Source organism: Tyto alba, unplaced genomic scaffold (assembly GCF_018691265.1).
Source record: "Tyto alba isolate M040663 unplaced genomic scaffold, T.alba_DEE_v4.0 Super-Scaffold_14, whole genome shotgun sequence".
Taxonomy (NCBI): domain Eukaryota; kingdom Metazoa; phylum Chordata; class Aves; order Strigiformes; family Tytonidae; genus Tyto; species Tyto alba.
The window spans coordinates 14805658-14871810 of record NW_024881276.1 but is presented as its reverse complement, the minus strand read 5'-3'; the positions used below and the strand labels follow the sequence as shown (position 1 = coordinate 14871810).

Sequence of the window (66153 nt, the reverse complement as noted above, 5' to 3'; positions counted from 1 at the left end):
ACAAGCTGCAGCCATTCCCAAGCTGCTCCAGCGTAGGTCACCCCCACATGTTGCAGTCCTCCCAGCACCAAACTACAACGGTGGGGATTGCTTCTCCCCTCAGAGACCCAGCCTCCTTTGGATGTAATCACCTGCCCCGGTGTGGTCTCCTCCACAGGCTGCGGGTGAATCTTTGCTCCACTGTGGACCTCCATGGGTGGCAGAGTGGGCAGCCTGGCCATTTCACCACAGGATAACAGGGGTCTGCTCTGGCACACCTGGCCCCCTTCCTCCTCTTTTCTTCCACTGACCTCAGTGTTCATATAGGTGTCCTCCTTGCAACTCCTCCTCACAAGTCCTCACCCGCTCCGAGGTTCCCCTTCTTAAATACATGACCAGAGAGGCACAGCCACTGTCGCTAATTGCTTAGACCTTGGCCAGAGGCGGGTCTGACTTGGAGCCAGGGGAGCTTTCGAGAACCTTCTCACAGGGGCCACCACTGTAGCCTCCTCCCCTGCTACCAAAACCCTGCCACAGAAACCCATCACACCACTGTCGGAGGAGGTTAGGTTCAAGACCATCTAAAGAACCTTAAGGTACACAAGTCCACAGGACCTGACAAGATGCATCTGTTGGTCCTGAGGGAACAGGTGCATGAAGTGGCTAAGCCACTATCCATCACATTTGAGAAGTCATGGCAATCTGGTGACATTCCCACTGACTGGAAATGGGGAAACGTAACCCCCATTTTTAAAAAGGGAAAAAAGTAAGGCTCAGGAACTACAGGCCAGTCAGTCTCACCTCTGTGCCCGGCAACATCATGAAGCAGATCCTCCTGAAAACTATGCTAGGGCATCTGGAAAATAAGGAGATGATTGGTGACAGCCAGCATGGCTTCACTAAGGGCAAATCATGCCTGACAAATTTGGTGACCTTCTACAGTGGGGTTACAGCATTGGTAGATACGGGAAGAGCAACTGATGCTATCTATCTGGACTTGACCAAAGTATTTGACACTGACCCGCATGACATCCTTGTCTCTAAGTTGGAGAGACATAGATTTGACAGATGGACCACTTGGTGGATAAGGAGTTGGCTGGATGGTCACACTTAATGAGTTGGGGTGAACAGCTCAATGTCCAAGAGGAGACCAGTGGTGAATGGTGTTCCTCAGGAGTCAGAACTGGGACCAGTGCTGTTCAACATCTTTGTTGGGGACAGAGATAGTGGGACTGAGCGCAGCCTCAGCGAGTTTGCTGACAACACCCAGCTGTGTGGTGCTATCAACATGTTGGAAAGAAGGGACGCCATCCAGAGGGACCGTGACAGGTTCAAGAGATGGGCCCAAGAAAACCTCATGAAGTTGAACAAGGCCAAGTGCAAGGTCCTGTCCATTGGTCGGGGCAATCCCAAGCACAAATACAGGCTGGGCAATGAGTGGATTGAGAGCAGCCCTGCGGAGAAGGACTTGAGGGTATTGGTGGATGGAAAACTGACTATGAGGCAGAAATGTGTGCTCATTGCCCAGAAAGCCAACAATATCCTGGGCTGCATCAAGAGAAGGGTGGCCAGCAGGTTGAAGGAGGTGATTGTCCCCCTCTACTTCACTCTGGTGAGACCCCACCTGCAGTTCTGTGTCCAGCTCTGGGGCCCTCAGCATAAGAAAGACAAGGACCTCCTTGAGCTGGTCCAGATTATGGCCATGAAGATGATCGGGCCATGAAGATGCTGGAGCACCTTCCCTGTAAGGACAGGCTGAGAGAGTTGGGGTTGTTCAGCCTGGAGAAGAGAAGGCTCCAGGAAGACCTTATAGCGGCCTTCCAGTCCTTAAAGGGGGCCTACAAGAATGCTGGAGAGGGACTTTTTACAAGGTCATGTAGTGATAAGACAAGGAGTAATGGCTTTGAACTGAGAAGGTAGATTCAGATTAGATGTAAGGGAAGTTCTTTACTGTGAAGGTGGTGAAGCACTGGCACAGGTTGCCCAGAGAAGCTGTGGATGTTCCCTCCCTAGAAGTGCTCATGGCCAGGTTGGACGGAGCTTTGAGCAACCTGGTCTAGTAGAAGGTGTCCCTGCCCATGGCTAGATGACCTTTAAGGTCTCTTCCAACCCAAGTCATATCATCATAGAATATCTCGAGTTGAAAGGGACCCATGATTCAGTAGATGGGATCACAGAAGAACAATAAGGGAAAAAATAAGGAGTAACTCCTTTAGCTATTTCTCCCCTATGTTTCTAAAAGCAGGTATAAACTATGATGCCACAGCCTTTACTTGGAACATTTTTCCCATATTCTGCACCTTCCTCTGACCTACTCCCCCCCACTGCTAGTTCCCATGCCTGCACACCACTCAGGTCTGCCAGCACAACTGCTTGTCTGGCAACACAACGAACCAGACAGGTCCATTTTAAACACAGATTGCTTTTCCATCCATTCATTTCAGCAGTGTAGCTGAAGTGAGACGAGTTCCCCATTTCCCTTTAATGTCGCTGCTTGCTCATTTTTAGCCTAATCATTCTGCCACATGGCTGCATGAGAGCTAGCTGCAACTCACACAGCAGAGGAGCTAATGTAGGGTGAGAACAAAGAGGTGGGAGTGTAAAGAAGATGGCTGGGACCATTTATATGGCATAGGTACCAGAAGAAATGCCTTCACAGCAACCCCTTCACGCAAGCTGTAGTGTTGAGGGAATTAGGTTGAATAGATTTTAGAAAACACTCCAGTCAAGAAAGTCTGAATCTTTGATCTTTGAGAAGTTATGGCTAATTAAATTTTCATATATCTCTGCATATTCATGTGTATTTGCAGCACATCTAGGAATAGAAGTTCAGAGAGACAGTAGACAAGGGGGACTACACCTTCTGGTCTCAGCAAACCTAGCAGTTGGGTCTGTCTTGTGAGTAAGCTTTTAAAATAGTTCTTAACATGACCCATAGGCTAAAGATACACACTACATCAGAAAGGCTTTAGCAGGAGTTCCACTCTTTAGATTTAGCTCAAGAAAAGAGCCAATCTCATTATTAGGGATAAAACTTCCAAAAGTTGTCAATAATTTCATGCATCCAGGCTAAGTAGTCAGCAACTTAAAAATGGATGGGACTCTTCAGTTTTAATGAGGTTCTCTCTTTCTCTACTTAACCCGAAGAGCACTGACTTCCTCTCTTGCCTTATTTATTGTCTTCCCAGTCACACACATTTTTATTTTTTTTTCAAGGTGGAAGATGTTCTGGGAAGTCATTCCTGCAGCTTGCACATGGTCCTCCATGTTGCAGAAACTCTCAAATAAACAAATAACAATAAAAATAAAATTTCTTTTTCAGCACAATTATTTAACACTCCACAAACGGCAGGTTCAAATGTCTACGAGAGGAGAATGAACTGTCACCACACAAACTCCTAGGGTTTAACGACAACCCAAAACCCTCCATCGCTCACCTAATAAAAGAGGACTCAACCTCAAGAAACTTCTTAGGGCAGCGTCTCAACCCATAGGAAGGCCGAGGAGTTTCCTTGGGCAGCGTCCCAACCCAAGGGGAGAGTCCTTACCTACAGCACTTGGCTCCAGGAGGAACTAGCTCAAAATGGCTCCCCCAGGGGACTCCATTTATACCCAAGCCAAATCTGACCTGTGGTCAGTATCAGCCCCTATTGGCCGAGAACCCCAACTACTGTAAAGCCCTGAGAACAAGGGCACAGGAAAGGCTCAACAGCCAGGGAGCCACATTTGCATCGGGACAGTGCACCTGCCACACTCCAGAAGAATCCAGGTGACCAGCGTCCACTGTCTCACGTCCTGTCATGGTTTGAGCTCAGAGGGCAACTGAGCACCACGCTGGCACTCACTCACCCCTTCCCCTTCAGGAATGGGAAGGAGAAAATAAAGCAAAAGGCTTGGGAATCAAGATAAGGACAGGGAGGGGTGACTCACCTGTTACAGTTAAAATTACCCATTATGGGCAAAAGACAGACTCATTAGGAATAAAAGAATATAAATTTGATTCAGGCACTAACAACACCACCACCACTTAACAGACAGAGTAGGACAGTGAGAAGCGTTACCACATCTTGAAAACACCTTCCCCTCACCCCTCCCTTCTTCAGATTTGCTCCCAGTATCTCTGCATCCTCTCCCCCAGCAGCACAGGGGGCATAGAAAGGCAGGTACAGTCAGTGCTGCTGCTTCTTCCTCCTCCAGGCCGGGCGGGGTGGGGCATTTCTCACATTCTTCCCCTGCTCTAGGGTGGCTCCCCTCTCACAGGAGACAGTCCTTCATGAACTTTGCCTGATGTGGGTCCTTCCCATGGGCCACAGCCCTTCATGAGCTGCTCCAGTATGGATCCCTCCTGCATGTTGCAATCCTCTCGGAACCAAACTACAACAGTGGGGGCTTCTCCTCACATAGTCCTGGTCTTCTTTGGGTGCAGCCGCCTGTTTCAGCATGGAGTCATCCATGGGCTGCGGGTAGGCATCTGTTCCACCATGGACCTCCATGAATGGGGTGTGGGGGGGTAGCCCTAACATCTCGCCACGGACTGCAAGGGAGTCTCTGCTCCAGCACACATCTCTCCCCCACCCCTCCTTCTTGCTTCCACTGACCTGGAGGGGGCCACTGTTGTAGCCCCCTCCTCTGCTACTAAAACCCAGCACACCTGCACCCTCCCATCAGGGAATCCATGAACAGGTCATAGGCTGCAGACTTCCCTTATGGTGAGAACAGTAGTCTATCCACTGCCACCAGTCTCATTTTTGTCCCTCTCCCTGTCCTGCAGCTCTGTCTCCCATGCCTATGCAATTCACCTGGCACTCTTAGAAGGGAGGCTTCTAGGTGAGCGCTGCACCCCTCATCTGAGTTGGCTCAATACTCCCAGACTGCTCTGGCCTTACCGCCCAGGTACAAACAGCACCCACAACAAACCTGCCACACAATGCAGCAAAATGGCCCAACTGCATCCACACAGGTTGGGACAGACAAGCACAGTAATTCCCATTCTATGTGCTGACGGCTTTGAATTGTATTCAGAAGGAAGCTCTCCACATCTCACATGCAGTTTGGGCTCTACACTGTCTGTAAAGCACCTCTACATCAAGGCAAGCTAACTTTTGTCAGAGCTGGTATAGATCATCAAGGAGAATGCTGGAATGTGACACTACTATCTGATGTTTTGCACTATTAAACATGCAAGTGACAGTCTGGACCATCTTGATGAAGAAGTCGGCATATGTGAAAGGATGAGCAAGTGGTTTGGTATCTGTAAGTGTACTGCAGTCTGCCTGCTAGCCCCAGCTCCTATGCACTGTAAAGTTTTGGGCTAGCTCGGGTCAGCCTTTTACTTCTGAGGTACCTTCAGCAGTTCCTAGGTTCACACCCCATAGTGTCTGGGACAACAGAAAATGTGCATAATGAAAACACAGCATGTTGTGTATGTATTGAGACCATCAGGTCTCTAGGAGACGTGGATGTCTTCCCTGAGCTGACTTTGTAACTGCAAAGATAAACAATCAACATGAGACAGACAAAGCACAACACACGTGCCCAATGCCCAAGGCGAGCAAATCAACAGCCATTGCTGCAGCTGGAGCAACAGTTTCTGCTGGATGCAGTTGCTGAACAGCAGAGCACATGTGTATTAGCTACATGTTACTGCATGTTACTACAAGCTACCCATACTGTGTGTTTTTAGTATAACTTAGTCTGTTCATGTGTCAGCATACAAAAGCCACAGAGATTGTCCTTGCTTTCCTTAACACTGCCTGGTATCTGCTGCAGTTAGGCACGGTCAGCCATTTCTTCATTTCACATAGCCAGAGGTGCAGCATCTGATCCCAGCCACCTAAGTAGACAGTGCAGATCCCAAAGAAGACATGAAGTCAGCAGGGAAGATGACCAGACTGGCTGAGTAGAGAGCTTTGGCTGGAACTCAAGAGGAGAAAAAAAAAAAAAAAAAAAAAAAAAAAATTGTTTGTGACCTTTGGAAGAAGGGGCAGGCCACTCAGGAAGGCTACAAGGATGTCATGGGGTTATACAGGGAGAAAATTAGAAGGGCCAAAACCCAACTAGAACTTAATCAGGCTACTGCCATAAAAGACAATAAAAAGTGTTTCTATAAATACATTAGCAACAAAAGGAGGGCTAAGGAGAATCTCCATCCTTCACTGGATTGGGGCGGGTGGAGGGAACATAGTGACAAAGGCTGAGATACTCAATGCCTTCGTCTCAGTCTTTAATGGTAAGATCAGTTGTTCTCTGGGTACCCAGACCCCTGATCTGGAAGACAGGGATGGGGAGCAGAATGAAGCCCCCCCCCATAAACCAAGGGGAAATGGTTAGCAACCTGCTATACCACTTGGACACACACAGGTCTATGGTGCCAGATGGGATCCACCCAAGGGTACTGAGGGAGCTGATGGATGTGCTCACCAAGCCACTTTCCATCATTTATCAGCAGTCCTGGCTAACCAGGATGATCCCAGTTAACTGAGAGTTCGCAAATGTGACACCTATCTATGAGAAAGAACAGAAGGAGGATCTGGGGAGCTACAGGCCTGTCAGCCTGACCTCAGCACCAGGGAAAGTTATGGAGCAGACCATCTTGAGTGCCATCATACAGCAAGTCCAGGACAAGCAGGTGATGAGGCCCAGTCAGCACATGTCTATGAGAGTCCGGTCATGCTTGATTGACCTGATTCCCTGTATGGCAAGGTGACCTGCTTAGTGGATGTAGGAAAGGCTGTGGATGTTGTTTACCTGGACTTCAGTAAAGCCCCTGACACCATTTACCACAGCATTGTCCTGGAGAAAGGGGCTGCTCACAGTTTGCATGGGTGTGCTCTCTGCTGTGTAAAAAAATGGCTGGATGGCCGGGCCCACAGAGTGGTGGTGAATGGAGTTATATCCATTTGGCAGTCACAAGTGGTGCTGCCCAGGGCTCAGTACTGGGGCCAGTTCCATTTTCATCAACCACCTGGATGATGGAATCAAGTGCACCCGCAGCGAGTTTGAAGACAACACTGAGTTGGGTAGGAGTGTTGATCTGCTTGAGGGTAGGAAACCTGTACAGGGGGATCTGGACAGGTTGGATCAATGGGACAAGGCCAACTGAGATGCAACAAGGCTCAGTGCCGGGTCCTGCACTTGGGGCACAACAACCCCAGGCAGACTTACAGGCTTGAGGAAGAGTGGCTGGAAAGCTGCCCAGTGAAAATGACCTGGGGGTGTTGTGGTCAACAGCCTGCTGAATACGAGCCAGCAGTGTGCCCAAGAAGGCCAACAATATCCTGGCTTGTATCAGAAACAGTACAGCCAGCAGGACTGGGGAAGTGATCATCCCCCTGTACTCGGCCCTGGTGAGGCTGCACCTCAAATACCTTGTTCAGTTTTGGGCCCCTCATTGCAAGACAGACATTGGAGAACATCCAAAGAAGGGCAACAAAGCTGGTGAAGGGTCTGGAACACAAGTCCTGTGAGGAACTGGGGTGATTCAGTCTATGAGAAAAGGAGGCTCAGGGGAGACCTTATCACTCACTACAACTCCCTGAAAAGAGGCTGCAGTGAGGTAGGTGTCGGTCTCTTCTCCCAAGTGATAGGACAAGAAGAAATGGCCTCGGGTTGCAGCAGGGGAGGTTCAGATTGGATATTAGGAAAAGTTTCTTCACTGAAACTGTTGTCAAGCACTGGAACAGGCTGCCCAGGGAACTGGCGGAGTCACCATTCCCGGAGGTATTTAAGAGACATGCAGATGTGCCGCTTAGGGACATGGTTTAGTGGTGGACTGGGAAATGTTAGGTTTACAGTTGAACTTGGTCTTAAAGGTCTTTTCCAACCTAAAGGATTCTACGATTCTCTAACTTCATCTCAATTTCTTAAGGCACATGGATGTCTCAAAACCAACTCCAGAAGTTAGAAGCAGATATCTTCCCTTTCCCTAATATTTAACTGTTATATATACGCTAAGAATTTTACAGTGGTAGTATAAATATTCTCCTACATGACAGGTGAAAATTTCAAAACGGATGCTATCCTTTCTAAAAGTAGAAGTCAATGCACGTTCCTTTAATTATTCTGTCACTCTTCATTGGGGTTTTAAACAGTGAACTGTCAAAACCTTGTTTCCTGAGAGACCTCAGTCATCCTTTTACCCCAAATGACTAACCAGTGGTTATAAAACACCTTTGAACACACCTGAGTTACAAGAGATGCCAATCATTAGGAAGTAATTTTCCAGTACGTCCCAGTGTGAAGATTTAAGAGCAGATTCTGGATGATGCACAGAATAAAATAAAAATTTTTAAAAGCAAAACCATCAGTTTTGATAATTAAAGAAAAGTTAAATAGGGAAGTGTTAGATAACATTAGTAGCTACCAGAACAAAAAACGCTCCACATAGGTATATATACTTATCTTTGTTATTCTCATCTACCACAACTATTGTTTTAAAATTCAATTGCCACTTGTCTTTGTATACACAAAGACTACTCACATTAAGATGTTTCTATTATATAGCTATAAAATACTTTTGTCTTTGGGTCATACTAATAGTTCTGCACAGGCAATATGGCGCACTGTGTGTTGCACATTCATCACTGAGATCATGAAACTTATTATCCTCTCGTAACATACCAATGAAGTTGTCATGGCACTTTGAAGTCAGATGAAAGGCCCTATAATGGCTGTAGCAGTGGGCTTTATCTTATTTTAATACATTTGGCAGTTCTGATCAGTCTTCCCAATTCCAGAAGCTGAAGACAGCAAAGATGCCACAGGTGTGCTTCTGCCCTCCACCCTTCATGCTTACAATGACAACCTATGACAGCTAAATCCCACAGTTCTCTTTGCTTTGGGCTTCATGAGGTTTGTATTTGCTTGGGTAATCCATCTAACCTAAATACTCCTTAGTCCGAACAGTTTCCTTCAGCCATCATTTCATTTCCAGCAGTTAAGTTTTTTTCCTCCCAAAATACTTAGAAGCCTTCCTGAAATCTACTCAGTAAAGGAAAAAAAACAACAAAAAAAACCCAACAAACAAACAAACCACCAAACATTTCCAATCTCTTTTCCTTCTGCCTGATATCTGCAGAGAACATGCCAGGCAGTGCAACCGGCACTCCTTTTTGCATGGCCAGATGCGCTCCCCAAATCCCACCCACATCTGTTGTGCTGGCCTGTTTCTGGTTCCTCCTCCTGGCCCATACCTCCACTTTCTTCCCATCTTAATTGCTCTTGGTCCTGCATACTTTCTTTCCATGACACTACACAGGAGTACTACTCAGCATGCTACCAATTACAAAATGCATTTCACCCTCTTTCCTTCCTTTCTACTCTCTCCATTTCCACTTCTGAAGCTCAAGTCCACTAAAATGTATGACTACTGTATAAACTTCTTCACATCTTTCCACTGTTCCCATTCTACATTTCTATATCCTTGCATCCTAAAGCATCCCACATTTCAAAAAGGCACTTCTATGGTGCTCAATGTCATTATTAATCACTCCTACACTTACTTTGCTTGCTACTTCTCTCACTCGTTCCTTCAGCATCTCCTGTAATGATTCCAACTACTCCTTTTTATTCTGTGGGCAAGGTTTGTCAACTTCCTCCTATTACCTTCAGGCAATATCATCTGCAGTCTCCTATTCCTAAATTAAAACAGTAAGTTGAGTACTCTTTTTCACTTGCCCCCTCGTTTCGTTCCCTCCAGCAACCTGTCAACACCTCAAACAGTGAAAATAAAGCAGCAATACCTCCGTTCCCTGTCATGCACACAGGCGCTCTAAAATTACTCTTTATCCTGCCCTCAAAGTCTGTACATAAGACTTTTTCTCTCCTCAAAGTTAAGCCTTCCCCCTTCTTTTTTCCCCAACTACGAAATCCTTTGCTATCACTGTATGTGGGACAGATGTAAATAGTTCTTCTTTCCAGTTAGTTAAAATTTATGTAAATCTCTCCATAATCTTTCAGAAGAGTCGCATTCTTCTTTCATTGTCTGACACTATTAATCTTTCTGAATCATACCCCCAAGTAACTTCTTCAATGTGCCTGTTCTGTTCGTGCCCTTCTCCCTCTCTTCCTTAAACATCCGTGCCAAAGCTTGCATCATTCTTAACGGTTCACTTATTTCTCTTATCTCCTCTATACCACGCAATGAATCACACTGACACCCAAAGCCAACTTGCCACTTCAGCAGAAAAAATAAAATTTATGCTTACATACCTCTGAAAAATTCATATCTACAGTATTCCACAGAAATTATCTTTCTAGGCAAAGATCACTGAAGCTTCAAGTGATCCTCCCCATTGTAAACATCAGTGTGCTGTTCCATACTACAGAGTATCTTATCTGAGCATATAATATATGGGAAATAACTGAATTTATTAGTCAGAGACAGAAAAGATTCTCAATAAAAGGACCATTAAGTACCTTTTTTTTCTTTGTCATCTAACAAACAAAGAGGTACAATGGTAAGCACCGTACCCATCAATTCTGCCATTTTAATACTAAATCCACAATGTATTTAACAATGCAAACACACAAGTAATAATGTGTACCTTTATTTTAACACGTATACTGCACTGATGCAGTAGATACAACACCAGGAGTTTTCTCTTTGCACAAACTATCAAGTTTTTAAATACTACGATCACATTTCCAGGTGGAAGCAGCATTTAGTGCAAAGAATAATTAAGAAAATCCTAATGATAACCATATATTGGGAACTGTTTGCATACACAGTGCAGCAATCTTAGCTATTTCCCAACTGGCCTTAAACATGGAAATCTCATCAGCTATAGCAGTTTGCATTTGAAAATTCTAACACAAAGGGATTTCTTTTCTTTTTAAAAAATCTACACTACAGCAACAAATAAATAAGACTGTGTGTATATATTTGCTCAGAATCAATTCAGTAACTTAAAAAAATATAATGTTCAGTGTTTGCTGAATTGATTTATACTGCATCTATCACTTTAAAAAACCTATGTTAAAAAAAGTTTAAAGAAGAAAAAAATTCCAACTCTACATTGTATCAGTTGAAAAGGAAAGACTTGCAAGCACTGCTGCCTCTCACCTATCAGTGTGTAATTCAGGTCCCCCAGTCATTCCAGGAATCGATTATAGGACACTCCTGCACACCCAACATCTCTGTGCTCAGGCAGCCTTGTGCAGTGATGCTGAAGAAAAGTGCTAGGCTTGGTACACCAAGCCAGCAAGCACATTAAGTCATCTTCCAGTTCACAAGTTTCTTTGCTAATAAACAACCACCCCTACTTGTTGCAACTGATAGCTACATCTACCAAGCTCACTCAGGAACATATATGCTCTAAGCCCCGTCCCAGTGAAAGCCAGCGTGCTTAATTTCACCTACATGAAGAATCACACTAAGAATCAATGGGAATATTCATGCTTGCAAAGTTAAGGATACACGTAACTGTTCATCGGACATCTGCATTCATTTGCAGCTATACAATATACTGATTGCAGTCCCATATCATAAATGAAGGATCACTACTAGTTTATAGGCAATAATATCAAGGTATTTTCTGGGATGAATACAATAGAGCTAAAACACTCAGGGAAATGCAAAACACTTTTCTCCTCTTCACAGGGAGGCTCTGCTCTTTGGGAGTATTTAGGGATGCACAAGCTGTAGGCCATGGAAGAACTGTGCCCCATATATATTAAAGAATTAACATTAACTGCAATAGTTTAAAACAGTAAGACTGAAGACTACTTCTATTTGCTCTCCAAACTGAAAGCGTTTTAACAGCACAACTGTACAATACAAAAATAACTATACACCAAGTGAAGAGCAAATTCTTGCAAGTTTTCTAGTATCACTGGAATTTTACATAGTCTACTCAGATTTCATTAACAGTTTATATAGATGGGACGCAGTAAAATTCTTCTTTATATATGATTTAGGAATACAGATCTTAAGAATGCTTTTGTTGTTTGTTGTATTGTTTTCATTAACGGTATCGGGAGGGGAAAATCAACTCCCTCCAATAAAACTAAAAATGTTGATACTAGGTGTTGAAGGAAAACAACATCATTATGGTTCAGGATTACAGTGTTTAGGGAAATAGTGCACTTTTTATTCTATCTTGGAAATGTACAGAAATGCACAGAATGGTTATATCCTTCCTACCTCCTTTCAAGTGGGATCTTTTAAACACTGAAAGCAAAGTTTAAGTCAATACATATCACATTCTTACAAAAATATAACTTTTCAGACAACATGAGAAACAGTTAAAAGAAAAATGCTTTCTCTTTCAGAACAGAACTACAATGCAACCTAGCTTCCACTGATTTTTACACTGCAAGTGAATCTAATTCAGCAAGAGCCCCACACAACATGGTCTATCTGCAGCAACACGACCAGGACTTACTCTTCTGAAGTATACATACTTGCCTCAAACCATTCAACACTGGTGCACATGAATCTACATCCCACCCACCTTTCTTTGCCCTCTAAAATGACCTTTCCTTCAAGAACCTAGTGCTTCCCATAAGGTTGAGAAGCTTATGCCCATAAGAACCTCATTACACTCAATGTCTTTCACTGTGGTGGGATGGACAACCAGCTTTAGTTTTCATGCTGATAGAGTTCAAAGTGCCTTTATAATCTTTTGTTAAACCCATATCAAAATCCAAATAATCAATATGGCAGCAGCTAAAGAATTCCATGAGGTGAGAGGTCAAAGATTCTTCTCCTGCAGAAGAGGTTACACCAATGATGAATGAAACTAGAGTGAATAAACAAAATTTAAGACTAGCTTTCTTTCCTTTGCAATGGAGGATTTGGGATATCTTTTAATAAGATTTTATCCTTTCCCCCCCCACACTTTTTTTTTTTTTTAAGTTACGTCCTTCTATATGGAAGCATTGTGATGTTCATTAAAACAAAACAAAAAAAAAATCAAAGTAAAACCCCTCAATTTTTAAAAAGCATCACAGTAAAAATCTGGTGGAAAAACAAAAAACCCAAAAGAAACTCCATGGACCACCCTTTGGGGATGAAATGCTAAAGATGTCTTTTTTTAATCAACCAGTTTGTGAAGATCTACAAAAAAAATAAAAAGGATCACATTCTAAAGGTTCAGTGCATTCAGCAGCTATATAGTTTTGCTGCTTATTCATCTTTAAGTTGACTTTCAAAAATAACACCCTAGCTCATCAAAATATACATTTTCCATTTGCTTTTAAATTAAAATAATAATAAAAAACATTTAAAGAATTCACAATCAATAGCATGACTAAGTTTCAGGATCATCTACAGCATATAATTTAAAGGTTCAAGATGCCAATACGCAGCATGTGGCAGGCCTATATGCTCCATGCAGCATGTACGTTTAGGATAATCTCAAACAATCGATGTTCAAATGTCAGTTTGTTTCTTCCAAATAGTGTAGAATACCCATCTGGAGAAAATAAGCAGTTAAGGGAAAAAAAGATACAAAGTTTGTAGTACACAGTTAAAATGGAAGTAGATTTTGATTCTGAAAAGTTCTCGTAGCTCATAAAGACGGGGTAGGCAAAAATCTCAAAAGTGAAATCTCCCTGGATCATCTTTTTTTTTGACTCAGCAGTTCAGAAGAGCATCCCATTTCCACTGAAACAGAAATCCTTTGCAAACCCGTGTTTTCTAACTCCTGCTGCAGACCTTCAGGTGGTGCATTTTTTTACATTGCAACCACTGAACAAACCACAGAAGTAGGTTGGAAAGAGCGATCAAAATTGGGATCAGGAGTTCATCAAGCTGGGATCCCTCTTGCTCATCTTCTCAATTGTAAAATAGCAAGCTTGAATAGGAAAGAGACATCCAGCTACCTAATTTGTGAATTCCTAACACAGACACAAAATTAGTATTAAGATGTTCAGTAGCCAAACACTAGGTGCACAGGTATCTTAGTGGGCAAAGATTTAAATGCCTACTGCCTCTTACCTGACTCAACAGGGGTTCTGTTGAGCATCCACTTAACCGATGCATCTAAATTTTGCCTAGGCTTTTCTCTAAAAGCTTCTGCTTTGCCTTAGGTACCTGAATATTTTTCAGAAAGCAGACCATGTCACCCAGACTGAGACAGGAGCAAATACAGAGCAACTGGCAGCTGTATCAGTGCTCCTTTTGCTGCTCCTCAGTGGGGAGATGGGCCCAGCTTCAGGAGAGTCATACAGAAGCTATGCTCAAACCACAGCTCTGAGGTGCTCCTGGCAGGACAGACAACTGATCCTCAAGAGCTTTCTTGCCATGCTGGGCACGTGAGAGAGGTCAGCTATGAAATTCCACTTGCTTCTGGAGAAGCAGAGAAGAGAATGAGACATGAGCATCACCTTTTTAAGAGCTATAGCAACAGCTGCAGAGTAAGGCACAGATTTCTGGGATTTATAGCTTAGTAAAACCACATAGAGATATACACTCTTCTGTTTACACAGCGAGGTCACACATGCTTCACATGGGAGTCTCCACATTCACTATAAGGTCTTGGTGGAGACCTCAGAGACATATATGCCTTCCTTAAAATAGAGAGCTGGCTTTTATGTCAAGAGCTACTTGAATTTCGGATGACCCCCACAGCAACACTGGTAAACAACAGAATTTCAAATAACAATTACACACAGTAACAATTCTTGAAGTAAGCAAAACCAGTGGCAATTAAAAGTGTAAAGCCAGCTTAGTACTTTGGCTGCATTCAGGTACCCTCAGGTAACTTTTGGTCAGATTACAAACATGAACATGTGTAAGTGAAAATATTTGTTCAATGGCTCAAGAGATTTCAGGCATACGAATGTCATGAAAGTGTCACATTCTTCAGCAAGAAATAAAACCCTAATTTTTGATTACTTGTCAGAATTCTACTCTAAACAATCCCAGTCATCTGTAAAACAGCATTTAGTTATAACCTTCCATTCCTTTCTGTTTCAAAAAAGGCAATAACCTGCAACTGAAATCCAAGTCAAGACCAAATTAAAAGTTAGAGTACTTTGGGCTAATCTGAAGTCATCAAGGCAACTTCTCCATTAACATTCCTGTATCATTAAATCATTGTTAATTCACTCAGAAAAAGCCTACCCCATTTCTCTAAATGTTACTTTCAAGCTCCGTTATACCTATTTAATAGCCAGTTTTAATAAATTTATTGCTAAAAATATTTCATATCTGTTAGCTTACTGGAAACATTTAAATGTGTTTTTCAAAGGAATGAAGTAGCATTTGCTATTCAATTAATTTAGAAACATTTTGCATACTTCCAAACAATGCAATAATATTTAGAAGGCTTTCTGACAATGCGTATTTCAAATAACATACATGTTACATTAAGGCCTGGCAGTTGTAAAGGCAAAAATAACTTAACCAGTTTCTCTGAAATTGAAAGCTACAAGGGCAAATATCTTCATATCCTCTTTCACTCTTTTTTCTCTTGAAAACACTAAGATCAAATCTGAGTTTCACTGGAGAGCTGACAATAATGAGAAACAGGAGGAGCTTGTTACAGTCAGTATGGAGTCCAGAACAGCAGGCTACAGCATTAAACAGCATCAAGATTAGAGACAGAGAGGAGGCAAAATGAACACACAGAACAGAAGAAAGGCTGTGGTAGTTTCACATGCTTAACGTATTATGAATAAGCAGATCCTGGAAAGATCTCTCCTGTCAAGAGAGGGTCTGCCACAGCAGCCATTACCCTGCAGAAACATTTCCTGGGAGATCATACAGGAGTGGCAAACACTCAAGATAAATGCAGCCAGGAAATCACCCTACAGCAGATGAAAATGCCCCCCTAGAGCTAATAGCTTGAGGCCAAAACTTCCAGCTCCTTGTTTAACTTGCTTACCACCCACAAAATGAAGAAATTCTTAAGTATTCCATTCAGGAATGGGATGTTGCCAGGAAATGTGTATACCCCTCTACTTAGAATACTTTTTTGAAGTAACATTAACTAGTAATGATTATTAGGAATCACTTTTTTCCCCCATTAAAAATCCAGTTTGTGCTGTATGTTCAAGAATAGATCTACCAGAATATTTAAAGATCTGGATCAAGCTAATCTGTATGAAGTTAGTTTGGGGTTTTTTGTTAAAGAAAAAAAAGGAGATACAGCCTTGCCAGAACTCCTGGCAGCGTTACCCTCATCATACAGTTTATCCTACATGACATAAACAGTACACTTGTAAGCACTCAAAAACATTAACAAAAAACATAGCTTGATCTTGAAAGGTGCTGATCATTTCACCAGCTGTGAATTTATGGCACCTTTAAAAAATAATTCCTGCAATTATTCTCAAAACAAAACTGCAGCAGTTCATTTACTATGAAAAAACATTAATAGTATTTAAATTAGAACTGCCTTCTTGCACTTGAGTGCATTTAGCTCCAAGCAATCTAGGGTTGCTTGATTTGTATTAATACACACTATCCATTCTTTTTCAGTCTTTAAGGATACAATTCCATGTAGGAGGGAACACACACAGTTTCTTTTGAGAACTCCACAGGACAATAAAGCCTGCTAAGCTGTTCTTCATAGAGAGTCAAGGCATCGGTCAGATTGATACAGTTTCCCTGTAGGAGAAAAAAAAAAAAAAAAAGTCCCCGTTACAATCAAACAAATAAGTAAAATTGCAGATGAATACATACGTTTTGACATTAATGCAAGGCTCCCGCATACTTCAAAACCAAATACATGCTGTTCTTAATATTTAATATTTACAAGGCAAATAGTGAACAGCTTGTCTTCATTCTGCCTACAGCAAACAACAATTTATATCTTTTCAAGAAAGGGTAAGTATGGGAGGATTATCTATCTTCACATTAGCAGAAGCAACCATTACTTTAGGGCTTCCACTTAAAACAGACCACCATGTGTTGTTTACCTCTAACATCTATTCAATAACCATTTTCTTTATGATTGCTTAAATGTATTAGTAAACAGTAGTACAACATCCAGATTTTCACAATTATTTATCATTGCCTAGGTCTTATAACGTTTAAATGCACTATTAAAAAAACCCTCTTAATTTTGAACAGATTCTTCCACATAGCAATATGACAAAATAAATCAGATTATACGGAAGTTCTGTGGCTGCAGCCTACATTGTCTTGAGTTTGTGTATCATGCTTCTGAAAAGGAAGCTATTTCTACACTTTTTCCTTGGATCCATGTCTTATCTAAGAATATTAGTAGTATCCTTTTCTGAACAAAATAAAAATGAGTGCTTAGATGATTTTTCTCTAACAGTGCAACTATGAAATACCAGACACATTGAATTCACAGCATCCCTTCCCAGACAGATAAATATTACCCAAACAAATCATTCTTGGAATACAAACACATCTCAAGGATTACAAATAGTGAGGAATTAAAAAAAAAATAAATGAAATCAAAACAACTCCTAATTACAAGCACAACTTTGTCCAAAGCTAAGTATTAACAAGCAGAAGTTACTGCAACATATACCAGGGATGCCCATATAGAGAAAGCTCTAATTAGAAAACTATCCACATCCATAATTGGTTTGAAGATTTAGCAATAACAGTGAGCCCACAGAACACCAGGCTGAACAAACACAAACTACACAAAGCAATAAAAGTCAGTTGTGCAAATTTAATAAAACTTCTTGTCAAGTTTCCTGCCTTTCTTATATCACTGAGTAAACTAGCTGATACTTTATGATCTTAAATACAGGTTATTCAACTTTGCTCAAATTTAAATTAGCCCAAACATAACCAACCAATGCACTGTCTACAAATTAGTCAGCTTTTGTTTTCCAGGTATGAGACCCTGAATAAAGATGCACCAAATATGAAGGTACTGTTACTGTGGGACAGCATAGAGACAAGACATTATGAGATTCTGGTCAAGGGGGAGATGATGTTAATGGTCCTTGGCACACTAACAGCCAGATTAATTGATTTGTGGCTGCCTACATCCCCCATTTTCATGAGGAACATTCAACTCAACCTACAGGCCCCAAACATGATGCCCAATCATGCTGCACATGACATGAGAACAGTAAGTTAGATAATGATGAACAATCTACCCTGACCACACAGCGTGTGCATATCTGCATATTTAGGGCAGCTATCTTCAGGATACACGTGTCCCCATCCTTCCCTAATGGTTGGGTTTACTAGCTTATAGTATTAATGTCTTTACCTCTCCTAGCACAAAGCCTAAATTTTATGATTTCTGATCAGCAGGAACAAAAGCATTAACTAGCATTTCTCCAGAGTTACTTTCAACATAAAAATTCTCAGCTGTCCCACATAGTTTACCACTTCTAGTGGAGGAATAATGTTTACCACAGAAGACAAAAAAGACAGCAAAAAAGAGAACTTTCGTGTTATTGAATACACAGTTCCTACTAACCTAGGATACAAGCCAAAGTACCCTAAAATGATGGCAAGAGACCCGAAGCACAGAAGACTGTTATTTATCTCAGATGACAAGAACATTAGTCTCGATGATATGAGGATATGCATTAGACAGAAAAAGGGCTGGTTAAATCAAAAAAAACAGGGTAAAAAACAGCCATTTACCAATACAGCCAGCTTGTTGGTTTCTAGACCACTCTTTCTGTTTATAACCAGACAGGCCAAAAGCCTTCCAGCGTAAGCACTTCCATGCAGAGTACTGCTTTTGATCTTTAAAAGCCTTGAACTTTGCAAGAGACAGACACAAGAACAAGCAAGCCTAAAGCAACAGACTTCACCTATGGAATGTCAGTATCTTCCCTCTGCTCAATGATTTCTGAAAATGTTTGTGCGTATACACACAGTTTTAATTTTTTTTTTTCCCCTAATTACTGAATGAGGTCCTTAGATAACATGTGTAACTGGCATCTGACTGTGAAAGAATGCTTAATCGATAATTTAAGACCTCTAACTTGAAATGAAGGTCAAGTTCTATAGGACTCCAGGAACAAAGGATTTATTCAACACTTCCAAAATGTCTGCACTACCTATGTTTCACACATGTGCATTGCTCTGCTAACACACTGAAGATTTTAACTCCAAAGAACAGTCTTAGAAAAAAGCCATGCTTTACTGTTTAACTTCTGCTTTTCAGTGCTCCCAGATTTTTAACAATGGCCTTAAAAATAATTAAGTGTGCAGAAACGCAACTGAGAGTTAATTTTCACAAAGCAAGGAACTAAGATGAGTTTGGCCAACAAATACTACCTGTACTCTTAAAAACAATGTACAATGGGCAGAGGCCGAAACAAGCAGCGATCTTCTTTAAAATCAGTATGTCTAAACAACTCCATCCACACTGCTTTTTCTGTGTAACAATATCAGATAACCATGAAGTGTATATGCACACTCTGACTTTGGGATTTAAATTATTTTTTTTACTTCTTTTTATTGGTAAGATTTTTTTCAGTGTATTTAAATACATTGTATTTACATTTAAATACAATGTATTTCTGTTCCCAGAAAGTGAAAAGACACTTCATACTACTGTTCGTCCTCTGCATTTTTTGCATCATGCTCTATCAATTTTTTGCATTGTGCTCAAGTTTTCACAAGTAGAAAAGAAAACCTCAACTGAAAAAATCGTATACACAGACTCTTCTAAGGAAACATGTTCTTGAAAGCTCTCCTTCAGAAGAACTTGCATAAAACGTGTTTGATTATCTTTTTGATCGTATTCCATGAACAAATGTGTAGTAGTTGATTTGGTAAAGGACAATGGCATGCTTTATATTGAATATATCATATTTGGTTTAGGGTATCAGAAAACAAGATAGGTTTTTAAAAAGGTAAGGAGATGAACATTGAGCACAAATGCACAAAGCACAACAGTGAACAGACTACTGTAGTACTTGTTTAGAAACCTGTTATTATCCAGGGGAGTGTAGCAGTTATTTGGTTCAGCCGCCCTTTACCAAACATATAATTTTGTTTCAACATCTGACTGCATGCAAAAGAAAACTAAAAAACAACCTGTGTGTGTAATTTGAGTCATAAATAGAAAACACTGCTAGGTAATTTATGGAGCATACCACTATTACAGAGGAAGTTTAATAGGATACACGATGAGATAAAAGTATCCACAGTTCCCCAGCCTGTTGCTTCATTATTTCATTCTTTCTCCCTTCTCCAGCAACAGACAAATCACTGCAGACAGCATAGAAAACGATGAAACATGCAAATAAGCAATTTTTACTTTTCAAACCCACAACTCCCCCATTTTCAAATCAAGATCTCAAAAAGTTTCAGACATCCCACCTGGCTGTTCTATTAATCTCTCCTTCCAGAGAGATGCCACAGGTTTTTATAGTTCTGCAAAGTTACAATTTTTTTGTAATTATTTGGCTTTACTCAACAAAAAGATAAGAATTAAAAAAAATAAGCCAGATCTACAAAACTTAGATGAATTTATTTCAATAAATTTATAAAAAAAAAAAAAAAAAAATCACTACTACTAGCACATTTCTGTAAGTAGTGACTAGCTTTATCAACTAAGGCTACGGTGTTGATAATGTCACACTTGGATGTTCCTGTGTCTCTAAAATATGGCACAGGGAACCTAGCCCAGAATGCAGTACAGTGATCAGTCTAATAAACTGTGCTCATTTTAAACACACACACAACCCCTCCCCCCCCGACTAATGAAAATAGTTCTGTGGTAAATACATTTTTCATTCTGAATATCCACCGTATACTCAAACAATAACTTTAAACCTTAATAAGGTTTAAAGCTGATGACTCACCAATTACTTTTTCAAAGGGAAATAAGCAAAATCAGACTTTTTTTTCTCCCACATTGTTCAGTCAATTTTCAACATATACAAAAGCATTCCCCAACTCCTCTGCCCACTCCCCACCCTACTTAATCTTTGTTCCATGTCAAACAATTTGACAGATAAGAAATGGGGGAATGATGAAAATTTTTTTTCTCCTTAACAAGCATCTGACATGAAAGTATTTGAGATAGTTTTAAACTTTGAAATTAACTGATCTGTATTTATAAGTTCTTGTTTAAAACTGTCAATTCCTGAACCGTTTACATTCTGAGTCTGCTCGGTGCTTGCACACACTTCAACAACTCATGCCTGTCTCACAAAAGCCCAGAAGAACGGGTGTTGGAAGACATACACTCTGTATTACCATGGGTTTAGTTTTCAGGTTTCTACAATACAATGCACAACAAATTTAATACATGCAGTTCTAGGCAATTAAAAGCATTCCTTAAAATAAACAGCTTTTTAAAATAATGTTTAAATTAACCCTGTATGTTCCAGTTAACTTTACTCACCTATAAAAGGGGATGTGCCCATTAACTGGTTATAGGCTGAATTCAGGCCACTATGCTTCCTCCAATCTTAGAAAGTAAACTAGTGACTTGAAAGCAGATGGAAGAGTCCCTTTTCCATACCTGCCCCTTTCTTACACATGTTATTCTTACATATTACCCTGTATGTCATTGCCACTGGACATCCTTGTCTGTGACAGTATACTAGATAAGTTTAATTTTTATTTTGAATTTAACATTGTTTTCTATTTTTATTCTGTAATGACAAATGACAGAGTTGGACATGGCCAAGGTTTCTTTTTTTTCCCTTCCCCACTTCAGAGTGACTAAGAAGCAACAAGATACATAGAGCATTAAACAGCATCAAAGCCAGGGTTTGAGATTTGGGCGACAGGGATGGCTTTTAAGAAGATAATGGAGGCAAATTTGACTGGAAGTATCTCCACTGGCCAAATGATCAATTAATTTAAAACTGAACTCTCTAACACAGGAAAATGAAATGTCTGTCCCTTATAGACTCCCAAACTGCCAAGAAATCACACAGGCTCACACAGGGACACACATCTGTTCTTCCAGCCTCCTTTCATGTTGCAGTCAAGGAGAACCCTGCTCCTTCTTTGGAAGTGCTAATTAGAAAACCCACACAGGAGCCAAAAAAAGGAGTGTAACTATGGAGCAACATCAGTGGTATGGACATTTAGAGAGCAGGGTCACACTATTAGAGAGTGGCCAGGAAGCAACAGCTTGGTAAAGGGCCACATGTGTGTGTGGGAGACATGATCCCTTTCAGTGGTTATTGCTGTTTACTGGAAGCCAAACTGGTGAGTGGTCTCAGAACGCTTCTATCCTGCCTGGGACAGATGACCCAGACTAGCAAGGAGCAAATTCCTGTTCAGAGGTATTTTTAAAGGTTCCACTTCATAAACAGGCTGAAAATGATAGCCTGCTCAACCTCAAAGGATTAGATCAGCAGAGTGAAAACTTAGCACAGGAAAAGGCATTTTCCTAGCTACATGTAATCTACTGGCATAGAGAGCCCACCTTGCAATCAGTCTCTGCCTACAGAGCATAGTTTCACAGCTGTTCGGACAATCCTCAAGTGCTACTTGGAAGGCACAGGATGGTGACGGTTCAGAAAAACACACACACAAACATATCACACTAGTATCTACAAGTACACATACTCCACTGAAGTTGGAAAAAAAAAAACCCACTGCGGCAGCTTAAAAATCATACTGGCTTTTAAGAAAGTCCAATAGCATAAAAATACTTAACACATTCAGAAACAAGTCAATGGGAGGGTCCATTAGAGATTAAACTAGACCTTGAGATATGCCAAGTTCTTACAGCTTCAATGGCTCCCACTTCTCTCCCCTGTGATGGTTGGAAACCTGCACCTATAACTGGCTCCTCTTGGAGAAGGCAACATTGACAACCTCAAAGACCTGGACACATATTATACCACTAAACACTTCAAAGCACCAGCTTCAGAAGAGGGAAGAATCAGAAATATAGCAAGCCATATGACCCCTAAGCATCAGAGTAGTAGGATTATGTTCAACAATAAGTTTTCACAAACAAGCCTCAAGTCTTAAACTTAGAGACAGGGCTGCAAGTTCCACAGCCAAAGGGCCTTAAAGCTCATCTCCCTCTGTCCCAGGTTCTCTGTAGGCTGCAAGACTCTCAATAGGGATGATGCAGAAGAAAAAAAAAAAAAAAAAAAAAAAAAAAAAAATCAATGACATGAAAAGCAAGGCTGCCAGTTGTACAAGTAACTTTTTGTTGTCGTTGCGATTACTAGTTTTGGATGCATAGAGCAAGTATGGAGGTGTTTTTCCCCGACGATATGCCTGAGCACAGACTTACAGCAGCAGAGAATGAGATCCAGAAACTGCCCTTTCTATCTTTCCAGAGCTGAAACATGCAAAAAGTCCCTCCTTAATCCTAAAATTGGCCACAGATGTTCTTACATCCCCTAGGAATATGAATAGTCTGAAAAACCTTTCACAGGCAGAATCTCTCTATAAATGTTAATAAACTGCCAAGCAATATTAGTTCTCAGTCTCCACCTAGTGGTGAAAGGATATTCTGCATTAGCACTGAGACTGCTGTGAGGGTCACCATGGCATGCCAGGGGAACAACCAGGTGCGTTAAGAGTAGCATGCCAAAAAAAAAATTATTTTTATAATCTCAGATAAATTATATCTAGAGTTAGACAGCTCTAGACCCTGCATGCTGACAATTCATGTGCTGAAGATATCATTTTCCAAAACTTGTGCAGAGCTTAATGAAGAGGTGATGGGCATTAGTCAGGCAGCAATATACTATTTGAAAGGCCAGCATTCTGTGAGCAGAATTCTACTTTTGGGTGAAGCATTTCTTGAGCACAGAAATCAGTGACATTCTAACAAGATGGCACAAGGTAACCCCTGGAATCAGAACTTTCAGAGGACAGACTACAAACTACAGGGCACAGAAGTTTCAAACCTTACTACAACCTAATGCAAAGGCAGAAGCAGCAACTACAGCTTCTGGCCATTAGCTGCAAAAGGGTCACTGTCCTGTTGGCATCTTTCCTATGACACATTTCCTCCTCATAGCAAAGGTCAGGCTCTAACAAATAGGTGGACATTCCCCCAGCCACTCATCTTGATACTATTTAACATGTCACATTTTAGAGAACCAAAACACACTACAAGGGAGCCTGGAGGTGGGATGGCACACGAAGTCCTGATTTAAAAAACACAGCTGCCTTAGAAGGCATGTGATTCCTTCAGCAAGTAACATACAGCCTGCTACCAAGCTTCTTCCCAGAGTCCTTCTGCAGAGTCAGCTGTGTATGTTCTAATCAAGTCAGCTAGGCTCACTGTGTAGGCTACAAGTATGAATAACTGCAACACAGATGTCCAAAAGATGCAGTGTCCTTTCAATATCAAAGTCTGTCAAAAATATTTCCATTATTAACAGAACAGAAAAGCCATTAAGATTTACAGTGATACAACCGTGTTAGTCCTACCTTATATTTTAATCACATGAAAATTTACCTTGTCCATACAAACACAGCATTTTAAAATAAAACAGTACTTTAAAGTTGCCAAAAACATCATTCCGAGTTTGGCATTTCTTTATAAACCTGTCCAATTTTACAGTTCTTTTACCTCAGAAATTGTATGCTGATAGGAATCGAGTTCTCATGCCTAATTTTAGCTAGTTGGTTTTTTTTTTTTAGGATGCTCCAACTCAGAAGACTTGTTAAGGTCTGGGCATGACCGAAGAAACACAACTTCAGAGACTTACACCTCACTCAATCTGCTGGGTCTTGTCACATTTTTATATCATAGTGCACAGCTTTGTGGCATTCCGCATTCAGGATTGCATGCGGAAAGTATCTTCAGATGAAAGCTATATTGTAATTATATTATCCATGAGGTGGCTATACTGTAGCAAGTATACAAATTATTTTTTTTTTAAATAGAGTTGCTTTAAAATCTTCATACACGAGGACAGAATCTTATTTATGTTTATATAAAATACTTCACAGAATGCCAAGCACTGTAACATACATATCTAAATGTTCAAAATCCATTTTGCAGAAGTAAAACCAGTGACTTGCATTAGGAGTGGATAGAAAGCAAAAATGGTATTTACTCCTCAAATGACAATTTTTCTCATCCCACTGCACCTTATGTCAAATTCTTACACCTTTAGGGATGACAAATTTTCATGTCTTATACTGTACAACTGGAGACATTAGCTTAAAAACCATGTATCTGTTTATAAAGTATATCTGTTCTGATTTTTCAAGAATTGCTTACAGCTAAAATATTCTGTAGCATGCCTAGCTGATTCTTGAAAGTATGCTTTTAAATTCAAAGACAAGTGCTACAAATTCAGCTGAAATAATGAAAAAAGACAAGTCCGTTAGCAAAGCCCAAATTCCATGCAAAAATCTCTAATGAGTCATTACAAGGAAAAAAACACCTTACTATAGATTTTTAGTTAGTTGGTTTGGTTTTGTCCCCTACCTTTTTTTTCCACTTGAAAAATGCAGACTGCAATACATATACAGCAAAGCTTTTTTACATCCAGATATCATACCTGTGTAAAGTATTTTCCATCTTGTTTCAGAACTTTCATGGAAAGGTCAAGAATCAATCGCAGAAATTCCCATGTAGAATCTGCATGTAGAATAGGATTTAAAAACAGAACAGCACATTACTGTCTTGTTCACTACCACATATTCAAGACTTGCAACATTATCTACTATTTAAAAAGTAGCTATCCTATACCTTTAAAAAAAGAAGCCAACAAAGAAACCCAGTAAAGCACCCCCTCAACCCATACAAATGGCAATAAAGGTGGAAGTATCTCTATTTTTCCTCACAGTGATTTGAGACATTTCCAATAAACTAGCGTGAGGGAGAATTTACTGGAGTGTGAACTCTCCAAATAACTTTCTCAAGAATTACATGAGTTCATATTATTCTGGTATAAGAATACAGTTAAGAATCCTAGTTACTTGCTCATTTTTTCTAACATTCAACAAAAAATCAAAAGGAACAGATGTGTTATTATCATTCTTTGCCTCTCAAATTTGCTATTAAAAAGGCAAGCATTTTTGTTGCAAACTGCCATCTATTATGCACCGGTGGGGCAGAAACACGGAAAATACTCAGAAGTTTAGGAAAATAAATTAGAAGATTAACCTTCTTCCGGAGATGTGGAGATTGGAACAGCTGTCAGATCATTAATTACATAATCAAACATCCTTCCTTCTTTGGCATACCTCTTCAGTACAGGAATACAGTCTTCAATTAAAACCTGTAAGAAGTAAATACTGTAGCTAGTCCTCAAAATACCCTAAAACTGACCAGGTAAGAGAAAGAAATGTGTATTCACAGGAAGTAAGAGGAATAGAAAAGTACAAAGTTAAATATGCATTTAATTTTAGGCTTCGCTTTCAGCTTTTTACATCATATATAAAGGAAGAACAGTTGTAACAATTATGACAATGACAACATAGGCACTACAGGACTGAATTACCTAGCTCTGTCATTGATTGCTGGGTGACCACTGTTCTACCTACCAAATGGTAACAACAGTCAGTAGTCCCACAAAGTACAAGCAAAATAAGGTACTTGTATGAAGGGCCACTGACTCATGCAATGGGGCATGTGACTTCTGTTAATCTTTTTTGCATGCCGTTTAGCTCACACCTGTAAACCAGTATCTGTGAGAACCTTAAAGAGCAGTAATGAAGACAGAAATAAAAGATTTCCAGTGAGTATGTCAGATAACACCTGGGCTAGGTTGTAAACTGTCAGATGTAGCACAAAAACCTTAACTGCAAGGATGCATGAACTTTTTTTTTTTAATGTACTAGCAGTGTAATGGTAAGAGATTTTGCCTGCAAACTAAAGTGTGTATTACAAATTCAGACCAATAGTACAGGACAACTAAAATACACATTCCTTCTATCTTTTCATCAATTTAAGGAATGAAGTTTAATATTGCATCCTTACTGTTATTTCCTCTTTATTTGTAAGCTATGTCAATAATCATTCTCCTATTTCACATTCCTAAAAAGCTATATATAGTTATTTTTGAAAGAGTTTGAAGAGGGAGACTTAAAATATTTTGACACTAATCTATACTTCCCACTACCAGCTATTAAAATTTAGAAGGGTCATAAAAAAGGGAAAAATCCTTCCCAAAATTAAGAAAAATCAGAAGATTTTTCAACAAAACTTTGCCGTAGTAGTTTTCCAGGATAGGTATGATTGTGTTTGAAATATTACTTCTCATGAAAAAAAAAAAAAAAAAAAAAGCAAGAAGTTACCTGATAGCACTCTCCTTTCAGATTGTCTAAGACATCTCCGCATGTTTTACGCATGTATTTTTTACACCCGTCGATCACCATTTGGTCAATGTTTGAAGCTGGTTAAGGCATTCTACATTCCAGAAATACACGTAACAGTTTCTATTTCTTCAGAAAGAAATTCTCAAAAAAGGTGATATACACAAAGGAATAGTAAAGGTGTGTATCTTAGTATACATATTGCAATAGCCAACCTTATGTATTTGCCTCCAGGTTCAGTTGGAGGTTTAGGAAATGCCTTTTTTTTTTGTTTTTATCCAGTATTTCTGGTACCTTAGGTTACCATTACTGTGAAAGCTTGAAGTGTGAAGAATGTATTTAACCCCATGAAGCCAAACTAGATTAAAGACATTAACTTATATTTCTAAAACAATTATTTTTAGTTTCTAGCAAGGGGGTCCCAAAACCTAGGATGATCAACATTTCATATGGCTAACAGTGGCTCACATTACAAGCTATCTGAACTACTGAATGTTGAAAACTTGATTTGTATCAGTATTTTTAAGACAGGGCAAGAGTTGGTCATTCTGCCACCAACACAATCCATGAAATTCCAATATTCCTATTGATTAAACTTTTTTGTTTCTAGGGATTATTTTTTTCTAGATCTCTTTAGAAAAAGAGAACCTGAGCCATCAGATCTCAGCCCAATCCGCAGACTTGACAGACCCGTCTTCTGTTATCAGAGAAGGTATCAGTCTGATGACAGAAGGGTTCATTTCCAGTTCTACGTAAATTGCTACTTACTAATTAGAGTTATAGTATAGATTGGGAATTTGAAAGCATGTGGTACATAATGATGTACAAATATGTAGTCACTGGGTCTCTCTAAGCTGACAGAAAGAAATCTAATTTTAGACCCAATCTTCTCATGCAAATCAGAGCATTGAACACAATTAATGATCAGGCTAAGACATCAGCCGAAAACACAGGCTGAAAAATGTTGAAACAAATGATCAGTCATCTGTCAAAGGATATCTCTACCATAGTAACCATCTTTGGCTTCAGTTTGACTATCTCATATAGTATACCTCCATCACCACCTCCTAGGATTAGCACTTCTTTCCCAGTGTAGTCTTCCTTTCCACTGCCCATTATGGCTTGAGTATATGCCAGGTCACTCTCTGCCAGATCTGAATGGAAGGAAAAGAAAGAGTTGGACAGAATCATTACATCTTTAATTCCTCTCATTAACTGATATTAATCCAAAGGTGATATAATACAGACCAAAGCAAGAGCATCTATAGAAACAACCTAGCTCTGAGATAGTCCAGGTAACAGGAAGCTCGTGATTTACCAAAGCTAATGAGATTCTCCTCAGCATCCCACACAGGATTCCTCTAGCTCAGCCAGCAATGGCAACCTCAGCATTAGGAAGTACTGTGTGCCACGAGAAGCAAAGCTGAAAAGCAAAACTGTCAGCACTTAGGACTTGATGTCCACACTTGATACCTTCAGTGAGTTTTTACCTCAGGCTAGTGCTGCAAGAGACAGATCAGGAGATTTTTAAAATCACACTCTGGAGCCCAAACTAAAAAAAAAGCAACCTAGATGAACCTTTGTGGATCCCTGCACAGAAGCATGACCGTTAACACTTAACTGCTGAAGGGCCCTGAAGCATGCCTTCTGCTGACTTGTTCACCATTAGCTTCAGAGAGCAATAACATTCCTAAGCTGTAACAACATCTGAGCTACAAGGGCAGAGCTGTGTGCAGCAACACATCATGGCATATCCTATCATTCTGCCTGGCAATCAGCACTTCGCTTATAAGTGTGCAATAACAAAATGACACAAAGCAGCATTCTAAAATCCCACGCAAGGTAAATAAGTAATGGCATGCTTCCCTTTCTATGAGGCTTCTTGTGACAACATTCAAACAAAACCTCATGTCCATATGAAACTCTGATGAACATTTCTGGCTACAAGTATGGAATAACTAATCTGGTGATTTCAAATACAATTTTAACTGAAGTAGAATATACATTGCTAATGAATTCAAGAAAAACACTTTTCAGCTGCCATTTGCACAGAAGTCCCCCTGACAGTTGCAGAAAACTAATTGTATGGTTAGAGGTATTTCTGGTGATTTCAAAAAGCTAATAGTCAAATTTCTTAATTACTCTGCCATTAGACTGAAAGTAGGTATTCCAGCCCTAGACAGAAACATCTCGTTTACATTGAATAATACTGACTGAGGTAAGTACTGAGAAGCATACTCCTCGATGCCTAGATTTTCTACTAAACAGCATTCTTATCCAGCTTAAAACAACAGTAGCCCATCTTCTTCCAAGTTCCCTTTCAAAAATATGAAGATCAGCAGGCACAGAGTACCACATATAAAGACCCTCCCATAAAGGTTGGGTCACTTCTGATAGAGTTCAACTGAGCATTTTGAAGAAGACTGAGTCAAAAGATGTTCACCAACAAAGCAGCTAAATGGCTTAAGATACAGCTGTCCCGTATTTCACCAAGCAGGTAATTGTCTTAGAGAATCAAGGGAGCAGTAGTATTATTCACACACACCAGCTCCTACTTCATATTTCTTTAGAATTCCACTGCATTTTGAAGACCAACAAAGTAGCTTGTTTTAATGTCAAAGAGAAGCTCTCAAGAGGTTGCAATAAATGGGCAAAGGCTCTTATGAAAGAAAGGAGTAAAGTAAGCTCTGTTAGAGAACACCAACTTCTATTCTGTTGCCATCTTTCACAGCAAAGATGACTTTGGAAAAAGAAGAAATCTTTTTTTGTACTCATGGATTTCACACTGGTCAGCCTTTCTGATTAAAATGCTTTATATATAAGATCGGATATATGTGTAAATGCATACATGTAGCTTCTAGCATCAGAACCATGACCCTTAGCAATCTATTAGAACTGGTCCATAGCTAGATAGAAAACAACACTTCTTACAGCTTCACACAAAAAAAAAATCCTTAAATGAGATGATACTTACTAACATCCCCACTGAGAATAAGAATATTCCCAAACTGTTTTGAATGCAGAATTTTAATATTCTGAAAAGGTGAATCTTCATCATAAACGACTTCATCTATGTCATACTCCACCAGGCGCCCATCAGCTGTGGGCCAGTATCTATCAATGACACCTCCTCTCAAAATGGCTGGCAATCTAGAAAGAAATAATCAGAAGAAAAGATTATAAAACATTTGAGAATGTTTATTTTCTTAAAAACTTCCCTCTATATATCTTATGGATTCACTACAATAAATAATATTTACAAGAGGGAACTGGGAAAGCTTGCAAAATTTAACACTCAGGTATAAGAAACCTATCAGTCATGTTAAACATACACAACTTGTTAAGGCACAGATGAAATATAAATGGTGGTTCTTTACGTACAGCTTCTATGATGTGAATGTGATCATTTCTCCTCTAAGAGGGGATTTATATAACATACCAGCCTCTTCAGAAGAATTGGTTCATGACTAGAAAGATACAAAAGCAGAATGCAGACAAAAAAACATGACAAAACCTCTGCCCACCTTCAGCTTAGCTAAGAATGCCGTTTCTTTGAGATCAGTGGATCTTGCCCTTCTGAAGTTGTAGCGAGACACATTTTAAATACATACCCAAACACAAAAAGTGAACTATTATAGTGTTTCAAACTGAGCCATGTCACCCTATTGTGTGTAAGCACAATCCTTGGTATCAGCTGACAGTTTGCATTACTTTTAAAAAAAGTGTTTCAAGCATCTGCATAGCTTTGGTTTTGGTTTTTTTTTTTGTTTTTTATTTCCATATATAAGTATCTTGGTTCAAATCAGTATTTCACCTATAAAGACAAACGATTTTCAAAATAGAAGTGAATGACCAAACTGATTGCATTCTATTTTAAGCAATACATGCAGACACAGAGTTCACCAGATTTCCCACACAACACACACTTCAGAGCTAAGGGTTTTTCTTTTCCAGAGGAAGGTGTAGCAAAAGACTATAGACAAGCTGCTTCTAAATTCACTAGTGACTCTCAATAAACACTTCAGAAGTATTTTCTACCCTCAGTGAGCCACAAGATGGCAGCACACAGTGAGAGCGAGGGCATCTAGTCACTGCACCAAGACAACAAAAACCCAGAAACATCTTCAGCAGCATTAATTCTAGTGGAGCTGCATGTGTGAAGCTAATGCCAGAAGGATGCAAAGCAAATTTAAAAAAATAAATAAGAAAAACAGAGGGCTGCATAACAAGATCCATACCAGATCCATTGTTCTGGGATGTTCATCTTTCTATATAATCTAGATCATTTCAGGCAGACTTTTTCCTGATCCATTTTTAATAAGTTCCTACCATATCGATTCCACAAACTCCCAATATAATATTTCAGTATTAAAATATCCTCAAAGAGGGAGCTTCTCCCCCATATGTACATGCACAAGATTATCTACATTTGCACACTGTGCACCAGGTGAGGCTTTACCAGGACAAAGTAAAGCAAGATAACTACCTGTGTTTTACATACAGCTGTTAAATACAAAAAAAATATTCAAGGTATAAAACACTTTTCAAATCACTACCACTTATGGTCTTGTACAGCCTTCAGATTACTTTGTTACATATTGTACTGGTTAGCTGTTTTCCCACTTTACAGTTTGCACCTTGGCTTTACTGAGTATCTTGTTGATTTTACACTGCTTTGTACTTTTCTTAAGCCATTTCCACTTCTGATTATGTTTTTTAAAGCACCCACTGCACCTTCCTGCAAGTGCACACCTGCAGTAAGTGCTCCCTGGCTTGGAGGTGACAGTCACTGCCAGAGCACCGCCAGGAAGGCACCAACATGAGCTGTGTCCTTCCAGATCCCTGGGGAACTCCAGCATGAAAGCTGTTTCAGCACCAGGCAATGAATACAGTTAGCATCCCTATAGTTTAATATATAACCTCATATTTAAACCAAAATGACAGAAGGCCTGCAAAGCCTCCCTCCTTCAGTTTTCAGTTATATTACTAAAATTTACTACAAAGCATTTCTATATTCTTGTCAGGGCCCTAAGCATGCAGGTTCCCCTGGGGTTTTTGCCATACATGGCCCAGTTTGTACCCTGGCCTATTCCCCTGCCACCTTTGGCTCCCCAGCCCTTCCAGTGCATTCTGTTCTTGCTTCCTGGGTGCTTCCTGGCGTTCTTACTCCCACCATTTAATGCAATCATCGCAGCAAATTGAAGTGGTAATTCTTGCCCAAAGTAACAATACCTAAGATTAATCTTAACAAAATGACAAGCCTCACAGTGCCTTCAACTCTGCAATAAAACAATTTCAAAACACTGGGGGAAACACACATGCATAAATTCATACTCTGGGCTATTCACTACAGTACAGCAAAGCGTAATTTGCTTATTTTCTTTAGCAACTATGCAGACTAGCCACATACCAAAGCAGATGTATGAACTTACCTTTTCACCCTTTTTATATTACCATGAAACAATTCTTTCATTCTTTCTTCTACTTTGTTTAGAAGCTGAAAAAATAGCAAAGGAGAGGAGGAATTTATAGGTGATCACTCAAAGTAAAATACCTTTTAAATTAGGCTATTTGGAAGGTAATAAAAAGTAGCACCTTCACTGAAAGACTTTGAAATGTAACATTAGAAGCCTATGAATAACTAGCCGGTCACCTTAGCTTCCTTACTAGCAAGAATGTGCATATTGTAGCAGCTGTCATCACTGCATTTAGCTGTCCTGTAGGATAATATAGGCAGACCTTTCAGGCACAGCCAAAGAGGGAACACAAGAACCCTGTAGGGTTTCATTCCTGCCAAAGCAGTGTCCTATTCCCCTGCAATATCTAATTGCTGGAGCCTTTATATAGAGGAAGATGAAATTATTTTTCTCTGTGGGGTAAAAGTTTTGAATATAGAGGTTCCCCATCTCTCAGATTAGAGAAGGAAGAAAAGTCACACACAGTTACACCAGGTTGCAGGTTGAGCATCACTTCTCCCTCACTGCCCTGGGTACCTGAAGTGACCTGAGCCCTAACCAAGGCTGCTATGTCTTTACAACTTCTACAGCAAAGATTATGAAGCTCAGGACACACAAAAGTGTGTGTGCGCGCACGCACTCATATGTATGCAACTACAACAGGTATTACTAGTCATCTGTAAGCATTCAAGTTTGAACTAACTTTGATATTTAAAAGTCTTCTACCAAGATACACTGAAGAAAAGGTGTTCTCCAAGCAGTTTGATAAGCCTACTAAGGTAAGCACCACTCATACCTGATCAACTTCCTCTCTTCCTTTCATGTGATCATTGTAGCTCTGCAGATCCACCAACACTAATCCATGAGGGTGAATTCTCAAATTGGCAAAGCTACAAAATAAAGAGAGAGACAGTGATGATGATTTTATTATCAGTGAGTGAGGAAAGTCTGAAACAAGTTATATTAAATTCAGAATGCACATTTCTTTTTCCTGCCATCTGTAACTGTTGGCAGTGCCAGCTCCAGTCTTTCTCTGGAAGTCAATAAGCAGCAAAGTTGCAAGAGCGTGCCAGTCACTACATAACTAAAAATCAGCAGGCAGCAAGGCAGTGAGAAACAGGGTGTTTAAACCAGAACAACTATGGTGCAAGGGTAAAACACACTACCTACTGGTCTCAGCTCTTTAAATAAGACCAACAGGTATGTTGTTGGTTTTGTTTGGTTTTGGTTTTTAATTAAAATCAAGTCTCAAGGAAACTGGACACTTTCATTCCCCTAATATCTTCCTTCGCACTTCTTGGGAGGATGTTTGTTGTTTTTTTAGGGATTTTTTTGTTTGTTTTTAAAACTTTATAGCAAGTTTTCACAGAGGCAGTATTCACATTCAAACCTGAATACAAATCTGTAATTGAGAAACAGTAAGTGTCCTGGAGCAAACCATGGTTTTGACTGGCAAAAAAATTATAGCAGAAAACTCTCATTGATGACTACAGATGCAAGATAGACAAAATTCCTACTGTATATTGTATTTATTACAGGAGCATTCAAAGACTGAAAATCAAGGCTTCACCACACTAGGTGTTGGGTGGACAAGTAGAGGACCTTCAAGAACTTGCATCTAACCAAACCGGAAGATAAGGACTATGTGGAAGGACACAACAAAAAAACAAAAGTAGCAGAGGTGGTATCTGTACTGGGGGAGGGAAAAGACAAAAAGAAACAGAAAGGCTACAAGGGGATTACATAAAGGAAGGGAGGGGAAGCATACAATGAAAGAAGAGGGTAGAGGAGGGGATGAGAACAGGAACCTTGGAAAAAAGAAAGAAGGGTATTCAAGGTTGGAAGTTCATTAGTACAACACAGAGAAACCTCAGGTAAAGCTGTATACAGTTCTCTGAATGCCCCTTTCTTTGTCTGCTCTTATCACTCCACTCAGTCTCAAAGGCAAAACACAAACCAACTCTTGCTGAGACAAAAAGTTTAGGTGACCTCCCATCTCCTCACCACTCCCACCTTCTTTTGCCCCTTTCAGAGATCCTTTCCTAAACTGTCAGCCTTGATATGAACACCACCTCTCCTGTGGTGGTGGGAACTTTGGCCAGCACACACCTGTAGATGAAGTCAGAGAGAAAATCCTGAATATTCTCTAAGTGTTATCTGAAGATTATAGTTTTTGGTAACTGTAAAATGATCAAGTGATGAAACTGACTGAAGTGATTCAAGAATAAAAACACTTGCTGGCTTTGGACAGCAATGATGTGTTTACAGTTGACCAAGAAATCAGAGTGTCACTCACTTCGCTTCAAAAGATGAGCCTGGGAGGTCTCAGACTTTCCTGAAGAACTTATGTACAGATCTTACCTTCAGGAAGAAATGCGTTTCTATATAAACCCACCGTGTTTCCCCCTCCTAAGTACCTGCAGGCTGTCGCACTTTCAGTGACCCCCCCCAAACCCCAGCCAGTGCCCACTGGGTGTCCTCCTGACAAGCATGTGAAGGGGGACCAGAACTTGGCTCTACTCCCTGTGGACATGAAGCAAAACCACAGAATAGCCTTAAAAATATGCATTCCCCCCACACCAGGAAATTACTCCTACATAAAATATAACACAGTTTTATCCCAATGAAAGGATGAACAGAAAACAGTTAAGGAGTAAACTAAGATGCCTTTTTTTTTTTCCCCTTTTTAACTACCAGATAGAGTGCTACCACTTAAGAGACCAGGTTTATGAGCTAATTAGAAGAGTATTATCAGCATTCAAGACATTTCTAAGGCAGCCTTTTGATTCTCTCATACAAGCTATATAAGAAAGTGTTTAGAGAGAACCAGCCAACTCATTCTACTATACTCCTGCCAAAATCAAAGCAAAGGAGAGGAAGCTGTTCTGAACTTCAGCAGGTAAACACTTTATCAGCGTGTTTTAGGATGCCCCACTCACTGATGACAGACACAGTTCATTATTTCTTTGATACGTGGGCCACTTCATACTTTGTATAGTGGCCACTTCATCTTATAGCTTAAGTTGATGTTTCTATCAGTACCACTCTAAGACACAAGTAGGACCACTAAATAATAATAATAAAAAAAAAAAAAAGAGGAAGAGGGCAGTACAGGCATACCATCCTACTCCCTCACGCCCAGTCTCTATGGGGCTTTAGAGTTTTTAAAACATTTCTCCCTGTGACCTTACAACCCCTTGAACCAAAGGGACTCAAATAGTTGTGTGCATCTCCTAGAGTCATCCTAGAGTCTCTTGGTACTCAGCATAGAGGGAACAGCTACTGCAGAGGACAGCTCTGGAAAAAATCCTACCAGCATTCTGTTTATATTATTTTCATGTTAACAAGGCTTTATTTTGTAATGTACCTAACATGAGAGAAAAAAAAGTAGTCAGGCATAAGTGTAAGAACAAACAGCTTTATCACAAGACTCCAGGAGGTTTTTAGTTTGTTTTTTTGTTTGTTGGTTTTGTTTGTTTTTTTTTGGGGGCGGGGGGGGGGAGATGGTGGTGGTGGGTAGTCCTAGTGGGGTTTTTTTTGTTTGTTTGCTTTTTGTTGGTTTTCTTTTTTTTAAGGAGGAAGACAAAAGAGCAGACCTCACTATATAGAAGTACCGGTCACCCCAGCAGGTTTTGGACACAACCAGAGTGAAAAGGGACAATTCTGGGGAAGTTAACAGACCTGCTCCAGGCCCTCAGAGCTGCAACACTACAGACAGAAATGAGTATTTGCAGTTCATGAGGGAGGACTGTTATTAAGTTCTCTGAAATCTGGTACAGTGCCAGAAATATCTGCATTGTTTGAAAAAGGTTTTAGCAGTTTATTCCCATCTTCCAAGGGTTGCTATTTACACAAATAAGCAACAGATTGATTGTCCCATGACTTGAGTTCCCTTTTAAATTCCTTTCCTACAAAAAAATCACATAGCTGTCCCAAGATTTGACAGCTGACATCGTCTTCACTTCCCCTGTGACTACATGAAATATTTCCTCAGTACATGATGTTAACTACCTTTGCTTTGAGGTATTTTTTTTAGGCAAGAGGCAAAGCGAGGCAGAAGGTTGCTCTGAAACAACCACACAACTTCAGATTTATCATAAGTGATATGACAGCACTAGAATACAGAGACAGTAACACTGCAAAACCATCATTCATTTCATCAAATTGTTACCTCTACTGGAATAGCAGGGTCCTGACACCTGAAGGGGAGAGGTAAAAGGCAGGCACCAGGCTGGTACAGTGCAGTGGAACAAAAATTCAAGTTTTGAGTGCCTGATTGATAATCTCTGACAGTTAATTTATGGTAAACAACCCTGAATTAAATTCAAAATTCTCAAAGAAACCAATACAGATCCAGGTTGCTTACAACTTGGTTAGAAGTCACCTGAGTTGGAAATGAACACCTAAAATAAGCTAAAATGCCTGTAAAGATGCAAACACATGGCAAGCAGTACAAGTATACATTCAGAAAAGCCACCAATCTCATAGCATTAAGGCAATAGCAGCAGGCCAAGGCTGAACCCACAAAAGACCTACTAGCAGAGAGCAAAGGCTATGTTGGCTTCTGTTACTTTACACTCATCTGCTTGACAGAACACATGTGAATGCAACTTTTCAGCAGCAGCAACTCTTAATATTTAGAGGAGGAATTTTAAGAACCATGATAATACATCTTCTACTTTCTACCTATGAAAATATAGCAAAGATTACTTTACAAACCAAATGAGGGGAAAAACTAAGTTTTCTTCAAAAGTCTTCTCCTGCATCTTGTCCTACTGCAAAATTTAATTCCTGTTTTCAAAATAAAACACCTGCCACACCTTTGGTGTGCACTTTCATACACTTTCATAAAAGCAGTGAGAAAAAAAAAGCTCAGTGAGGAGAGATCCCTTCCTTCCCATTAGGCAAAAAAAATCTGCATGTGAAAAGCAGCCCCCATTGCAACAAGGCCCCACTTGTTGCTGCACCTGCAGACCTGCCACATCATCTAGGGCAGTACTCAAGTTTGTTGTGCTTACAAACCACTCACAACTACAGAAACAATTCTGTTGAGTGCAGCATCTTCAGTGCTGCATCTTGCCACATGAACAACGGGAGCACAAGATGTTACAAAACAAATTCTAATTGCACAAATCAAAAAGTAACTTTGAGAAAGGCTTTGGATGAGCATCCTCTTTAACTAAAAAGAATCAGAAGCAGAAAAATCAACACATTCTAAGACAACATGTAGACCCTACCTTAGTCACTTGTAGTGAGAAGTAAGAAACTTTGAAATCCTATGTATTTTACAAAGGTTCTCCCACCACTACCCTGCCCAGAGAATAAAACTGGATAGACAGACAGGTACCCACAAACCCCTCTTCACCCACCAAAGCTTTTATCCCCTAACAGACTAACCTTGAGTAGTTCTAGAATAGGCATAATAATTCAAGTATTTGAAAAATAACTTGCCAATAAAAGCATCACCTTTCAAATTCCTCATAATGAGGGAGGAAATTAAAACCTAATTGTAAGGGAAAGAATGTTGTTTTCAAATAGCAAGCCTGATAATAACAGGAGCGATTAATAAGAGCAATTCCCAACCCTTTAAGTCCCTAGCCTACTGCTAGAAGATAAGTGGTCTTTTTGTCAACTGTGATGACCCAGTACTCGGAACTGGTTTTAGGTGGATGGAGATATGGAAAAGCTTGGGGAACCCAAACTTTCAAATTTTTCATTTTAGTACACTTGCATGATGAGCTCATGCATATTAACTTCACTGCCCTGGAGAGAGGCAACGTTCATTTCCATGAACATGCAACATCTGAACACATACTTGAAGGGGTGTGTCAGTAGATGGCTTGGGAAGTCTGTACACCTTGTAGTATGCAGCCAATGAGGAATCAGGGGAGAGAACCTGCAGTTGGGAGAAAGGAATATAAACCATTGCAGGATGGCTCTTAGGCATGTCCACCTTGTGGGGTGCCCGGTCTTGCAAGAACGTAATAAAGAATGCTTCACAATGTGTCCTGTCTGACCTGCTGATCACTGGCATTTTCTCACATGCTTATACTAAGAAATCCCAGAATAAGAAAAAAAAGTCACGACATTCAGTAAAGCATGCTCTATTTTAAAAATGCTCTTCATCTTAGAGTACTTAAAGGACCTTAAGGAGTTAAGCAACCAGTTTTTCACTATAAGCCAATGAAAGCTACCACAGTTCTAAACTGTTGCTGATTCCTAGCAACTGATTCCACTCCTTCAGTCCATTTTTGTACTCTTGGTAACTCCATGAATAAGCTATCTGAAACAAAGAGCTGAGGAACGTTCATCCTGCTCCTTTAAAATATGCTGACTACCATATAATGGTTAGCAAAAGACTAACACAGCAAAGAACACTCACGCCTCCCTTCGTGCTGTTAACATTATTCATCATCATCTCAGTGACATTCAAACCAACTTCAAATGGGTAAACCTTGAACTATTGTGAACAGTAAAGTCAAATGCCAGTAGGATTACACTTCTCTAAAGAGTTCAGACACAAAACAGAAACTAAAAGTAGATGTGTGTCTAGGGGAGGCCAAAGCTTTTCTGAAAGACAGTCTTCTACTGTAGAAGCAGTGACTAAGTTTCAGGTTTTGTGGGTGTTTTAGAGAACTTTCAGGTGAAACATGACAAGACAGAGCATTGATACATGAAGGACAAGGAAAAACCTTGGTAGTTATACACAGTACATAACAGAAGAGTACTTGTAGTTAAGAAGATACTGAACAACTCCCAAGGATTAGCTTTAATTATTTTCTCTTTACCCTAGATTTAATAACTTTTGAAAATCTGTTATATACTAGTCCCTATGACTGTACAAAGTACTATATACATTAAATGAGATTAAAAAAAGTTAGGAATGTGAAGTCTTTAACTGTCCAGTCTAAGCTATAGAATAAGTGACACTTCAGTAAAACATGCTGCTTAGGGTGACTCTGAAAACATTCTGGAAGTGATATGAAAACACATAGCTCAGGAAAACAAGACTGCTGGGGCTCCAACACTTGGAGTACTCCTGTACTGCCACTGTTCCCCAACTGGAGCTTGGGCAAAGGGGCTGGAAAAGTGAAGAAGGGCAGCCATCCCCACCACCACAGACAGGGACGTGGCGGGGGCTCAAGCAAGCCGCTTCCCACACAGCTCTAGAGCCTTGGGTTGACAACCCCATTAGTAAATGTTTTCAGCCAAACTTCCCTCGATTAGATCCTTTGTCAGAATAAATCACAAAGTAAATGGACCAGGTAGAGTTGTCACATGTGACTTTTGCTTGCTTAGCTTCAGACAAAGGAGAACAGCGATCTGTTGCTTTGGTAATGACAAAAGGAAAGCAAGGCTTAATCCCCAAATCAGCCACAATTCGTTTAACAACCACAGCCCTCCACTGGTCTGTTCACACGGTATCTTTGTCAGAGACAGTTTTGTCAACAGCAGTGCCCACAATTCAACAATCTGTTATCTCTGCAGACTTCGAAGCGTAGACACTGTTTAGCAACATATTACTATCTCATCTCAAGCATTTTTTCCTGGGATTAGTACCCAGCTTGTTACATCAGCTGGGCACCTTTGTCTTGCAATAGTTCAGTCACCTTTGGCTGGTTAGAAAGGTGTTTGTATGCACATACTCCAACCCCCTACTCCCAAGACAGCACCAACTCATGCAGCTTTCATCCTGGGCAACTTTGTGGGCAGTAAGACTCAGTTATCCTCACAGGAAACTGCTTGTGACATACCTATCTCTCCATTACAATTGTTTTTCTGCTTTTTATAACAAGCTACTTGTTACAATGTACAAACAATTGTACAATGGTTTACCCTGGCTAATTTCTTTCTAGTTCTGTCATACTTTAATGTAAAAACCTTCATATTTTAGGTCTCTAAAGTAAAATGGAGACATAAAATCACTAGTATTAAAATAAAGCCTATTCAGTTAGTATCAAATCCTCTCACCACTGTTTGTGTTTTGCAGGATTTTTTAGCTGTCCAGTCTATTGGTTAAGTGTTCACACCCTCTCATCAGTTAACAAACTATATTAACTGACATTAACAGAAATATGCTGTTTAAGGCTGCCTTAGAAAAGTATATGCAGCTTCTTTAAGTGACCTGAAAACTCAGGAAGACAAAACTGCCAAGGTTCCAAAACTCACAGAAAGTTCTCCTGTACATGCTACTGATCCCTAATTCAGTTTAATGGGGATGGCAAAGCACAGAAAAGTACTTTAAAAAACACCACTACAGACAATAAGTTGTCTAACTAAAGTAAGTAATTTCCAGGGAAGACAAATCCAGTATGCACTGGAGTTCAGATGACAGTGAGTATACCAGGAAGAAGCACTAACCATTCTTTATTAATTTGCATTTAACACTGTATCAGAAAAAAATAGCCACTTGCAAAGTGAACATTCCCCTCAACATTCAGCTCTTCCATGCGCTCTCATTCTTCAGTTTTAAGGCTGTATCAAATTGCAATTCCCCATTATGTTTAGGATGCTCTCCTGGATAGCTTCTCTTCAAAGCTCAAGTATTTCCAGACCTGTATTATGAAATAAATTCTCAAAATTTTGATATAAGGATTAAGAGTCTTTATTAGCAAATTAATTTTGAACTGACAACACTCATACACAATTTAACATCAAGCTGACAACAGTATTTTTAGATTAAAACCAAAGCTCAGCTAAAACTTTGACAGTTGAACACATTTCTGTTGGGGAGCCCATTTCATGGTTGGATTAGTGAGGCAGACGGTGAAGCATGTTACACATAGGGGAACAAGGAAAGCAATGTTCTGGCACTTGTTTACAGAGAGAAGGGGAGACTTCCACACCTGACTTCTAAAAAGCATGTCAAATGGAGAGTGATAGAGCAAGTCAATCAGCCTATGCAAACCAGGAAAGGCAAAAAAGGTGCTGCAGTAGTAGAAAGCCCACTCATCTCTTACTTGGATGCCTCAGTATTTAGAGCACCTTTAAGTCCACATTTTCTTCCTGAAACATAATATTCTATCATATTTCTCAACAAATTTAAAAGGTGAACACTGCTATTCTAAAAAATGTCTAGCATGTGGTGCTACTAAACAGATGAGAACCAATACTTCACTGAACTTTTGCATTCAGCATAGATGGCTCAAGAGGCTGCACATCCCCTGAGACCCAGCAGGCCACATCCCTGTTTACATCACTTAATCCCAGCTCTCCCTGTGGCACACATGGTATTCCTGTGGTGCCAAGACAGTGACGTTTCTCCCTCAACCCACCAACTGCCATATCAAAGCCTCTAAAGCAACAGGAGGGCTCTGTTGCAGTTACCAGGGAAGTATTTTACATCAAGCTGATCATTTGCATTGCATGTCCTGGAGCATAGCATGAGGGTTGTACATGAGCAAAGTAAGGCTACTTGATACAACTGCAGGTGTCCAGGGTTTGAGTGAGTGGTGGGGGTTTTGGTGGGGGGGGGAAGGGGCTACAGCGGTGGACCCTGTGAGAAACTCCTTGAAGCTCTCTCATCCCCAAGTCAGACCCACCTCTGCACCAAGACCAAGCCAACCAGCTGCACCTCTGCAATAACATATTCAAGAAGGGACCTGGGAGGAAGAGTTTGAGTTGTGAGGCAGAGTTGCAACATCTACTTGAACACTGAGGTCAGTAGAAAAATGGAGGAGGAAAGGGGGGTGGGGGATATGCCAGAGCAGAGACCCCTCCCTGTATCCTGTGGTGAGACAGCAGGGCAGCCCCACCACCATCCATGGAGATCTACAGTGGAGCAGACACGGACATACATCTCAGGTAACTGCACTCAAAGGAGGCAGGGAGTCTGTGGGAAGAAGCAGCCCCCACTGTTGTAGTTTAGCACTGGGAGGATGGCAGCACACAAGGGTGTCCCACACCAGGGCAGCTCCAGAAGTGCTGTGGCCCATGGGAGGGACTCAAGTTGGAGAAAAGTTGCAGAGGACTCTCTTCTATGAGAAGGAGACCACGCTGGAGCAGGAAGAACAAGTTCCAGAAGTTCGTGCGTGCTCCCCTCCCCCCCCCCAAAGATGGAAGTGTCAGTACTGACTACACCCCCTGTTCCCTGCTCCTGTGCCACTGGGGGGAAGAGGTAGAGATATTGGGAGCAGAGCTGAGCCTGGGAAGAAGGGAGGGGTGGGGGAAGGTGTTCTCTAGATGTGATAACACTTCTCACTGTCCTACTCTGTCAAGTGGTGGTGGTGTTGATGTCTTTTTTTTTTTTTCTTCCCCTATAAATAGTCTGTCTTGCCTGTGACCTCAATGAGTGATTCATTCCTCCCTGTCCTTCCTCAAATCCCAAACCTTTGCTTATTTTCTCCTTCTCAGCACTGAGGGGGGAGGGGGAGTGAGCAGCTGCATGGTGCTCAGTTGCCCTCTGAGCTGAAACCACGACAGCAGAAACAGCCCAAACCATGTAGCCTCACCGACACTGTCTTTTGGGTGAAGATGCTGGAATAAACCAACTCAGGACCTCACCAGCTGACAAACTGCTGGTGTAGCCCTAAAGAAGAAATCCAGGAAGCAAGCTGGCAGTCTGCTGCAATGTGTATGTCTGAGTGACTGCCCTTGCTCCCCTTGCAGCATAGTGAAAAGCTGGATAATTCAAAGTGTCATGCTGCTGAAAAGCACAAGATCAACAACAGTAAAACAGAACGGAAAAAAAACATTTAGAATCAGTATGAATGCTCAGCCATTGCCAAAGCTCATCTACTACACATGGCTTTCAGGAAACAACATCCTGTTCTCCCCTACCATGCTATCTACTTGAGGACAGTTCTGAAAAGCATAAAAAAAACTGACTGGAGGTAGGTTTTATTTATTTATAGTTCTACAATATATTGAATTACAAGCCTATACTCAAAGCAACAAGGATATCCCTGCATGGGCTCTGCTTTACTGCAGAAACTGGCAACTTGACCAACTTTATTCTGTTACGAGTACACAGGTTTGTCTCTCCCATTAATTCCTCCCCAATTCTACAGACATGCCAACTTTCACATCCTCTCTTCCCCCTTCAAACATTCGTTAGTATTACACTCTAGCACTTAAGGAAGACAGTGGAATTTGCAGCAACAAGTATTTTCAGTTGGCAGTGTAGTAAGAGAAATTGGGTCATATACTTTAAATTAAGAGTTTTATAAGGACCTTACTCAGAGACGATTCTAGCTGCCAGTTTAGTTATGTCCTGGAAAAGTTATACAACAGAAAAAAGTTTTCCAGGAAGTTCCTGGAACATGCCAAAAGACAGGTAATTTAACTCTGGAAACCGTTCCTTTAGAAGAGGCTGTCTTAAGGGTAAAGCCAGTTTGTAAACTGACATCTCCTGCCACCTTCAGACTCCAAGAAATGCAGAAAAGCAAACCGAAGCCATGTAACCAAAGAAAGCCAGCCTTTAAATCTTTTAAGTTATTTCTGCTTTTAGATATTTACCTTCTAATTATTCAGAGTTGCTAGATCCTTGATACTATATTTTTAAGGGAACTAAATACGAGCTTAACACAATCCAGAGGAAGGATAGCACCAGAGTAGTAAATTACCAACTTGGCAAGCTTTTCACTGACCTTGGAAACAAAGGCTATCCCAAACTGCTATCTTTATCAAATTATTCAGGAAGAACATAGAAGCACAAGTAACTAAAACCAGAGTAAGACACACTGTACAAAACCAGGAGACAAGTAACAGTTTTTTCTAGTCATATCAAGTATAAAAAAATTTTTAATGAGAAAAAGCCAGGGTCACGTTTGAAAAGCTGACTGAAACATATTAAGAACTTCATAGAGCATGATTGGGAAAGATATAAATATAGGACTACTCATGCAAGCTTGTTACCTTAAGTCAGGCCCCAAGCTTACCAGTGTAGTTGGCCTATACTTCTTTTATATACAAAATACATAAATACAGAGCAGTACATACAAATATGTTTAGAGTCAAACACAAATTCCTACAGGAATCCACATAGGATCTGATTTTCCTACTAAGTATGTCAGTTTTCTCTCTATAATGAGAGAGAGAACACTGATATAGCTTAAAAATCCTTAGGCAATTCTCATATATGTTAGGAGTATGGCCAACTGAGCTGCTTAACAGGACACCCAGTAGACGAGAGCCAACAAATGAAAACTTATTTGTTTAACTTCAATCCTGAAGAACATCAAAGTGAGTAGAGACTTCAGAAAGAGTAAAAGCAGCAACTGCCACAATGAATGTCAAAAACTAGCAATTGAATAACTGGAAACAAATGAAAGCCATTCAGTGAAGGAAATAAATAGGCCAGAAAAATATATACAGTAATTAACTAACCCTGACACTGTAGAGCAGCTTCAGAAAAAGTGAATGTGGTTTTACTAGTTTTTCCCCAGTAGATTCTGCATATGTGTCACTAATGACACCAAACATCTTTTGTCATGCTGTTACTTCAGTAGCTGCTTGAGAATTTGAAGCATGAAGTATTTGAAAGCATGTACAATAAGACAGACTGAAAATTTTTATCATTTGTATGGTTAAGTTAGACTAGAACGTATTTTGACATATTAAATTGTCACAAAAATTACAAATACATTTAAGCAACTTGAGCTGTCCTGCATCTGGAAGGACTGGCCCTGAGATCAAGACATCATACAATGTTACTGCATCAATACAGCCCAGACTGACCAATTCAGCTGTTCTGATATCCAAACTGCAAGATGATACAGACAAGATTATCAACAGCATTCCACTTTTTGACAGTTCATACACAAGGCTAGTAAAAGAACAGTTTGCCTTGCCTGCATTCCAGAAGATCTAATACAGGTAGAAATAAGTATTTATAAGGGAGAACAGGGAGGACAGTCTACAGGAAGGAAAAGAAAATTTACTCACCTGCCATTTTTTACATAGGTTGCTAAATAACCATGGTCTTCCCAGTTATGAACTGTTTCTGTCATTCCCTGCTCCTGAAAAATGGGCTGTAGAGCTTTAAGAACGGCATTGCAATCAGCTGTAAGATTAAGAAAAAAATAATCAGTAAGGATTTTCCACTCAAATCAGTTGTGGGGGTTTTTAAGGCCGAACCGTTTCTGCTGACAGCCTGGAGTACTTTTTCTTTGAATTTCATTTGAACCATAGCTTTCATGTACCTTCTCCCCTCTCTGCTCCATCCCCAGAGATATTCCTCAGTGCATGGGGATCCAAACAATTTTATTTAAATCAGGCTTTATCCCTGAGCAAAAGTATTTATCCACAATAGATGTAATAAGAGTACTTTTATTATGGCTACTATTGGTCACCTAACATATCACTCTATCCAGGCAAGTCCTTACTCACATAATTATTTTTTAAATCACTTAAAAATACACAAACAACAATCCCAGAAAGAAACCACAGCACTGACAAGAAACTTAGTAGTTCTCCTGTCTTAAAGCTCAACATTTTTTCAAAGGCACTGAAAACTAGACAGGACAAACTAGTCTATCTACTCTGCCCAACAGAAACATCCTTTTGCTAACATCTAAGACAGAGCAAGCCCCCAACTGAAATCTTCATGATGCTATGGAGAAGACCTCTGCCTCATAAGAGCACATAAAAATTAACCTGGAAATAATGAAGTTACTCTAGTAATTATCTTCAAAAGCAAGCTCATGATTTGTCCATAAAGGTGGTACTTCAGTCAGAATGTGCTTGTTTCAGAAGCCTCATGTTTGCTGTACACATTAGTTCTGTGGGGTGTTTTTTTTACAATAATCTTCACTGCAACACTTTTAGATGCTGCATTCAAACAAGTGTCCCAAAAACAAGCTGCAAGTTTTGTCAGTTGGTTTTGGAATTGATGAGGCAAGTTAGTGGAGGATGCTGGTAAAGTTGCACCTACCAGAACAGGAACAGAACCAGAAAAACTATCATACTGGTGTGTCAGTGAGACACCTATACAATATTAATCTACAGGCTGTCCCAGTGAGGCAAGTATCATCATTTTTGCCTCACAAACACAAACCTAAGCACCTATGGTCATGCAACATGCCAATAATATAACCAGGATTTTGAGTGTATCATAAAAATCACCTGACAGTCAAATTAGAGGCACAGTTTATAACCAAATGCTTCAATACTGACACATTGTTCCCCCTACCCCAACCCATTAAAGAGTTATTTCCAAGGTAATTATTTTGTTTTACTCCCTGTACCCATACACATATCATATACCTTAAACCAGCAAGTATAGCCCTGCAGACATAATCAGCTCTAGTTTCCAGGATGTTACCTATTTGTACAAGCTTCAAATGAACAAAAAAAAACATTATACCAAATCACAAAGTTCAGCTCATCTATCATGTCTACACAGCTCCACAGTGGACTGAACTGAAAGCCCTATTACTTGAAACCTGTTTGCCTGTCTGTAAATCCTCTGCTCTATTATCCCTGCATGTTTTAACCACAGACCAAAATAACACATAAAACATTTACTTTAATTTTCTTCTACACAAAGTCAAGAGCAAGCCAACTCCCCAATACCTTGCCAAGGATACTTCACAGAAGTGGAAAGGCCCTGATTCTTACTGCATATACTATCTGATCTTGAATGCATGTTCTGAGATAAATATTTTTCACCTTCTACACCTCATTCATTATCTCCTCATGTTGCAAATTACAGGGAAATAGAACCAACAAAAAATAAGTTTTGTGAGACAGTGAATGTTTTAACTGCTGGCTCTCTCAGTATCACCTTTGATGATTTTTACCCTCATTGATGAAAGACCCCATACAGTCCACTATTACCTATGAAGCTTTCTTCCTTCCCTACCCTCCTGTCAAAATCTGCACCATTTGAACCAGTAAGTTTTTATGCTTCCTATACAGCATCAGTCAGGTACCACCATGGCGCAGGCAATAATTAAGGCTCAGAATACACAGTTTATCTGCCCAGTAACCGTGGTTACAGCAGTAATAAGGGAGCCAACAATCAAGCCAACATGTTTTTGGATCAAAAGCATAAGGGAAATAGGGACATAGTGCTACAGTTTAGGAACTGGTTCCAGTCTCTGCAGTTTTGCACTGGGAAGGGAACTTTGCATTGCTTGCTTTAAACTTACAGCTTCTGGCATGCATCAGCACTCCTTTTGAGGAGGATAGGAACAGCTGCTCCAAAGCCAATAAGTACATTTATAACAATTTTTATCACTTTAGACATGTGGTCCCCTCTCCTTGCTTGGCATTTACTTCCTTGCCCCACTCCTTTACCTTCTGCCTCAGCTTTTACAAAACCCATGTTTATTTCCTCCCTTACTTCTTATGTCACCACCACCACAACATTAAACAAGAACTCAGTTTAATAATGCATGCCATACCCTTCCAGGCCAGCAAAGTAGCACAAACCCCAAACTGAACCGGTATGCAACTAGCCCCCAGACCACTTCACCTCCACAGCTCCTGCAAGCTACTGAAGTAGTACAGTGGAGAAAACAGACTCTGGAAGAACTGAAGTGCTCATATCATTTAGCCCATCTGCTTTCAACAGCTTCAAGGAATCCTGCTAGGTGCGTCTTGGCAGAGACTGTAGAACAAATCATCACAGATATTTTTCTCCTCCATGAACATACTAATCCCTCAGAAGCTCCCCATCATTCAGCAGCAGATTTCTTTGCTAAGCAGCCAGGCACAAGCTTCACAGAGTTCTTCCTATTATGCGATTAACTTCAGGAAATTAAAACAACAACATGCTCTTTCATCAGGTCTCCTTTTGGTTATACCACACAAGATTTGACTCAGAGGACTAATTAATTCTCCAAAGTTGGAGACTCCTCTTTAAAGTGTTTGAGGCATCAGTGGTTGCTTGAAGGCACCAGGAAGTTTCAGGAATCTCAGGATCTGTCACCCAATCCACTTGCCACCACCTCACTCCAACTTAAGATACACTATATCAAGCATTGACAAACAAGAACAATGGTGATTAGAACAGCAGGAACACCTTAAAATCTACATCAAAATGCTGAACTCAAGTAGTCATTTTATTTTTGCTATTCAGGAACAAGGAAGAAAACACTGGCTACCAAGCATGAAATACTGCTGTAACTATTTGGTAATTATTTGCCAGAAGGAATGAAAATGACCCAGAGTTTCAACTCTGCAGAACAGAAACAAAAACCCTGTCTACAAGATGAGAGAGATACATTTCTTAAGGGAGTTAATGCCCAGTTAAGCCAGACAGTTTTGGAATCCCAGTATACTTAAAGAGATGATTTGCAGCAGTTGCAGACGTTCTTCTGAAATTTTAGGAGCCAAGAAACCATTATTTGACATTGACCTGTGACCATGAGCACAGCTCAAAGTCCAGAGTTACTGTAAGCATCCAGTCTGGCCTCATGCATAACACTGGCTAGTTTCACCCAGATACTCCAACACTGAGCTCAGTAATCTGCTATGAGCCAGACTATCTCTAAAAATATCCTGGTTTAAGACCTCCTCATACTAGAGGATTGACAAGATCTTAGTAAGCTATGGGAACAGATTAGCTCTCATTTGAAAATATTCACCCCATTTCTGACTTCAAATTTTTCTTAGCCTGACTTTGAACCATTTCCTCTAGGAAGCAAGAATGTAACATAGCCAAAACAATAGACACAAAGCATTTATGTATTCCACATCTGATTTATTTTTTTCTTGGTAGCTACATTTTCAACAGAGAAAGGTAAAAAAAAAGTGAACTGCTTCATTAAAAATACATTAAAGAGTTAGTGTATGTTAGGAGCCAAAATGCAGAATGCGCTAGTAGCAAACAATCTGAATGACTGGCATATTGTTTCAGTTCAGAGCTGTGTAAATTAATCGTTTAAATTTATTAAGTCATTGTGTTGCACAAGTCTGAAATTCTCAGAAGTAGGCACTCTGTCAACTCCAATTCTTTAAAAACAGGAAAAGGAAATGTGCAGAGACATGGTGGGAGGGTGTCAGCTACAAGTGATGAAGGGAGCACACCTAAGAAGAGTTATTAATTTCTAGCCCAGTGAGGTGCCAGGGGCAGTTAAAGAGGAGGGCAACAGGAGGCTGGTCCTTCAACCTGCTGCAGCAGCACACCTGACTGCTCTGGCACCAAATCCACTAGAGTCAAGTCAGGCCACACACAGTGCCTCCCTCCACCACCTCTTAATGGTAATACAGTAGCCAGGCTTACAGGTATACATTCATAGACTGATCTGAGGCATTTTTCCAATGCCAATATTTTATCCCAATCTTAATTATGAAAAAACTTGCAAATTAGGAGTGTGCTGTAGAAATGCTTAGTGATCAAAATGTTCATAAACTTTAAAATCCAGAGCTGAGGAAAAACTTTAGGCTTCCATGACTGCATTTCACATGTCCTAGATTTCCTTTTAGGAACTAAAACAAATGGAGAAATAACTGAAGAGACAAAAAGGCACTACAGTTTATGGAAAGCCAACAGCCTCATCCTACCAGCTCCCTCCCTCTGATACACATGAGAGCAGTGCATAATAATTTGCAGATAGCAGGTTATGATTTAGTCACCAACTCCTCCACAGCAATCTTTTTCTTAAAACTTAAGAATTACACTCCTTTTGTCTTGGTTAAAAGCAACTGCCTGCATTGAAAATCAGTGTGCAGGGCGTACTCACAACAAACTATCTCTGGATAGTTTCAAACACTATCCAGCAAAGTTTCCACAGAAATATCACAGGCTCAACTAAGAATTCAGAATGAAAATATAGTTGCCTAAACTGACCCTCTTCCTTCAACAACTACAAAATAAACCCATGCCTCACAAGAAAGAAAGGACCCCCTCCAAGCACACCCCAAAAACCATTTTCATTACTCCCCAGGACAAAGGAGCTAGCTTTTGCCTGACACTAACAGATGCACATGAGAAACAACTGGCTTTAGCAACACACACCTCCCGGGTACTAAGTTTGGAAGTCTCCTGTCAGCACACTCCATGCACACCCCCAGGAAGAATCCTTTGTTTCATCCTTGCCAGCTCTGTGAAAGCAGGAAACAGCAGTAAGTAGAAATCTATACCAAAATTATTCCTTTCAATCAATTTGCACCTGTGAGAATCAACCTATTCATGTTGTCTTATACACAGAAGTGAAATCATGCATGGCATGAGGCTTAAAAAAAGAGGCAGCAAGAGGAAACAGTCATCTACTATTCACTCATCCATGAGAAAACAGATCATCAAGTTTCCCTGTGCATTTACTCCATTTCATTATTTTGTATTACAGAAACTTAAGAGTAGAAGGCTGCTTTTTTCTCAAAGTTTCCACAGAACATCCCCCACACTCCTATTCTGAAGACTACGCAGTGAATGCAGACAAATCAAGCTATGCTGTCCCACAACTGCAAGTGCATGAACTTACTGGCACATCCATGTAATCACCACAGTCAATACTAGGTCACACAGTGCATCCAAGTGTCCTTTTGGAAATTACAGGTAAAACAGGGATGAATCAGAATGAGCTCTCAAAGTATGAGATACCCAACTACCAACAGAATTCAAATCCCATTCTTCCCCTCCACTACCATCACCTTTACATTAGTTCAGAACGAAAAGAGGTATACACACAAAACACACCCATGTGAGATAACAAATCTCTCTGCTAGACTCTAGAAGTCCTTAACGCAGTATTTGTATTCAGGAGCACAACAGTTTTAACCCCTATGTCCAGCTAAATACTATGCATTCCTCTTGCAGTGGTCACCTCTCCTCTCTTCCAGTGTTCTGCACAAGCTAATCGCAACTCACCTCTTCCCTGCCCACACACGCTCCACAGCTACCAGCCACCTGCTCCCCAAAGCATCCAGCTGACTTGGGACTGAACTCCAGATGTTTTCCATGTTGGCCAATACCAAGCTGAAACTCCACTGTCACCAAACAGAGCACTCCCACCCTCTCTCCTGTCCCTTTATACTCACGCACCAGACTCAACTAGGAAGGGCAAGGGGGTGGTGCGGGAAGCATCCAAAACCAACTCACAACATGTATTTTTAAGAGCTAGTGCTGACATAAAAAGGAGCGGGAACAGTGAAAAAGTGCTTAAACCAATGACGTGACCATACCCCCTGAGCAAGCCTGTAGTTCACCTGAGGTCTCATTTTTCTACATAAAGCCAATTCTGTGTACATCCCTCTGGCACAGCCAGGTCAGCTATCTACCACAGAACACCAGAGGTTGGAAGGGACCTCTGGAAAGTGTCTCATCCAACCCCCTGCTCAGAGCAGGCTCAATGACAGCTGGCTGCTTAGGGCTACAAGCAGTCAGGTTTTTGCTTCCTCCACAGATTGAGACTCCACTGCCTCTGGGGTAAAATTTGTCTCTGTGTTCAACCACTCTCACAATGAACAGTGTTTTCTTATGTTCAGATCAGGCTTCATGTGTTTTAATTTCTGCCCACTGCCTCCTGTTCTGTCACACTGGGAACCACTGAGCGAAGTCCAGCTCTACCTTCTCTACTCCTCCCACCAGCGTTTGTTTGACATGGTGTTTAGGGACATGTTTTAGTGGTGGACTTGGTAGTGTCTGGTTAATGGTTGGTCTCGATCTTAAGGGTCTTTTCTAACCTAAAAGATCAGCCTCCCCCCCCACCTTCTTTACTCCAGGCTGAGTAGTCCAGCTCATCCATCCTCTCTGTATGACACATGCTCCAGTACTTTAATCATGCTCATGGCCTGACATTGGACTTACTCCAATATGACCAACTCCCTCTTGTACAGAGGATCCCAGCACTGGATCCAAAACTCCAGATATGACTCAGCAGGCCTGAGTTGAGGGGAAGGATCACTAAGCTGAAAGCAGAGCTGTTACCAGCCTGTACTTGTATATAGGATCATTATTCCCAGGTACAAGATTCTGCATTCCCCTTGGTTGAACTTTATTGGGTTTCTATAGGCCAGGAGTGCCTACAGTGCATCAAATCACTCCTCCCAGTTTTGTGTCATCTGCAAGCTTGCTGAGGATGCACTCTGTCCCAATGTCCAGGTCATTAATGAAGATAAAGTGCATTGGCCCCACTTTCCACCCCTCCCAGAGTAGACAACCACTGACTGGCATACAGGTGGTCTTTTTGTTGCTGCTCACCTTTTGGAGCCAGCAGTTCAGTTTTAGATCCACTTCCCTGTGGATTTCTCTACCCTGTATTCCCACCATTTTGTCAATGAAGATGTTAGTGTGGAAAGCCATACTAAGGTTTAGAAAAAACAGCAACCATTGCTCTTCCAGCAAGCTAGTCTTTTGACCACAGAATGCTATCAAGTGGATTAGGCATGATCTCCCCTTTCTAAATCCATGTCAGCTACACCTGAACACTTTTTAGTCCTCAACAGGTTTGGAAATAGTTTCCAAGATTTACTCCATCACCTCCCCAGGTATCAATATAAAGTTGACCAGTCTGTAGTTCCCTGGAAATTCCTTCTTGCTCTTCTGGAGATAGGAGTGATACGTATTTTCTTTTAGTCCTGGATTCTTCTCTCAGATGCACCAAGAGAATTATTGCAGGGTCACATGTCTACAAGGAACCTGGTCCTGGGTAAAGAGTACCACACACCTTCCACAATCTACACCTACCTTAATCCCTCACCTTCCCTGCATGCAGAAGTCTCCCAAAGTTGACTTGTCTTTCCTCTGCCACTCACCAGGTCTGTGGAAGCACAGCTTCAGACAAAGAAAAGCAAGGGGAAAAAGAAAAGCTATTTCAACTTTCCTAAGACCACCTATGAAAAGCTGAACTTTTCCTTGTAGTTTCAAAAAAACACTACTATAACTTTAGTAATAATAGTAACCAAAGTAACACAAAATATATACAATCTTTCAGATGGCACTAGCACACAAACATTTTTCTAAGATAGCTCACAGTGATGTATCACCTTTACGGAATAAGGAATACCTTAAATCTTTGTCCAAGTCTCCAGTGTTAAAGAGGACAGAGCTACACTGCCTCTTTTCCCCAGCCCTTCCTACACAACAATAAAAATTAAAGTTCAGGGTACACAACCAGCAAGTCATTACTTCTAAAACGCTAATCAAGAGTTCAGCCAAAAGCGACTGTATGACAGTGAACAAGAATGGCTGTGCTTCTACTCCTGCAAGCAGTGCAAAGTGCACATGAATACAAAAAACAAAAACATCATTCCTAGAGATGCAGTCTCAGTAACATAAGATCATGTTTTCCCACTTCCTCCTCTGAGCTCTGATAAAGATTTTTCTTTTTCAGTTCTTTCACAAAAGTAGGGTAAGATTCCCTAATCACCTTTAAGGGAAAAATCTACACAAAACATTAAGTTTCCAGCAACTATAGGTCTATCAGCTCCATGTACTTCCATAATGGAAAATACATTAAAGTTAATCCTTCACCCTTCTTTTCAATTTCTTGTATTAGGACAACCAAAAACTTAATTTACTGTACACATAAATCCAGAAGTGATCTTTTATATTGAATATCCCATGCTGTTTTGTGAATCTGAAGTTCCTGAAGTTTTCTGTAACCTCAGCTGCAATAAAAATACATTCCAACATCAGTGATGTTTAAGCCTTAATGTCTGTGCTTCAAGGGGACATTAAATTCTAGTTACTGGATTACAATATTAAAAACATCTATTATCAATTTGCAGAATAATGGTACCATCACACCTCAAAGTGCCACCATCAGGCACATACAGAGTGAGACTAATCTGAAAGTGTTACACACAACAGCCATGATCTTACCTATAAGGTCATTCTTGTAAAGTATTTTATAATTTTGAATTCAACACATGCAAACAGCAGGTTTGGCTCCACATTCAAATAGAAGTGATGCAGCAGAATGCTTTCACTGGCAGCATTTAAAAGGCAATATTCCATTTCCATCTAATCTTTAAGACAAAAACTTCCTTTTGGAAAGGTTAAACAGCGAGCTTCTGCTACAAGAACAGATAATACAGTTACAAGAATTGATTATTTCAGTACATTCAATCACAAAACACCACAACATGGAGTTTAATTAAATCAGTGAGAGCAGAACATAAGGTTTACTAGACTATATCACAGCATTCCCACTCTTTATCTCAGTTTCCCATGAATTTTCAGTCAAACACATCATTCAAATGAGGAAGTAAAGAATGCTGATGAAGTTGGACAGTTTTATTCCTCATCATATAGGATCTCTGGTACAAATGCTTTCTTAGAGACAATAATCCTTGTACCAAGGAGCTTTTTTCTAACATGACCTTGTATCAAGGAGCTTACTCTAACCTGACCTCTGCTGCACACCAAACCAGCAGCAGAAGCTGAGCACCATTACCACAAAAGGGATTCAAGTATAAAACTACTTTTCGTCATTCTTTCTCTATGACTAACACATTACTGGCAGCATTGGTGATTGTACATCTATTTAATGGTGTGGTGTTAACCGTGCTGTTCAGTGTTTCTGGAATACAGCAGAGGAATGCAACCTAGGTAGCAGGTAAAGCAGTGAGAAGAGCTGAGTAAAGGGGCAGAATGAAGGAACACCACAGATTGTACCAGTTGCATAAAACCCTTTCCTGTTTTACCCTCCTCCCCTTACTAGGATAGCAACCCTTCAGGTAAGACGAACTGCAAAGTAAAGTATCAAGATAAAATTATGTTCTCATGCTTTAATGTAAAGTTAGTCACTAAGCCAATATAGGTATCACCTGAACAAGTAATTTTCTTGCTTGAATAAAGCAAGCACATAGCACATATAGAAGTAGGCAAACTAGCAAGTCTTTTCAAGCACAAATGAGGACTCATCACTGCAACACACACATTGAAAGAACCAGAAGAAAGCATTTGCTACCAGTTTAGAGCTCATTCACACTTTAAGACAATCTTAAGATTAGTTGGGAAGATGAAAGCACTTTTATTAATAAAAGTTTTATAACCAGGGGCCACTTTTTTTTTCTTTCAGCCCACAGACTGATTTCCCAGTTACTATATTCTTGACTTCTGGGAGAAGATCAGAGCCTTACTGGAGGCGTTTTGCATTTTAAGAGCATTCCGGAAGGATAAATCCTACTGACCAGCTGAGGACTTAAGTCTACCTTGGGGCCCTTACACGTAGACAAACACTTGTGTACAGTTTACTGACTTAAAGAAGGCTTAAAACCCATCATTTAAGTGAAACAGCTCAGCTTTGTTATTAAACTTTTATTGCATGCAGTAGTAAATGTATTTACTAGCCTTCAGAATTCTGCCACCCAGAATCTCTACCCACTCATTAGACAAGGAACACCAGCCAAAGTTCAGGACAGCAGGTATATGTGGCCTCTGCATTATTCTGTGGTCCTGCAGAGATAACCTGTAGGAGCCAGGATGCATCATCCGCATAAGTATCTCTGAAAATCTGTACCAGTGCAAAGATATAAGCAATCAAACATAGACACTGGCCTACAGGAGATCTCAATTATTATGAGATCATCAACAAAATACCCAGAGATAGGAAAATAAACCTTTCACTGGAACAGTGGGTGGCTACAGCAGAGCCAGCAAAGTCAAGGTTAAAATATTTGTAGCATGCCTGAATCTGAAGCTACTTGAAAGAAAAGAATTAAGACAATGAATCACTTTCCAGAATCTACCTCGATTTTATTTGCATAAGTATTTGATCATCATCTGACACAACTGAGTTACTTGGGAAATCAATTTGCTTGTTTACTGCACAAATACAGGGTTCCTGCTTACAGACTCATCAGCATCACAAGACTCACTCCTAAAGACTCCTGCATCACAACACACTAGCAAAGTTTAGAAAGAACACACCACAGGGACCTAAAGAGGGGGTTTTCCTTGTTCACTTTTGGCAAAACTTTTAGAAGCCCCTCATTGCTGCTGGAAGCACTTGAGGGACCATTTTCAGCTGGCTCTTAAAAGGATATTTTCTGGTTAGGTAGGCCAAGTCGTCCAAGAACATTCAAGACCAAAAAAAGTAAGCTTAAGACACCAAGCATGCCAGATTCTGACAGCCAGGAAAACTCTAAAAACTATTTAAGTACTACCCCTTCAAAAACAAAGTCAGAAAAAGAGAAAAGCAGCAAAGAACTGCCAGATTACTACATCTTTACCAGTAATAGCATGTGGAGTTAAGTAACATTTAACAAGTCTCTCCCATTCGCTTTGACACTCAGTTATCTCTATTTGATACAATATATGCTTTAGAAGTAGCTGTCCTACACCTAGCATCTAACTTCAAATAGTTGATATTATTCCTATTATGGTTAACAACAACTTTTTAAATGTAGATCAGTCCCACCATTCTCTGATAACTCTGGAAGTCATTTAAAGGTCTCCACAAGTAACAGTGGTTGGCATTCTGTAAGTCACATTGCTGTTTAATAATCACACAAAACTTTAGTTAAGAAAAAAGCTTTGAATTTTTTTTCTTTTCCTAACTGCTGCTTTATCCTGTAAGATTCTTACAGGTTTCTCCTATGTCATACAAATTCACTGTTCTTTAATATAGAAGTAACATTTGCTTATCCAGCAACAGACATGAAACTTATCACACTCTTCTGGACAATCCACAAACAGTATCTTTTACCTTTTAAACACCCAAGTCTCACACCAGACTCTTCCAGACTTGCTGCTCAGTCAAGTTTAATTTTGCTATGGAGAGACAGTAGTTCATTAAACTTCTTCTACCACTTCACCCTAGCATATTATCAGAACTGAGCAGTAGTCAAAGAGGTAAGACAAAGGCATTTGCAAGCCAACATTCTCATACATAAATTTGGCATACCACCTTCACACAGAGTATTTATGCACTCAGAAGACTTACTTCATGTGGTAAATAGCTTAAACCTTAACATCAACAAATAGGGCTTCGATGACTCGGTTCCACTAACTTCATTTGTCTCTCCCAGTAATGCATAAACTGAAGTCCATCAACTGGCGTATAAAGACTGTTCACATTTTAAACATTATCTGTTGAAATATCTGTAGCCCTTCCATCCAAAAAAGCAGTAAAAGAAAAGGTACTTGGTAACAGAACTTCACCATGCCCAAACAGTACCAGCTCTCCTGTTCACTTACGTCTCTTAAGCTACTTTCATCACCTGATACCTGACCATCTTCTAGCAATGTATTAAGCAAAGTGATTAGTACTTGTATGTACTACTCTCTCCTTCCAAGGATTTTGCTATTAAAAAGGTATGGTCAGAAAAGTTTACCTGAAATGGGAAATACTGAGGTATCAAAAGCAGCCTTTATTTCCTGCAGGAATTTGTTCTACAGCCTCAAACCAGACCCTCATGGAAAACATCTCCCATGCTGTTAAACCTTCACCTTTGTAGGCAACAGGTCCTTCATGTTTGAGCAAGCAGCCATTAAGTACTTGACATCATGCTGGAGAATCAGATAATTTTATTTTCAGAGTTCCATTCATACAGCATTTTAATCTTCAAAACTGGAAACCAACAAAAGGAAGGAATGAGTTCACAGAAGTCCTTAATGCTAAAAATGGAAAGCTATTAATTCCTGTATTAACACCTCCTGACAAGCCCTATTTGTGCTCTGACACACAGCAGGCCAGTTCTTAGTCTAGGCCTGTCAGAACTAGACTGTGGAGACCTGCAGGGCTCAGATCAAAACAGCCCAGCCAAGAGCACAGGCAGAGCCCACACCACTCACAGAGGCTGCTAAGGGAGCAGAACTAGACACACCCACCCTTGAACTGCAACTGCAAGAACTGCAAGCACACCTTTAGCCAGGGCTGATAAGAGTTGCAACCTCCAGAGGCATTTACTTGAGTCTTGTTTAATCTTTATTTAACAAGGTCTTCACATACAGATCACAGTCAAGGAGTCAGCAAATGTTGATAACATACAATAAATCAATATCATCTGCATGTTATCACTGTAATCAGATGTTTCAGCACTTCAGACAACCTAATACTTGATGGAACCAGTGAAATTTAGCTACAAGGCTCAGAGATGCCATTCCCCCCGCAATATGTTCAAATACACTTAATGTGTTTTTACTGCTAACTGCAGCCAGCTCCAGTCATAGAAGTAGAACTTGCCTCAAAAACAAAGCCCTAGCATCTTTAGTACATTAGGCAACAAAAACACCCATTAAAGAGAATATTAAATTAAAAATAACTCTATATACAGCCAAGTGCTCAAAGGTTTTGTTGATGAGTTTTTAATTTATAATCTTAGAAACTGCCAAGTATTCAGTATTAATTTAAGCCTCTTTCATACACAAGATTATCACTTGCATGGAAAAACTCTGCAAGAGACACCAAGTTTTCAATGCCAGTCACCTCTTCCTTCTTTCCCTGGTATTTCCACACTTAGTGCAGGATGAACCATGACTCAGCAGCTAGAACTGCTGATTATCTGCTTATTAAACCAAACCAGCACCAATTTCAAGTTGTCTTTGCTACACCAGGATACACTACACATACAAGCAGCTGAACTTAAGAGTTTTCACAATTAGAGGTTTCAGAGATGGTAGAGAGGAAGAGCCAATACAGCGCCCCCTCCTCATCATTTGCTTCTCTTTGACACTCCTGTTTCTGGTACACTGTCTCCTCAGAAAGGCTTTTTTTTTTTTTAATTAGTCCTTAAAGTGAGGAAACTCAACTACTAGGCTCCACAGGGATGCAGAACTACAAGTCTTGTCAACTCTTGCCCCCCTCCAAAAGTTTAGATCAGCACAGCCAAGAACAAGCATGTAAAGTTGTGGTCCTGCTCTATGAAGAACATTACAACTCCAATCAAAACAAAGACAAGAATGAAAACATTAGCTTAACTGCATACCATTCAAATATTTAACAATCTGACAGCCTAAGTAAAAATTTCAATACTGAAAGAACATTTAGTAGAGTAACTCAGAACATCTTATAATCAAGATTCTTTCAGAACACACTATGTACAACCAGTTATTATACTTAAGGATGTCAAACATGGATAATACTTCATGATATATTCCAAACAGCCGTAAAAACACAAAAAAAGGATGTAAGGGTTATTTAAATCTTTATACCCTTGACTGCATACTAAAGCTTTACCTGACAGCATTCCTGTCTGCTTAAAAATAGGCCAAAAGCCTAAGATACTGGATTGCCAGGAGAGTTAGAGGCACTTTCTCACACTGTAATGGGTGCTTCAGACGAGAGATTTTATGTATTTTTAATTAACTAGTAAAGCAGTTAGTGCCTCCCCTTGAAAAAAAAAAAAAAAAAACGTAAGATTCTGTAAATCAAGTTTGTCCCCAGTAAGTGCAGTTATGCAGCAAAACACTAACCAAAGTATAAAAGTTTTTGCAAGTCAAATCCAATATACATGATTGCAGTTAAGATCCTTTTGCACAATTTATTAGTAAAGACTACCTTTTAATATGTTGTCTACATCCAACAACATTTAGATATAAGTACTGCAGCCATTAGCTATTTTTTATTTACATGTATTCCTGACAGGCTTGATTTTCTCACCAAGTTTTTCCCCACACACAGTGTCAGAATTGAGCAGTGGATCCTGCTGACAAGAACAAAGCCACTGACAGAGGGCCTAAAGAGGAAGCTCAGCCCACAAAAGGTCACTCCTATCCCCATGAAAACATTCATTTGAAGAAAAACAGACCATGTGCGCACACATGTCCACTTATCCTTTTTCTTAAAAACCCAAGCATTGGCTTACCTGCACTACAGCCCTGGCATTCCCATTATGTACTAATTCACACAGGATTTTTATAATAATTTAATTAACTGTGTCAGCTCAGGTAATCACTGCTCTCCTCCACCAGCTCACTCATCTGTGCCCTGGCCCTGAATGCTGTTGGTACAACTGTTTGTGCAGCTGTACTGTAAACTGCATAATTCCCCCAGCAATAATCCCAAACCGTAGACTTTAAGACAGTTCAAACTGATTTTCCAACGAATTCTTACCCTTTCAAAGTAACTTTGTGAAGCAAATTAAAAAAAAAAAAATCTCAAGAGAGCCTCCATAGTATCTTCCTCTCCCCTCATTAAAGAAACTTGAGCATTAAGCATTTCAATATCCAACAACCAAGAAAACTAAGCTTATATGGCACATTCATGCATGGATGGAAACAGTCCCATGTATGAGCAGATTTACAACATACAATAATCTAAAAATCAATTCTGAAAAGGTATACAGAATCAAGCATATACATACTTTCATAATAGTCCCTAGGAGTCTCAAATTCCTCATTTCTGACTAACAAAAATGTCATTAGCCCAGAAGCAAAAGGCATGACTAAAGCCTTCTATGCCCCAATTAAGGAAGGCATGTTATCTGTGTCTATTTTCAGAAATGTTAAAAGCACTCTTGTATTTTAGGATAGGCAACACTGCTGTTTGCCTACTGAAGTTGTCTGCTTATCTTGGGGGCCACAGGTAAGATACTTCTGCTCAAATGACCGAGCTCTACAGTTAGTACTTTAATCAGCTCTTGAGGAAATCATCACAGAAAGTGCAGGTTGTGTTATCCAGCTATCAAAGCTTCAGCCCTGCTCATATCCAACTGCCCTTTATTAAAAACTGATGGGATGCATAATTAGAGGAGGTATCGTTCTGAAAACACACAAAAGGGCCTTTTTTCTTTTGAATAATTTGTAGATCTTCTAGTACATAAACAAAATTTATTGAGGAGTTTGAAGAAAATTGACAGCTTTTAGTAGAGGTACATGGCTTCATTCATCTCATGAAGCCCCACTCCCAAGATAGTGTTGTGTTCGCCTGCAGTTCAAACATAAGAGGGCTTGTTTTCTCTTCTTTAACTCCCTACACCTATGTTTTCATTGACGTTGCTGGCATCTCTCAATACCTCCAACCACTACCAAACTTTACAGAACTGATGATGGTAAATACTGAGAAATGCCTACTATTCCAGTTTCTCATGATCCTTATTGAGTACACATTTCAATCCTGAAAAATGTATGTGACATGCACCACAGTGCAATATCCCAAGAGAACAGAACTGCATGAAGAAACAGGGCTGCTATTGAAAGGTTTCGGCACATGCCAAGTCAGCCAGCCAGTGGGAATGACCCACCAGAATCTAAATCACTCTGCAGTGCGAGCAGTTGCTAGCTAATAGCTGCGCAAGTATTAACATGTGACAAAATCCCATCTTCTTAACACAGAACTGTGTCCTCCAGATCCTTTCTCTGACATACAAGGACAACCTCCCTCCTTTACTCCCCAAGAACCTCAAAAGAGTAAGGATGAAGACAAGCCACACACAACAGAGCACAAAGAAACAAATCCCAGAAGAATGTTAACACCTCAGAAACACCATCCCAGCCTTTACAGTCATGTTCAGTCCTGATGCTGGACAGTAACAGTGAAGCCTTTCTTCCCTTCAGGATTAGGGGAATATTAGGTAGCTAGTGTGCAAGCACTGAGAGCCATATTCAAATGATTTCATCAACTACACATAACAACTCTCATATATAAGCAGATTCTTAAAGAAACAGACTCCATAACCATGCACAGTTATTGCAAGGTCCAATACAATGAAACACCGAACTACCAACAAACTTGCTTTCACAGACTAAAATCTTGCCTTCCTACAAGCTGGGAAATTTAACAGCTATATTAATACCTACCAAAAATATGTATTTGCCAAAACCTAAGGGCGCCACTAATGTTTTGCGGAATAAGGAGTGTGCACTTACCAAAAAGTTAACAGATTCTGCATTCTCCAGAAAACAAAGATGCAACAACTTCAGCTGAGATGTACAGATAACATATTATCCTCATGAGATCAGAAGGTCCAAACACACACATCTCATTTTACTAAATGCCATTTCATGGCATTCCAGACCATTCAGAAGTTTTACTGTCCATGGAACTTACAATAAAAACCTCAATTAGTTGATGACCCATGATTCAGCATTAAACTAACAAACTACAGACATACATTCCTCATTTTTTTGTCTATAGATAACTCTGTGCTTTGGGCCATAAGCACTAGGGAAGTGGGAAAACTCTACATGAAAAGTACAAGACAACTTCAGAGCTGTCATGGGTGGAAGAAAGTTCTTCACATCTCACTAAAGATGTTTGTTCTGCTGAAACAAGCATAAAGGAAAAAGGCTTCTTCCCTCCTTTGATCTACACAGCAACACTTCTACAGTTGGTCTGTTCCCCCCAACCATCATTTAAGTACATCCATCTAGACTGGAGAAAGATCCAAACATTGCCTTCAAAAGTAAAGGGAAATGGAATAGAAAACTTACCTGAAAGCAAGACAATACTTAGACAGTTACCACACTATTTAATTAATGGCATAATTTTTATATCATAGAGCAGCTAATGTAAGTGCTGATTATTTTCAATATACCTAGCCCTACTCTTTTCCCCGGCAACTCTGACTCTTCTGCAGAAGCCAGTTACTGATGTAACCCTTGAATCCATGATAGTTCAGGGAACTAAACAAGTAAAGAGGTCATTGCAGAGGCTGGGTGGTAGCCAAGAAAATTTGCTTTTAGACTGGTGTAGCTTCCCAATTCTGCTCATGCTAGATAAATCGAGCACAGGATGCAAGGAAAATGGCAGGACTATCTCATTCACCATTAGAGTGGCTAAACTGCACTAGAAAAATCTCACAGTAAAATGGAAACTGGAAGACTTTCACTATGAAGCACTGAAGAATATATTACAGTGACTCCTCGAATACTTTCCCCCTCTCTGAAGTGCAAATGCAGCAACGCCCAGCACGTGCCCCGGGGTCAGGAACTTCTCTCTCAAATCAAGGTATGGCCAGATTTTTATCTGCAGATGCGGTGAACTGCTTTCAACACCTCTTCCCTCCTCCCCCCCGCCCCCCCCCCCCCCAAAAAAAAAAAAAAAAAAAAAAAAAAAAAGGGAAGCGAAAAGAAAAGGGCACGACACAGGAGGCCGGAGCCCGGAAGCTCGCCGGCCCCGGAAAGTGCCTGCCCGGGGGAGGTGGGGGCAGCCCAGCCGGCGGCCCTTCCGCAGCCGCCGCCCGGGGCAGCTCCCCCCCGATTCAACCTTGTCGCCCATCTTGGCCGTTGAGAAACGTGGTGGCTGCCTCGGCTTCTGGCTCGAACGTGCCCCCTACAGCTCACTGCGAAGTAAAGCTTTGAAATCGCCGGCGGCTCAGCCATCTCCAGCCCCTTCCCTCGCGCCTTCGCGACGAGGTTAAGCGAAACACCCCAAGTGACAAGACAAGACGCTGGCGGGTTGTACCCGCGCCCCCGTTTCACCGCCCCCACCTGCAGCGCGGTGCAAGGGCTGCCCTAACCGAGGAAGGCTCGGCTCGGGGGAGGACGGGACACCCCGGCCCGGCCGCTCCCGCCCCTCAGGCCCGCGGCGCCTCACCTCCCGCCCGCCCGCCCGCTTCCCCCTGCCGCCGGCGGGGAAAGCCCGCCCTGGTCGCCGCCCGCCGCCGTGACCGGGGGCACCTGCGCCCGATTTCCCCCATCCCCCCCCCAAACACCCGCCAGTCCCCGCCCCGAGGCGCGCTGCCCGCTGAGCGGGGCGGCCGCGCGGCACGGCGGGCTGAGGGCAGGAGGCCGCAGCGGGCCAGCCGCCTGCCCGGGGCGGGGGGACGCGGCGGCCCCGGGGGCACCTGCCCGCCGGCGGAGGCGGGCCCCGGAGGCGCGCGCGGCCGGACGGCGGCGCGGGGTGGTGGAGGAGTTGAGGGGGAGGCGCCCGCGCGGGGCCTGGCGGGCGGGAGCGGCGTTTCCTCAGCGGCGGAGGGAGGCGGGGAGGCACACACCGCCGGGCGGGCGCGGCCCCCCCCCACCCGCGACCGCCGTCTCTCTCCCCTCTCCCGACGCGGCGGTTACCTGTGGCGCCGAGCAGGAAGTCGAGGGTGCTGTGCCGCGCTGCTGCTGCCATAGTGAGGTAGAGCCCTGTGCCATGCCTGGAGGAGGCGGCGGCGGCGGCGCGGGGAGTGCGGCGGCGGAGCCTATATGCGCGCGCGGGGGCTGCGGCGGCGCCGCCGGGGGGCTGAGCGCGCGCCGCGCGGGGCGGGGCCGTGGCCGGCGGGGCGGGGCGGGCAGCGGAGCGGCGGCCGTTGGCGGCTGCGGCGGCGCGCGCGGGAGGGCGGGAGCGCCTCGGGGCGGCGATCGCGGCCGCTGCGGCGCAGCCGCCCGGCCCCGATGGCTGCGTGTGACGGCGCCCGCCTCCAGCCTCCGGGGCTGGGGCTGGGGCTGGGGCTGGGGCTGGCCTGCAGGTCCGAGGGCTGCCCGCCGGAGCCCGGATCTTCCCGGGGGTCCGCCTCACGCGCCCCCCGCCCCGGGAAATCCCTCAGGGGTGTCCCAGGGCTGCCCGTCACCCCCTGCCCTTGCTGAGCGGGGAGGGGGCTCTCTTCTCCCCTGGGTTCACCAGAGAATCTTTAAAGCCCTTCATTTAATGTCATTGTTCCTTACATAGGGGATAACTGTAGAATAGCGTGCTGAAACCACAAATGACATAAGCCACGTGTAGTTACAAACCCAGTAAAATACCGTCTAGAAGGAGTTAATGGTAGGACTGACGGTTAACTTTGTTGGTTACTACGAGTTCTGCCAATTCTTGGTTCCTTTAATTTCTTTGCAGGATTGAGGTCAAATTCGCACAGTATCATGGCATCGGTGATTTCATGTGATTCCACAAGAGGTTTGCAAGCGATCATTGTGTAATCTAATGGCTGTAATCTAATGGGCTACCATGATGTATGTCACAATAATGTTTTTTCAACGCAAACTTACAGTATCCTTGTTTTAAACAGTATAGTGCCACACATACATCCCGAGCAAAGCAAAAACCTTCACTGGAGATACGCATCAAAAGAGGCACAGATGTCTGCAGATCTGTAATAACGACACTGTCATTAGCTGGTGTTCATTTGACACAGCTGATCCAGGAGGGGCACTTTATTTTTTATGATTAATTAGCTAAAATACAGGGCTTTGGCAGATTTCCCATTCAACATTTTAGATCCAATCCTGGATGTTACAGGGGATTACATAGTCCTGTTTGGGTGGATTGGGTATCCTTGTCAACAGTTTACCAGGAATTCTGCTTTTCCTTACTGCCATGCCTTTTTGTTTTGTTTTGTTTTTTTTTTTAACCAAAATCAGTGCTGCCTTGCTGCTGTCTGACCTCTCTGCTGTTTTTTGTTTTTGTTTTGTTTTGTTTTTTTTTTTCAGACATGCAGCTGCTACGAGACAGCCAGGAAAATCCCTGTACTTTAGGATTTCTTGCATCTCACCTTTACTTGTGGTGGCTGCAGTTGTTTCAGTTACCTCACTACATAAAGGAGCTTACTGAAATGTTTTTTGCTGTCTTAAACTTCAGTGGCAGCAAGGAACTAACCAATGCCTTTTGTTCAGTTTAACCTATTACATTATCTTTCCATTGTGGAGTAGTTGGAAGAAAGTACTAGTGATGTTGTCACCTAAGTACCATCAAATGTATTTGTTCATACGTGCCAGGTGCCCAGCTAAATTATGCCCTTATATACACATGAGCAGCTCTGCTGGGTTTGCAGGGGAAAAAAGAACACCGATTTGTCACGCAACTCTTTTCCTGGCATTAATTTTGCTACTTAAGGCTGACCATTCCAGACTGGCACTTGAAGAAGAATGGAACATCATCTTTTTAATTACATTTGCTATGAAAAAAAGAA

General features: G+C 41.0%; 1 protein-coding gene across 2 annotated transcripts; it reads right to left on the bottom strand.

Moving 5' to 3' along the window:
* Nucleotides 1-10510: 10510 nt before the first annotated feature.
* On the bottom strand, nt 10511-64501 carry SMS (spermine synthase). 2 transcript variants are annotated; one of them, XM_042788570.1, is made up of 11 exons: nt 64328-64501; nt 45430-45547; nt 33341-33434; nt 32521-32585; nt 30063-30238; nt 28088-28242; nt 27071-27160; nt 25938-26052; nt 25330-25409; nt 16419-16534; nt 10511-13394 (listed from the first exon to the last, which is right to left on the bottom strand). In XM_042788570.1, the coding sequence occupies exons 1-11, from the start codon at nt 64377-64379 to the stop codon at nt 13352-13354; spliced, it is 1104 nt and encodes a 367-aa protein (XP_042644504.1). In that variant the 5' UTR covers nt 64380-64501; the 3' UTR covers nt 10511-13351. The 2 variants fall into 2 exon arrangements, with proteins under 2 accessions (XP_042644504.1, XP_009974316.1); XM_009976014.3 differs by lacking the exon at nt 64328-64501 and adding an exon at nt 48037-48136.
* Between the last annotated feature and the right edge of the window lie 1652 nt (nt 64502-66153).

Excerpts from the sequence above, each read along its gene's own strand:
- SMS (XM_042788570.1), bottom strand. The coding sequence starts at position 64,379 with ATGGCAGCAGCAGCGCGGCACAGCACCCTCGACTTCCTGCTCGGCGCC. Across the intron at positions 45,548-64,327 it reads CTTCCTGCTCGGCGCCACAG|CTGATTGCAATGCCGTTCTT; the intron begins GTAACCGCCGCG and ends TTAATCTTACAG. Across the intron at positions 32,586-33,340 it reads GAAGAGAGGAAGTTGATCAG|CTTCTAAACAAAGTAGAAGA; the intron begins GTATGAGTGGTG and ends CTATTTTTTCAG.